This window comes from Ictidomys tridecemlineatus, unplaced genomic scaffold (genome assembly GCF_052094955.1).
Source record: "Ictidomys tridecemlineatus isolate mIctTri1 unplaced genomic scaffold, mIctTri1.hap1 Scaffold_132, whole genome shotgun sequence".
Lineage (NCBI taxonomy): Eukaryota > Metazoa > Chordata > Mammalia > Rodentia > Sciuridae > Ictidomys > Ictidomys tridecemlineatus.
This window is the reverse complement of record NW_027521185.1, coordinates 181,750-253,838: the sequence shown is the minus strand read 5'-3', so window position 1 is coordinate 253,838 and position 72,089 is coordinate 181,750. Positions and strand designations below refer to the sequence as shown.

At 39.4% G+C, this 72,089-nt stretch overlaps 1 pseudogene across 1 annotated transcript; it reads right to left on the bottom strand.

The window, feature by feature from the left end:
* Nucleotides 1-25,541: 25,541 nt before the first annotated feature.
* Nucleotides 25,542-53,743, bottom strand: LOC144372572 (obscurin-like; annotated as a pseudogene). The gene is made up of 11 exons (XR_013432543.1): nucleotides 53,729-53,743; nucleotides 48,196-48,299; nucleotides 29,640-35,768; nucleotides 28,912-28,972; nucleotides 28,560-28,637; nucleotides 28,101-28,274; nucleotides 27,871-27,897; nucleotides 26,978-27,130; nucleotides 26,837-26,882; nucleotides 26,393-26,470; nucleotides 25,542-26,114 (listed from the first exon to the last, which is right to left on the bottom strand). The product of XR_013432543.1 is annotated as an obscurin-like (transcript).
* Between the last annotated feature and the right edge of the window lie 18,346 nt (nucleotides 53,744-72,089).

The window sequence follows — 72,089 nt, the reverse complement described above, 5'->3', positions numbered from 1 at the left end:
TGTAGTAAGAGTATTTTAATTCTTCAAGATAAATGTCAAGAAGTGGCATAGCTGTGTCATATGGTGGTCCCATTCCCAGTCTTTTGAGAAGCCTCCATACTGATTTCCATAGTGGTTGTATGTCAGGATTCTCTAGAGAAACAGAATCAAGAGGAGCTATGATTATAAAAGGGCGATTTATTACATTGGCTGACATAACCAGAAGCTGGACAGCCCACAGTGGCTCTCTGCAGGCTGGAGAGCTGGAGGAACCAGTAGCTGCGCAGTCCAAGACACTGATGCCTCAGAACAAGGGGGATCAATGATGCTACCCTAGTTCAGACTGAAGGCTTCTGGAAACTCCCTGGAGAATCCCTGGCAGAGTCCACTTTGGAAGAGTGAAGCAGCAAGAGTCTGATGTCCTCAGATGATCCCAGCAGGCATCAAGAACCCGTTCAAGAAGACTCAAGCTTGCATCTGCTGCTGCGGGTCTTGCTCTTCTGACTTTTATTCCATCCAACACTCCTGCCTGTTGGATGGTGCTGCCAACACTTAGGGAGGGTCTCCAGTTCAATTCCCTATCCCACATGCCAATCATTCCTGGACACACCCTCACCAGCACACCCAGAAGCCTCTGAATCTTGGGCATCTCTCAATCCAATCAAGTTGACAATTCAAGTTAACCATTACAGTGGTTGTACCAATTTACATTCCCACCAACAGTAAGCGTTCCTTTCTCTCCACACAGGCTCCAGCATTTATGATTATTTGTATTCTTGGTGACTGCTGTTCTGACGGTTGTGAGATGAAATCTCACTGTAGTTTGATTTGCATTTCCCTAATTGCTAATGATGTTGAACTATTTTCCATGTATTTGTTGGCCACTTGTGTTTCTTCTTTTGAGAAGTATAGAGGGTGTTTTACTTTTTAAGAAGAAAAATACAAGTTTGTATCATACTACCAGTTCAAATTCTATGCTAGAGATTGTTTCAATTACTTCATTGGTAACCTCTCCCTCCCAGGTCTTTTAAAAATTTTTTCCAGTCCTGGGGCTCCTCACATACAAGTGGCATCTAACCCCTGACCCTCTTGTTCATAATGACTCCTTTTTTACCCCGTACTACACAGCAATCTCCCAATGACAACAGCTACTATTACCAGTAACAGCATTATAGAAACTACAGCTTGAATTTTCCTAGTGTTTTGTCCTTGGGAGGCCACCAAGGCTGCGCATTAAAATGACTGTTTCCACATTATTCGGGATAGTTACTTAGCATCGTTTTGCCAACTAGACACATGTTTTGATGTTTGAGTTCCTTTACTTCACTTCACTTTAATATTTTGGAGCTGCTTTTTATTTAATTTGATTTCATAGCTCTACAAAATATTCATATGGTTCAAAAGTTCAAAAGTCAAATCTAAAAAATGGTAGGGTCCAAGAAGGTTTGCTTCTGTCTTTATCCCCAACCCCATTCTATTCCCTCTCTTCCTACTGGAACCTTTTCTTCATGTTATAGTTTGTCTTTAAATGTATTTTTATTAATTTTTAAAGTTGGACCACAGTACTTAGAGACGTTTGTAGGGTGCAGTGTGACATCTCAGCACATAGGAAACAAGGTGACCAGACCGGAGCAATTGGCTTATTTATCATCTCAGACAGATTTCTGTTTTTTTGTGCTGAGAACATTCAAAATCCTATTCACTATTTTAAAATATACAATTCACTGCTGTCAACCATACCTGTGTCCCTGTGCTGTGGAATGGGAGAAGTTATTCCTCCTATGAAACTGCACCCCTGTAGCCATCAGCCATCCCTCTCTACCTCTTCCCCTCACTTCCCAGGTTCTGATGGCCGCTACTCTACTCTCCCCTTCTTTGAATTTAGCTTTAGCTTCCACATATAAAGGAGAACATGCAGTATTTTTGTTGGTGCGCACTTGCCTGGTTTCCCTTAGCATAATGTTCTCAGGACTCATCCATATTTCTGCGAATGGCAGACTTTATTTCATGGTTGACTATGCAATTGTGTATACGTTTCCTTCATCCACACATCCATCAGGGGACACCTAGGTTGATTGCATAACCTGGCTGTTTATATATTTTAATATAAGGAAATAAATGTGTGTGTGTGTGTGTGTGTGTGTGTGTGTGTGTGTGTGTGTGCAGTCACCCCTCACTAACATTAGGGGACTGGTTCTAGGACTCCTCAGGAACACCACACCCACACACACTCAAGTCCCTATGTCCCCACAGCACCTATGCACATCCTCTTGCATGCTTCAAATCCTCTTGCATGCTTCAAATATGATGTAAATCATATGTAAATAGTTATTATAATGTATTGATGAAAAAATAAGGACAAGAACAACAGTCTGCACATATTCCATTCAGTCGCAATTTTTTGAATATTTTCAACCCGTGGCTGGTTGGACCTGCAGACTGAGCCCCTGGGTGAGGAGGGCCGGTCACATAGGTTCATGAACACATGTGTTCACGTCTCTTGGCCACGTATGTGTTTATGATACATGTACATGCAACATAGACACACCATCTCCTCCTTTCTTAAACAAAGTGGCAAGGCACACACTGCTTTCTTCCTGGAGACTTCTCGGGTGCCATGCCAGGGTGGTCCTCACTCCTCCCACAGCTGGGCACCCAGGGTCTTGGAGATGGGCCAGAGCATGCTTCACAAATGACCGGCTGCTAATGACTCTTCATGTTTTCAGGGTTTTTAGTGAACCTGATCCATAATCAATATGGAGAACCTCTAATCTAGAGAAAAAGCTGGTGGTTGAGAGACCTAACTTTGATTCCCAGCTCTGCCCTCACTTACTCCTCCTAAAATCTGGATTTCTACCTCCTAGATTTATTGGGAGAATTAAATGAGATAATAGAAGCGAGTGCTGATGTCAGGTCCAAGAATTTTAGGAGTACACGCTGCTGTGAGCATGCCTTCAGATTTCCTACTGGGCTTTCCTGCCTCAGCTGCCTCAACTGTCCTAACTCCTCAGCACTTTGGCAATGCAACACTAAGTCATCCATGTGAAACTGCTGGAACTCGCTATAACCACTGAAAATTGAGAGACAGGGCTTTGTTTTCCTCACTGTGAGTAGAGGGTGATTCTTTAGGAGACCACCACCGTCAGTTGGTGGGACTCTCACCACTACAGCCTCTCCACCGTATTTCCCAACTCAATCATGTCAACAAGACAACCTGTCCGTTCACCCAACCCATGAACTTAATTGATTTTTTATTTTCTACTAAATTGAAAGACTGAGTAAATTGATGAAATTGACTGTCTGTTTTGATATCATCATTTAGACCCAGCTTGAGTGGAGCTAATCATGAAGAGGGAAATAATTGTTATTGACATGGCCACAATGAACAGAGACACCCTGAGCCTGGGCTGACAGAGGAGCCCGCGGTCCCCAACTGTGGAGCAGGTTCAGGCCTCCCCGAGCGGAGGTGATGGAAACAGAGGATGGGCTAGGAAAACAAGTCGGGAAAGAATCATCTGATGGCTGAGAATACACGCTGGGGTACCCCATGTGCCCACGCTGAGAACTTGAAGAGCCTAGGGACTCTACAAACTCCCCCGTGGCAGGTAGAGAGTGAGCCCCAAGATCTCCCCATGCTAACCCCTGGAACTTGTGGATATGACTTTAGGTGGCCAAAGAGGCTTTGAAGATGCGATTGTGTCCTGAGAGAGGAGACCTACATTGGCCTCTCTGGGCAGGCCAGGGTCATTGCACACAATGTCCCTAACGGCAGATGTCACTGCAGATGTGATGATGGAAGAGGCTGGGATGATACAAAGAGGGAGTCATGAGCCAGGCAGTGTAAGCAGGCTCCAGATGTTGAAAAAAATCAGAAAAGGAATTCTCCCTGGAGCTTCCAGAAGGAAACAGCCCTGCAAGCCCTTGGCCTTAGTCCTGTGAGACTCTGGATTCCAGGAGGATACATTTGTTTTCAGCCTTCAAGTTTGTCGTGGTTTCCCACAGCAGCAGTAGAATATGATTCCAGCCCCTGCCAGTGGTCTTCCTGCTGTGTTCCAGGGTAGAGACACTTAGGGAGGGAGGGGGATGACGGGTGGGACGGGAGGAGGCCTTGTGCCTGTTTCTGCTTCAAACAAAGCAAATGTTTAAAATCGGGGTTCCATGGAAGACTCTATGAGAGAAAAAGGATTCTTCTAAAAGGGGGGTGAGCACGGGAGTCAGCTGAACAGAGACTGTAGATACTCCTGTGTCTGTTTCATGAGACATGCCTGGCACAGAGAGCCTGGCAGAACCTGGCAGAGAAAGCATGGCACAGCGCAGGGTGGTGGTGGTGCAGCTACCATCTGCTCTGATGCCTTCATGGGACCAATGAGAAACGGCAGCTCTGTCAGCTGAGTGGCTCAGCCAACATCATCCAGAACCAGGGCTAGAACTCAGGTCTTTATGATCCTGGTATCTTCTGCAACCCGTACCCTGAATCTTCCTCCAAACCATCACCTGACTGCACCTGGCTTAATTAAATGTGTTACATAAAGGTTATTTTCATCTGACGCCTTTATTATGAAGCCACTACCAAGTTCCAAGGGAATCTGACATGCTGGGAGCTCCGTGATCTTACTGGGCCACTGTACCAACAGGTGAGGTTATACCAGACAATGATGCCTGCTTCCGGTCCCTTCTTCACCGGAGAGGTAGGTGGTCACGGCTCAGTCTGTGGAGCACGCTGCCATGGAAATGGCGGGTGGTCTGGGGCAAGACACCTGTGCTTTGGTGTCCCGCGGAGGAGGTGTCCTGTCGGCCAAGCATCAGGTAGAAGGAGCAGGATTGCTGGCCTGCGCTCTTCTGTAACTGTACCTTGCCCCATGGGGGAATGAGAAGGAAGGGGCCCTGGAGGAGCCGGGAGGCACTGCCCTGGGATGGTCCACCTCCCAGACGTCTCGGGGCCTTCACCTGGCTAGAGGCCTGGGCTCTGATCCAAAGAAAGCTCCATTCCTGGGCACTGAGAGTCTCAGCTATCCCGTCCCCACTCACTACTCCAAGGCTCCTGTCTACTGGTCAGCTCAAGCCAAAGTGGGTTACTCACTCTTCCCAAAATGCCATTCCATTGGAACACAGGAGTCACGAGGGAAGCAGCTGTACCTTCTCAGTGCTGTCTCCTGGTCCCCACATGCCAGGCAGTACTCAGTACTCGGTATACTGAGTACTGCTCACTCAATGCCTGCCAGGTACGAAACAGTGCTAGGCAGTCACTGGGTGAGACCCTTGTGTCTGAATCTCATCCACAAGGTCCATAAGTCTAGAAACCAAGGACCATATACAACATATAATCCAATATATATGGACATCTTCTGTCTATAAAAAAATCTGCATTTTCAAATTGTTGAGCACCCTATAGAAAATGGGGTTAATAATACATTCATAGGGTTGATGGGAGGATCAAATGAAATACTATACATAAAACACTTAGCTCAGTCCCTGACGCAGAATAGAGCTCCACAGATAATAGCCATCTTTTACTAAGTGGCTGTTATTATAAAATTTGATAAAAGAGCCATCACTGCAAGTCACAGTAAGTAAACCCCTGCAGTCAGACTGAGAGGTGCCTCCACAAATTTATGGACAAAGCCCCGCGCGGTCCCAGAGGTGCCATGCTAACACTGTACGTGAAGCCAAAGCATCATTGCCTCCAGTAGCGTTCTGGTCAACTACTTGCCGTAACCATGGCACCGGTTCCAGTCAGTAAGTCAAGAAAGAATAGTCAAGGTATAGGCCAATAGTTTGGGACATTTGTAACTATTATTAAAAGTTAACTAAGCAGAAACTGCTCAAAGCAAAATGCGAACTGAAAGTACAAATGCTTGTTTATGCATAAGCCAAGATACATTCTTCTATTCTAATTGTAGCTACGTAATATTTTGTTTTGTTTGAATAATGATTCCTGTTTTGTAACCACAAAGTACTGTAAGCCTGCCAAAATGAAAAGTATATATGATCAACTTCACAAGTAAAGATTGGGATCAACACCTTCACTCTGGTGTCTGTGTTGTTTCTCCACCCCCTCTTTCGCCGACTCCTCACCATCCGTTCGTCTCCTGAGACCCCCTGTTGGAGCTGGTCTCCGACACCATACTGCTGATTAAGGGCTGATATTTATGCTTTAACAGCCAGCAGAGCACACAGCATGTTTGAAATCCTCATCTATAAATTAAGGAGTCCAGCCAGGATAGAAGCTTGAGGTGAACTGAGTGAGTAGCCTCACGCAGGGCCAAGATTCTCCTCGGAAAACAGCTCTGGTTCTGCTCCAACACTGAGATAAATTGGAGACAGAGGCCATAAAGTTCAATGCCAACGAGAATAGCTGCAATATTTTTATTTGGAAATAGCCCACCAGAGCCATGAAATCCCAATGAAGAAATCAAACATGGAAGGTCTAGTTTTAAGCAATGTGACATCCTGGTAAAATCTCCAAGAGAAGTTGGTGGTAAACTATTGCCCCTAGTAAGTAAATGAGTTGTCTTGCTATAAATGGTTGTCAGAAGAAAGAAGTTGGGAAGGCTAAAGTTGTAATGCGCATCCTGGTTGGGAAGAGAGACGAAAAGGGCCAGAGGCTAGAAGTCAAGAGAGCCAGCTCCAGCCCACACGGGAATGGTCGTCCACATGGGGAACTGAGCACCTGCTAATGGCCATCACCCAGGAAACGGGCTGCAAAATGCCCTCCCTTATTGCATAGGGTAACCACAAGAGGCAAATGAGGTCAACTTTCCAGAAATGTCTTAGATACATTAGGTCCCATGTAGTGGGAAATAACAGCAATGGACCATGAGCAAGGGGTTTTAAATGAGCTGCGTCGTGGATTTAAGTTAGATAGACAAGGGTCCCTGAAATGGGTTAACTGCTACTTAAGGCAGAAGCCTAACTAACTGATGCTGCTCCTAGGAGACTCTCGCCCGCCTCAGCCCTAACGGAGCCTCCTTCCTTCCTGACTCCTGCCCGTCCCAGCCTTGTTAAAGCTGACAATGTATCTGTCAAGCTGAACATCAACGCCAAGAACTTGCCTCATTGGGAAACCACCTCTTAAGGCCCTGTTGACAGTCGTAATCGGCTGTCACTGATTAAAACAGCCATCCATGTTTGAAATGACACATATTCAGGATTATTCATCACAACACTGTTTACCAAAAAAAAAAAAATGATTGAAGACAGCTTATGTGTTAATTTAAGGAAATTGAAATACTTCCAAAGAATGGAACAATTCCTAAACTCTAGGAAGCTTTTGATGTTCTGACATGACATCATTACTGAAATATATTGTTAAGAAAAAAAAGGAGCAAAATGATGTGCATATAGTCAGACTACTGTGTGCCTAAGAAAATAAGAGAAAGATATATGTGTGGGGATTTCTGTTTGACTATGCATAGATTATTTCCAGAAGTATATCCATGAAGCCAGTACTGTTGATTGCTTCCAGGGAAAAGAAATAGGTGAATCTGGGTGTGCTATGTAATCCCAACTGTAATCCCAGCGACTCAGGAGGCCGAGACAGGAGAATCCCTGATTGCTAGGGACATGGAACATTTTTTTTTTCATAATAATTTGACCATTTGTATTTCTTGTTTTGAGAAATTTAATGTTTAGTTCTTTTGCCCATTTATTGATTTGGTTATTGGGAGGGGGTTTTTTGGAGTTTTTTGAAATCTTTATATATTCTGGATATTAATCTCTTGTCCGAGGAGTAGCTGGCTAAGATCTTCTCTAAGAAGATACATAGACAGGCTCTCTCTTCATGCCCTCCACGGTTTTTTCTGCTATGCAGAAGCTTTTAAATTTGATGTCACCCCACTTATTTATTCTGAGTTTTATTTCTTGTACTTAAGGGGTCCGTTAGGAAGCTGGCGCCTGGGTCAGTATGTTTAAGTGTCGCACTTCTGTTTCCTTCTAGCACTTGCAAAGCTTCTGCTCTAATTCTTAAGTCTTTGAATAACTTTGATTTTACTTCGGTGCAGGGTGAAAGATAGAGATTTAGTTTCATCTTCTACATATGGATATCCAGTTTTCCCAGCACCATTTGTTTAAAAGGCTATCTTTTCTCCGAATATGTTTTTGGCACCTTTGTCTAGCGTCAGAGGACTGTATCTATGTGGCTTTGTCCCTGTGTCTTCTATTCTATTCCATTGGCTTTCATGTCCTGGTGGATGCCAATGCCATATTACTTTTGTTACTGTAGCTCTGCAGTGTAATTTGAGATCGGGTATTGTGATGCCTCCAGAATTGCTCTTCTTGCTCTGTATGGCTTTGGCTGTTCTGGGTCTTTTATTCTTCCAAATTCATTGTAGGATAGTTTTGTTCCTAGTTCTGTGAAGAATGGCATTGGTATTTTGGTGAGAATGCCACTGAATCTGCATAATACCTTGGTAATATGGCCATCATGACCATGTTAATCCTGCCTATTCAAGAACCTGCAGGTGTAAGTTATATAAATTTGCTGACTGCTTCATAAAAGCACCTTTTCTGGATCCCTGAAAAAGGTTTTCAGAATTGGTAGATATCCAGAGCACCATGAATACTAAGAAAAACACTGTCCCAGGGAATCTAGGACATGACATTGAAAAGGAATACTGTCATCAGGGAAGTCCGTCCAGAGAGGTCAGCACTGAGACACGCCCTGGGAAACTTGCTGGGATTTAGATAAAGGCACTTTCATCTGAGCTTTGAGAACTCTCCTACGTAAGAAGCAAATTGGAGGGGCCCCAGCTTTCTCCACAGCAACATTCAACACGCGAAGATCCTGAATAAATGCCTCCAAATCCCCAAGGATTCAAAGTGGAAACCAAGAATTTTCTGCCTAGTTAAATTATCCTTCAAGGGCAGTACCCGCTTATCTGTGGGGTAGGCCCCCCTGGAACCCTAAAACAGCGGGTATGACCAAACTGTGGCCTGTTTCTTCTTGTAAGGCCATTTCACTCAGTGTTTGCATCACTGTACAAAATACCCAGCAAGAACAACTTAGAGAGGGAATAGATTGTCTGAGGCTCCTGATTCCAGAAGTCTCAGTCCGTGGATGGCCAACTCTGTTGCTCTTGGCTCAGAGTGAGGCAGTTTCCTGTGGGGCCCGTGGAGGAACACTGAGAGATCATGGCAGCCAACAGACAGAGGGCAAGGGGCTGAGGGAGGATGCACCCTCCAGGGCAGCGCCCAGTGACCCTCCTGCTCTAGCCCACCCCACCGGCCTACCCATGGGTCCCTTCAGTCCACGAGGACAGACTGATCAGGTTACAGTTCCTCTGTCTAATCATTTCACCCCAGAATGTTCCTGCACTAACTTTTGGGGGACACCTCACATCCAGCTAACAACCAACAACAGCAAAACAGAGACAGAAGACAGGGAGGAAGCCACAGCATCGGGGTTTCACCTTTGGCCTCATCTGTGACGGACGAGAGTCAGAGGGCATCACTTAGAGCTGACAAAGCAAGAAACCCACGTGCACCAGAAGTAATAAAGCCTATTAACCATTCAAATAGAGACTGCAAGAAAGATCATGGTATTGACTTTTTTGGAAAACTAAGGGCAGGGAAGGAAGGAAGAACAGGAAGCACATTAAGTTTATAACTGCTTTACTGGGAAACCATTAGACACTGTGTAGAGAAATAGAGATGAAGGGATCATAGGAGCCACAATTAATTTTATCAAGGTAACAAAGAGAACAAAAATACCAACCCTTTGATATCAGAACTACACGTACATGGAGCAGAGATCACAGAGGGACACACTTTAAAAGAAGCAACTACAAGAAAGAGTACATATAAAATAATACGAAAAATGAAACTCAAGTCTATATTCCATATGTAAATGGATCTCTGTAAAAGAATATCAGATCGTATCACAAATAAAATCCAAAATGCTTTGCTGCATACAAAACTCATTGTGCAAAACAAAGTCATTTAAAAATGGAAGACTAGACCCAGGTGTACCAGGGAAGGCTGAACAAAATGAAAGCAGGCTCATGATATTCATATGAGGCAAGGTGGATCCGAGGCCAAAGAACGAGTAAGAGATACCAAGAAGGGCACTTTGTCATGCTAACGGGATAATTCACAATTAAGATATAACAGTAATGAATATTTATACACCTGATTACATAGCAGCAATATTCTTAAAGCAGAGATTAACTAGACACACGCACACACAAAAATCTCCCAGCTGCAAAGCCTTTAATTCAATTGTCTCAGTCCAGGGTAGAACAAGCTGACAGAACCTAAGGAAAATCCTTTTCACCCAGCAGTGCCACCGCTGGGCAGAGGTGGACACAAACAAGCTCCCGGCCGGTGACAGCAAAGGGCCCCGAGCATGGCTCACTGACACACAGCAGGCAGGGGAGGGCTCTCCGTCCAACCAGGCAGGCTCCTGGAGCAAGCTGTGGGTGAGAACCCAGTGAGCTGCGCCACCCAAAGACCACAGCAAAGGACCGCCCTGCACGGTGGCAGGGTCCCCGGTAGGTATTGAGTTTAGCAGGGAGAATCAAGGTCCTCAACAGTGTGACACATCTTGTTCTGTGGGGAAAGAGAAACACGAATAGAAATTCGCATTTGCCATGAAAAGACATGGAGGAAAAGGAAATGCCTGTTTCTAAATGAAAGAAGCCAGTCCAGAGGAGCTACACAGGGTGGGGTTCCAACTGTGACACTGGGAAAGGACAAAACCAGAGGGACAATAGAAAGATCCCTGAAGGCCAGGAAGGAGGGATGGAACAGGGAAGCAGACAGTCTTAAGGACACTGAAACTACTTTACCCAGCATGGAAACAGTGGTACACATCATCACACACTTGTACGACCCCTGGGATGTGCACACCTAGTGTGGACCCAGGCTCAGCCACAGCCCTGGGAGCAATGAGACGGGAACGCTCCCATCCCCCATCCCCTGGCCCGGGGGCTGTTGATCATGGAAGGGTCCGTGCATGTATGCGGGCAGCAGTTCAGGGAAATCTTGCTACCTTCCTCTTCATTTTGCTGTGAGCATAATACTGCTCTAAAATAATAAAGTACATTTTTAAAAGGAAAGGGGAGAATTGTCATTTGTGAGAGTGAAGAGCCTCTGAAAGCAGACACAAGACCATAGTAACAGCGGTATCATGCATGGTAGAGGAAGGTGGGTTATTTACTTTTTTTGGAGCTGGGAATGGAACACAGGGCCTTGTGCCTCCACCACTGAGCTGTGTCCCCAGCCCTGAGGATGCATGGGAAGCGAGCCAACGGGGACAGGAAGGGAAGGGAGACTTCTGCTGTAGACCACACACCCACACAGGTGTGCAGATGAGTGCAACGCTGTTACTCATCTACAAAAGGAAAACAAAACATCTACAAACACTATCCCTCACTTGATGAGTTTGGGTACTAATTTTATTTAATATAGAGATAGACACTATTAATTTTTTCATAATAGAATTATGGAAAACCTGTGTGCAAGAAAAATAAAAAATAAAAAAAACCTCAGTCAGTTTCTGTCTTTTTCAGACTCAAATAAAAAGTAAAATCCTGTTCCATTATCCTTCAATTTGCCTGAAAACTAACATCAAAAACCTTTTATTTTGCTTGTAAATACTTAATCATTCCCCTTCACACAATGAAACAAAACATAGCAAACAGATCATTATCTCCCTTTAACCATGCCGTAGAAAGCCAAGTCTTTCTCTCCAAGACCCCAGACAGGAGGGTCGGATGGGCTGCTGAGCCCTTGAAACATGGCTAGTTCAAGTGGAGACGTGCTGTACGTATAAAGCACACATCAAAGTCCAAAGACATTTCCTGCGGTCTGGACACGAGGTGTCCCCCAGAAGCCCCTGCGTTGATGCAGGAATGTTCTGAGGTAAAACTATGGACTGTGAGAGCTGCAGCCTCCTCAGTCTCTCCTCGTGAGAAGGGACTGACTGGGTGGTGACTGGAGGCAGCTGGGGGAGGCATGGCTGGACGAGGTGGGTCACTGGGGGCTGCCCTGGAAGGGGGCATTTTCCCTGCACCCCTTCCCTTTTCTATTTCCAGCTGCCATGAGGGAAGCGGCTTTCCCCCCCCACCCACCCTTCCGCCATGATGCTCTGCCTCATCTTGGACCCAGAGCGATGGAGTCAGCCCACCATGGACTGGATCGCTGAAACTGAGCCAAAATAAACTTTCTCTTCTGTAAGTTGTCCTTGTCAGGTATTTTGATCACTGTGAAACAAAAGCTAACTAAAACAATATTGGATGGGGGGAAAAGAGTGTAAAATAGGCCATTAGTAATCTTTAATGTGGACTTCATATTGAAATTATATTGGTCATTATGTTGGGCATGTAAGGTCAGAGTATTAAAATTAACAGATAAAGTTAATTTCACCTAACTTTTTTAACATGACTACTGAAACATTTTACTTATGGATGTGACTCACACATTCTACTGGACAGGGCTGGCCCTGGGAGGTAGAAACCCATGTATGCTAGACTAGATTGTGCTGCAATAATAAGCAGCACCCCAAACCTCACTGCTTAACAGTAAAACGGTACATATCTCCTTACTATCTTGGTTATTGCAGTAGCTAGTTGTAGTATTCAAGAGCATATGCTATCACTTCCCAGAAAGGAAAATGTGCATTCATGGGACATCCCTGGGTTGACACATTACATCTAAATAGTCATATGAAAGGGGGTTTCAGGGTTCTACTCAGATCACTTGCTCTTCCTCTATGTCAAAAGCATGAGCATATCCCACATTGAGGTGACTCCTTCAGCAGGGGTCCCAGAGTAATAAAATGCAGGGAACAAGGACCTGCAGACCCGCAGCAGTAGCCCACATAAAACCTGAACAAGAAATTATGGTTTCTGTAAGCCAGTGAGTCGTGAGGTGGTTTGTTACTTGGCAAAGCTGGCCAATACAGAAATAATCCAAGTGTGGCAATTTCAGCAATGTTAGGTTTTTACTATGTGTCCCATTGTCAGGAGGTTTTCTCCATATGATATTTTGCAGTAGCATACCTAATTACATCCATTTATTTCACAAACACTTATATAGCAGTTACTATATGCCAAGAACTATTCCAAGAGCTCTACAAAAATTTATTTACTCCATCAGCACAAAACCTCTTACTTGTCAAGCAATTTAAAATTCTAATAATATCACTATTTAAGGAAATTTAAGTTTGTGTTTTCACAATTATTTACACTTATAGTTGTGAAAATGCATCGTATTACTGATATTTCATCATCACTTTAGCTTTATTCTACTTCTTCTTTCTAACACTAAAATCTTTAAAATATTTTTAGGTGTAGTTGGACACAGTATCTTTATTTTTTTAATTTTATGTGGTGTTCAGGATTGAACCAAGCATGTATTAGGTGAGTTCTTTACCAATTAGCCACAACCCCAGCCCCGATATAAACTTTAAATTTTTTAATTGGACTAATTTCATATTGTCTTTGTTTTGTTGTTCCTCAAATAACACCTTAGGCTCTGTTTAGCCCAATATTAGAGAGTACATCCATACATAACTATTTGTTGTATGACAGAATAAATAATTGAATGGATAAGCGTCAATGTTGAAATTTGCTTTTAAGTAGCATTAGCAGACAAATTGATATGCATTGTTCATTGTATTTAGTTAGGAAGAACAAAATAAGGGAATATTGCCTAAACCTGCAGTAAAAACAACTGAATTTCATATTTGTGAGAAAATCAATTTCAAGTATAAGGGCAACATCAAGGACCAGAAAAACATCATCGAAACAACTAGTAGCATGTTCATCTCTATATCCTTAAAAATGGTGTGTAGACAATTTTGCTTAGAAAGCTGAAGTCAGGGTATTGTTCTGCAGGTCTGGCAATCAGAGAAAGTTATTACACACTATCTTTTGCCCAAGGAAATTGATAATGAATTTTTTTATTCAATTCATGTATATAGTAACAATGATTATAGATTAATTAGGGACTAAAAACTAGTTGTACTAACATTTTAATTTCATGTCAATGAAAGATTATAAATTAATTTATTTAAATGAAATACTGTAGTATATAGATTTACAAAATGACTAATTAGCCCATCTAGAACTTGTAGGAGACCAATGGACTTCCCACTTAATATTTAAAGACATTAATGAATAAACAATCACCAAGAAGTTATTTCAAGGATGTAAACATTTATTTAAAGCCCTAATCAATACTGAAATATATCTAATTTTTGTCTCAATCCTTCCAAATCACTGCATAGCAGCAGAAAGCTCAGTACTTAATAAGGAGTTCTGAGAGTTGCTCCATTTTCTTCAGTTGAGTAAAGATTAAATGTTTTTGAAAGGATTGGGGGAGTTGTTTGCCTGTTTTCCATTGTCTATCCCAACCAGTACCCTAATCTCTGTTGAACAGATCTGGACAGAATCATTAACATACCCAAGGAGATGCCATTAGAGAAATATTTTTTTGTCTGAGGTATAAGGTCATTTAGATGATGCACCTATTGTGTGAGAATTACCCTCTTTTATATATTGAAACCATTCTCTAAATGATGACCTTATATCTTTTCTGAATTTTACAACAGTAAAGAGATGGAAATACTTTTCAAGACATCAGTTATCAGAGAGTGAAGCTTGAAAATTGGGGCTCTAACAAAGTAATCAGAATGACATCACATACCAGGAAGCAGTTCTGCCCTCTCCAGCAGTACCTCTCAGAGACCGAGTGGCCCCCCAAAAGCAGCTTCCAATGAATATGAATTCTATCAGTCACATCCTCTCTTTTTAGTGATGCAGTTCATGTGTCTAGACGAATTTTTCAATTGTTAATGAATGCTTGTATAAAATATTATCAGAGCCATAAACAACTCAAAAACAAAATCTAAGAAAACCACAGAAGCACTAATCACACTTCTGCGAATGGCATGACCCAGGATAACAAAACTCTATGGACTTCAAAATTGTTTTTAATAAACTTTTTTGAGTATTATACTCCATATCAATATTTATTACTTCAACTAATAACTGACTGTTCAGGAATAAAGAAGGCAAAAAGCAATTCGTCTCAGTTCAATTGTGCAAGGTAATTACTTCCAGGTTGAATATGGGATTTATTTCAACTTGGCTCACAAGGAAATCAGCTTACAATTTGCCAATGTACACATCTAATTAGAAGTCCTCTTTCTCTTTATCATATATGTATCTCCACATTCAGACTGATATGTAGGATAGGCCTAGAGAGAGCTGGAATTAGCATACATAATATATTGTGTTATTTATTTTTTATTGAATTAATAAGTATTATGATATGTAAACACTCTCAAAATTAAGGTATAAACTGAATATTCATTAAAAGTGAACTTTAAAAAGGGGGAAGTAGAAATATCTTGCCTTAGATGATGACTTTGAAAAGCCAAGAAGAACAATGGAAATCCTAAGAATTAGGTATTATATAGGCATATCAGCAGAATGAGGCTGAGTCACATTGGGTTATGTTGTACCAATTTAAGGAATAGTAAAAATAAAATGCAAGAAGCTCAGCTCCTAGCCTAAAGCCATAGAATCAAGGAAGGTTGAAATTTAGGATCAACACTGCAATATCTAGTCATAAAATATTTCTAGTCTTAACATTCCAAAATAGCACACCTGTTTTGGACTTTATACTACAGTATACAATTTGATCAGTTCATAAATCTGACTATACCCAAAGTGCACAATACTTAGAAATAAAACTGTATATGTTCTGGTGACCATTTCTGGGCTGTTAGAGCTATGTGTTGGATTGTTTGCTTACATTTATTCTTAAAAGTCTAGGACTTAGCTTAATATATTTTGAGTAAATATTTTGTTTTCTAGGACTACTTTTTAGCCTCCTACTCTGAGTAATTTTGCAAAGTAGGCAATTTTCTGCTTGTGTGGCAGCTTTTCTTTCAGAATGCAATAATGTGAATTTAGATTGTTTTATTTTAAACCCAAACTTATTATTTACTCTTTTTAAAATATTTATTTGTACAATTTAATTATTGAGCATAGTGGGTTTCATTGTGGAATATCGGTACATATAAATAAGGATTATTATTTGAATGTGATTAACAAGAATATTAAGCAAATTTGACTTATTTGTACACAATGATCATAAACTCCTATTTGGCAGTGGAGTCCACTTAAGATCTCTTTATACAAACAGAACATCAGGCTGGAATGGTACGGCAAAGAAAAGCTGCTCAACTGGACATCCAGGAAACAGGTAGATGAACATCCAGGAAAGAGAGGGGGAGGGGTGGTAGAGAAGAGAGAGAGAAAGGAAAGGGGCCATGGACCAGATATAGTATTCCAAGACATATCTCTAATTAGAACTCACATTCTATAGATTCTAACACTTCTAATAATTCCATCAAATTATGAGCCCTGTCCTGGTTCAGTCATAGGATGAGTTTTTTCCAATCTTACAGCTCTAAAACAGGTGGCACAAAAGGTCATGACATGGTTCAGTCATGAGACCGGGCTTGTCACATCTGACAGCTCTTAAACAGCTGGTACAGAATGCATGGCATGGTTCTGTCATAGGAGTAATATTGTCTCATCTAGCAGCTCTAAAACAGGTGGCACCAGAGGCCCTGGTTTTGTTCAGTCATGGGACCAGGTTTGTCCCATATTACAGCTCTAAAAAGATAGCACAGGAAGCCATGGCCTGGTTTGGACATAGGACTAGGCTTGTCCCATGTTACAGCTATATATCAGGTGGCACAGAAGGACCTGGTCTGTTTTGGTCATGGGGTTAGGTCTGACATATCTTATAGCACTAAAATAGGTGATTCAGGAGGTTCTAGCTTGATTCAGTCATGAGACCAGGCTTGTCCCATCTTGCAGCTGTAAATCATGTGGCACAAGTGGCCCTAGCCCATTTCAATCATGGGATCAGGCTCTTCCAACTTATACCTCTACAGCAGATGGCAGAGGAAGTCCAGGCCTAGTTTGGTCATGGGACTAGTTTTGTCCCATCTTACAGCTCTAAAACAGGTGGCAGGAGGCCCTGGCCTTGTTCAGTCATGGTACCATATGCCTCCCATTTTAGAGCACTACTACAGCTGGTACAAGAGGCTCTGTTTTATTTTGGTAATGGGAACAGGCTTGTGCCATCTTACTGCTCTCAAACAGGTGGCACAAGAGGCCCTAGCCTTATTTGGTCATGGGACCAATTTTTGTCCCAACTTATAGCTCTGAAAAAGTTGGCACAGGATGCCCTGGCCAAGATGGGTTATGTGACTAGATTTGTCTTCAGTTAGAGCCCTAAAACAGGTGGCACAGAAGGCCCTGGCCCGATTCATTTATGGGACCAGGTGTCTAAAACTAACAGCTCTAATACAGGTGGTACACAAGACTCTAGTCTATTTCAGTTATGGGTCCAGGCTTGTCCTATCTTATAGCTCTAAAACAGTTGGCACAGTAGGTCTTGGTATAGTTTGGTCATGGGACCAGAATTCTTCACTCTTACAGCTCTACAACAGGTGGATCAGGAGGCCTTGGTCTGGTTTGTTCATGAGACCAGGTTTGTCCCATCCTACATCTCTAAAACTGGTGTCAAAGAATGTCTTGACCTTGTTGGATCATGGAACCAGGTTTGTCTCATTTTACAGCTCTAGGAGGCTCTGGTCTGGTTCAGTCATGAGACCAGGCTTGTCCCATCTTACAGCTCTAATACATGTAGCACAGTTTTCCCTGGTCTAGTTTGCTCATGGGACCATGTTTGTCCCATCTTACAGCTCTAAAACTGGTGGTATAGGAGGCCATCATCAGGAGTCATCATTGGTCCAGAGTTGTCCCATCTTACAGCTTTAATACAGGTGGTATAGGAGGACCTGGTCAGGTTTGGTCTTTGGACTAGGTTTGTCCCATTTTACAACTCTAATACAGGTGATATAGGAGGCCCTGGTCTGATTCAGTGATGATACCACGCTTGTCCCCTCGTATAGCTCTAAAACAGGTGGTACAGTAGACCATGGTCTGGTTTGGTCATGTTACCGGGCTTTTAGCATATCACAGTGCTAAATCAGGAAGCCCCTGTTCTGGTTTGGTCATGGCACCAGGTTTGTCTCATCCTACATCTCTAAAACAGGTCATATAGGAGGTCCTGGTCTGGATTGGTCATGGTACAAGACTTGTCACAACTTACAGCTCTAAATCATGTGGCATGAAAAGGCCCTGATCTGGTTTGGTCATGCAACCAGTTTTATTTTATCTTACAGCTCTAAAAAAATGTGATATAAGAAGCCTTCATCTGTTGTGGTCATGGGAGGAGGCTTGTCACTTCTTATAGCTCTAAAATAGGTGGCCCAGAAGGCCCTGGTCTGGTTCAGTCATGGGAACAGGGAAGTCTCAGTTTACACTTCTAAAATGGTGTTTCAGGACACCTTGGCCTGGTTTGATCATGGGACCATGTTTGTTTCATTTTACAGCACTAAAACAGCTGGTACAGAAGGTTCTAGTCTGGTTTGGTGATGGGACCAGGCGTTTTCTCATCATGCAGCTCTAAAACAGGTGGTACAGCAGGCCCTGGCCTGGTTTGTTCATGGGACCAGGCTTGTCCAAATTTACAGCTCTAAAACTGGTGGCCCAAAAGCCGCTGCTTTTTTTTTTTTTTTTTTGACATTTGACCAGGCTTGTTCCATCTTACAGCTCTAAACAGGTTGCACAGGAGAACCTGGCCTTGTTCAGTCATGGAATCAGGGTTGTCACAACTTACAGCTCTAAATCAGGTGGCACAGGAGGACCTGGCCTTGTTCAGTCATGGAATCAGGGTTGTCACAACTTACAACTCTAAATCAGGTGGCACAGAAGACCCTAGTCTGGTTTGGTTATGACACCAGGTTTTCTCAATCGTGAAGCTCTAAAACAGATGGCACAAAAGGTCCAGGCCTGGTTCAATCATGGGATTAGGATTGTTCTATATGACAGCTCTAAAATGGTACAGGAGGCACTCGCCTGGTTCAGTTATGGGACCAGGCATGTCCTATATTACAGCTCTGAAACAAATGGCATAGGTGGTCCTAAACTGGTTTTGTCATGGGACAAGTTTTGTCCCATCTGATAGCTCTAAAAAAGATGGCACAAGAGGCCCTGACCTTGTTCTGACATGAGACCAAGCTTGTCCTATCTTCAAGGTATAAAACAGGTGTCACCGAAGGCCCTGGTCTGGTTCAATCATGGGACCAAACTTGTCCCATCTTATCACTCTAAAATAGGTAGCACAGATGCGCCTGCTCTTGTTTGTCATAGGAACAGACATATTCCATCTTGAATGTGTTCCTAGTCCCTTCTTGATTCATGGTCACTAGGCTACCTTGTTGCTGGGAGTAGAGACATGGAATCAACACAGACTCCGGGTGAGAGAACTGGCTGGAGACCTGCCTCAGGTCGTCATCCAGTAGCTCAGTTTATTTTTGGAGTGCACACAACAGTTATAGGGTTTGAGTGGGGCATGCCTGTCAATCATACATAAGCATGGCAATATCCATAAGCCAGTCATCTTCTGCCTAATGTTACCACATTGTGAGGAACCTCTAAATATTGCTGCCGTAGCAGAAAGCAGTCTGGAAGGGTCTTTAGCCCTTACTGAGTCAGGGGTTTTATACTCTGAAGCCCCTGACTCTCAGTTTTTCGGCTGAGCAGTTTGGCAATGCTAACCACAAGTGCTGAGGATGTGGTTTCACCCCATCCTGCAGGCGCTCCTGTCAGGCCTGAAGGAAGGTGGATATTTCAGGCACTTCCAAGCTGCTAGTAGCTGCTAGCTGAGACTGAAACTTATTCCAACATTTCCTCTCTTTTTATTAAATTTGTTGCCAAAGGAAAACCATGATGAGAGAAGAAAGGAAAAGGGAAAAGAATAGAAAAAGAGGGGAGAAACAAGAAAGAGAAAAGAGAAAACATCCAGACATGGCCCTTTCCTGTAGCTGCAGTTGTTTCCTGCTGTGCTGAGCAGACAGCCACTGTTGACTAGATCTCTGTCTGTCATTTGGGTCCCAATCTTAGCTGGGCATGGGGAGCAAAGCAGACATGGGGGACAGGAGACCTCTCTCAGAAGGGGTGAAGATTTAGGCCTTTGCACAGGTGGGAGGGTTGATGTTCTTTGCCTCACCTCTGTTGGTGCCCAAGCTTTCTCCTGATGGCCCCTCTGCAACTGTGCCTGTCTTAGGTTGTTTCTCCCTTGAGGAATCTTACCTGTCATTGACTAACCAGTCATCCTCTGGGGCCAAACAGGGTGATGTGGAGTGTAAAAGGCATTACTACTGAGAGGACTGCTGCAAAAAAGGCCCTGGTTTGCTTAGGTCATGAGACCAGTCTTGTTCCATCTTACAGCACTAAAACATGAGGCCCTGATCTGATTCAGTCATGTGACCAGGCTTGTCCCATATTATAGATCTTTAATCCTTAAGATGTAAGAGAACTATCACTCTGAGGTAAGCTGCAATTCAAATGGTTTTCTGATAAGATTCATAAGCATCCATTACATACAACAGATGCACTTGTCTTATGTACAGTCCAAAGATATAATGCATCTGGGAGGTAAAGCATCTGTCAAGTCTTTCATGGAAGCATTACTCTCTGAAATTATCCCCAGAGTGAAGAACCTTTAAGAGTGCAGATTTGTGGCTGTCAGTCGATGCATGGAGTTTTCGTTTGTGTATATTTTATGTGGTGCTAGTGTGACCACTATTCTAGTCTGTGACTCTTGCCCTACTCATGACGCTCTCATTTCCCTTTGCAGAGCATTATACTGCATGTAGGATCTAAGCTGATTGGACAGGTGGACCACCAACCAAAGAAGCTGTCCTCTCTCAAAGCACTTGTGTGTCCTTGAGGTCTTTCCACTGAGATATAGTTGTCTATACTGGGGTCCATTCTATGTTGAAGCCATGAACTCTGAACCATAATAAGAATGTTAAATATCCTGCTATAGTTTTCAGAGGCTTTGGGGATAGTGTTTAGCTTTTCTTCTCTACTTTATTTAAAGGTTCATTGAATACCAAGCAGAAAACTGCCTTGTGTATAGACTTCAACTTAATTTTGTCAGTTGTGTTCTACTAAATAACACATTTCTGTTTTTTTTTTTAATTTTTCTTTTTCTTTCTTTACTTTATTTGTCACTAGTAGTTTTTTAACAGCTGCTGACAAGAATAATCAGTTTCCATTTTACATGCATATTCGGCAAATTCCTCAGGGATAAAGCAACTGAAGTTCTCAACATCCAAGTAGAAGAAAACTACATGTCCACAATGGGGCTAAGGCAAGATGACCACAGCATCCCTCTAAGTAGCCACCCACATAGGGAGAAATTATAATATACACCAGAGAGTCCCTGGAAAGTCCATATCAGAGCATTGATACAGTATTGATAGTGGAATACCACAGAGTAATAAAGGGAAAAATACCAGATCACCCAATAATATGGAAGAATTTCAACAGCATTATGTTCAGTAGAAAGTGCAGGTGAAAAGTTACATACTATCTGATTTCACATGTAAGTATTTTCAAGGCAATGGAAAAGAATGCATGGCTTCCATCAAGTACCTGGAATGTGTGATGGTTTCAAGGCTCCAGTGTGGTGATCTGCATGGTAGGGAGATTGACTACAAGAGAATTGGAGAAATTAGTATTGGTGAGCTAGTTTTCTTCCATTTTGAAAAAAATACATAAATAAGCAAAGGCAGAACCTGTAAAAACCCTATGGATTGGGCTAGAAGTGAAGGTATCATTTAGATTTACTATACAGAAATCTATTTAGTATATATAGATGTGCTAATTAGTTGTCTATTGCTAAAAGAAAAAACCTGATAAAAACAACATCAAGGGGGGAGGACTTAAACTGGCTCAGTCTCTAAGGATTCAGTCCACAGTTATTTGGCCTCTGGGCCTGTGGTGAGTTAAAACAGCTTGATGGGAGGGCAAGGCAGACCTGAGCTGCCCACCTTATGAGGAGAGGAGAAGAGAGAGAGAGAGAGAGAGAGAGAGAGAGAGAGAGAGAGAGAGAGAGAGAGAGATTGAAAGGGCAGCATGGTAGGATGTATGTCACAGGACCATAGGACTCCACGGGCTTCCAGACCAGCAGTACCCTGTCTGTGTAAACCTCCCCGATGTTCGGGTGTGGGGAAGACGAGGGTCGCTCTGCAAGAGGCCACCCATGGTCTGGGTCAGCATCTAATCCCCAGGGCTGATTTCTAGCTGGCCCTGCCTCACCCTCCCTGACTTTCGGCAAACGTTAGGCTCCTAAGCCCACCCTCTCCAAGTGCCATTTGTTTGGAGTGGGTGAGGTCCTAGAAAGCAATGGGAAGAGGGGCGTGCCTCCTTCCCTAGTGGGCAGTCAGATGTCTGCCCAACCCTCCCCACCAGGATCCCTCCTCGCCAGCCCTTCGCCAGGGTATATTCAGGCCTCAGTGGAGTGGCCCAGGCTCTGGTCGGGGGGCCTTGCTCTGGTTTCTAAGCTTTGGCTGAACACCCCAGTACAGGGCCTGAGGTCAGTCTGCAAGTTCCAGACTGGGCCAGCAGCCATCTCAGCTGCCCACACACCCCAGGCACTGCATACTCAGCTCCTGACTCAACTCTGATGAAGACACAAACAGGATGGGGCTCCTCCCTCCTGCACCACTGGAGGGCAGGGTGGCACCCTCCACAGGGAGCTCCGCCTCCTGGCCAGCAGAGGCCTCGGGCCAGCTCCTGGCAGCAGGGTGCACAGCAGGCTGGAACACTGCCACACCGCTCTCCTCCTTCTTGGGCATGCTACTCCCCCACCCCTGCCTTCCATCTGTCTCCTGTCAGTCTCCTGCCTCCTGCCAACCCCTGAAGACCCTGGACAGTCCAGAAGGCACCCACAGCAACCACATTCAATGCCTGGCCCATCAGGACTGGACTGCTCGGTAACTCGGACACACCTGTGGTAACCTCCTGAACCCCAAATTCCACAGCCCCACAGCTGAGGGAGTGGCCCAGTCTAGCTCACGCAACGAGGCTCAGCACCCCCAGCCCAGCCTCTCTGGCCTGGCAGGGACCTCTAGCAGAGCGTACCCACTTGCCTTCTGGAGTATGCCCGTGGTGGTTGCTGTGCCAAGAGGGTTGCTCACACTGCAGGTATACATGCCCAGGTCCTCAGCAATCACCACCAGGATGGTCAGCAGCTGGAAGTTCTTCAGGGTCGAGGAGATGAGGAGGTGGCCGTTGCTCTCCAGGAGGGCCCCATCTGTGACAGCACAGAGCCGGTCTGAGTTTCCCCTAGACAATGAGGGCCCCTGCTGCCCTGCTTGTATCCCAACCCCTTACATTTACTCCAAGTGGCCTGGGCAGCTGGCTGGGCTAACACCTGGCAAGCCAGTCACCGACTGACCCAGGACCAGGGTCTCATCTGAGAGCTCCCTCAGGAAGGTTGGTGCTGAGGAGGAGGCAGGAAGAGCCTTCAGAGGGAAGTCCAGGCCAGAAAGTGTGGGCAGGACGCAGCACTGCCTCCTCCTGGAAGCCCTTCAAGATTGCTCAGCCCCCATGCCCAGCCTGCCTCTGGGCTTAAGCCCCATAGGTGGGTAGGGGCTTGCCCCTCTGGTGTAGGCACCATGGCGGTTGGGAAAGGACCCTGAGACAGTGGGGCCTGCTCACCTTGGTCCCTGCCCTTCAGACCTGACAGCCAGGCCTGCCTTCTTCCTGGGGGGCTCCTCCAGGCCTGCTGGAGGAGGGGTAAGGGTCTCAGTAGGGAAGTCTGTCCTCGGGCAGCACCAGCTTCCTCACACTGCCTGTCCTCCCGGCAGGCCCAGGTCTCAGGAACTGGGGTGTGAAGACAAGCTGGACCTGCTTTTCACCTCCCTCAGCAGTGGGCTTTTGGGGCTCTAAGGCCTACAGTGCAGGAGGGGGGTGCTTGGGGCCGGGGTCAGGCTGGGGTCAGGAGGGTGGGGGTCACAGAGGCTGCTCTGGAGTTGGGACTTCCAGGCAGCTCAGGGGTCAGGGAAGCTGGGGTCAGCTGTGCCTAGGGTCGAGTTGCTCTGAGATCAGGAGAGACCTGGAGTCAGGAGGATCTGGGGCCACAGGACTGGGCTCAGAAGGTCTGAGGTCACTGAGGGTGGGGCCATAAGACTCCTGGGTCAGAGGGTCTACAGTGGGGGAGGCCTGGGATCCTGGCTGCCGTCTCCCCAGGTGCCCTCCTTGCAGCTGTCTCCAGGATGGCCTCACATGCCCAGTAAGGCAGGCTCAGGTCAGCAGAGGTGCCCCCAGGACTCAGGTAGAGCTGTGGGTGCAGTTGGGAGGTAGGGGCAACAGCACCATAGGAGGGGCCCAGCAGGACCCTGAGGACGAAAGGGTGAGTGATCCTAAGAGGCAGGGATGTTCCAGGGGATAGGACGAGGAGGTTACCTTCAGGTCTGCCCTTCAGGATCCGGGAGATGTGAGCCATGGAAGCCTTCACCCTCTGGCGCAGCCCAAGTTCCAGGGGTTCCTCCAGTCGCAAACACTTCCCAGGGAACTGGAATAGGCCACGGGAGGGGGACCACTTGCGCTTTCTGCTGGCTGCAGCCTCCCCCAGCAGTTTCTCCAGGTCCTCCGGCTCCTCTGTGATATCCAGGCCAGCTCGAAGGCCCAGCTCCCCTGGCCAGGGCCAGGCAGCCTCAGGGGAGGGCAGCTCTGGCTGCTCCCAGGGCTTGGGGACCCTCCTGAAGATCATGAACTCGAATGGGAGATACTTGATGTCATACAGGTCAGAGAGGTTGAGGTAGGTGGGATCCACCTCTGAAATGTCTAAGGACACAGTGTCATCAGCCTCTGTATCCCCTGACAGGTCCCGGATCTGCACCAGGGACACCTGCCCATCTTGCTCCCACGAGGTCAGCTCTGGGGAAGCCCTCAGGGTAGCCCCTCTGGTCTCAGGCACTGGCCTCAAGTCGGCCTGAGGTTGAGGGCTTCTCACTGCAGCCTCGTCCTGCTCCTCGGAGGACTGGGATACGGCCCAGGCCATCCTGGCCCACAAGGGACCCTGTCCTAGCATGCCCCCTGCATCCCCACCAAAGGCAAAGGTACCGTAGCCCGCCACCCCCGCATAGCCCCCACGGTACCCCAGGGAGAACTTCCGGGTGGTTGCCTGCTCCTGAGGCCTTGGTAAGGGGGGTGTTGCGTCAGGGGAATGCTCAGCCTCCTGAGACAGGCTGCCAGTGTCCAGGGAAGGGCTGGACTCCATGCCTGTGGGGCAAGTTGGTTCCAGGGAGCTGGAAGAGCTGGTCCAAGGCCTCCCAGGTTGAGAGATGCTGCCAGGCTCCTTCTAAGAGCCTGGCAGGGGGCTTCTTTGGGCTGGGCAGGGGGGCTCCAGAAGTATCTCCTTGACAGACCCTCCAGGCAAACAGCCATGAGTTTGTGGTGACAGTGGGCCACAGCCCTTTTGGGGGGCAGAACCCTGCTCAGGGTGACAAGAAGGAGCCTCCTGCCCCAGCCTGGACGACCCCGCTTGCTGAGCAGGCCCTGAGTCTCTAGCAGGTGATGGAGACAGACTGGGTCCTTTCAGGGGCTTCTAGTCTCTCCCACCAGCCTCCCCTCTGGAGGCTGTGGGAGGACACTGTCCTTCACTGCAGGCCTCACTCAAGGGGCACTGGCGCTGGGCAGGCGCAGGGCCATCTCAAAGGAGGGTGTCTTGGTTATAAGGCCGGCCTGCTCTTCCCTGGTGGCCTCCTCCTCCAGCACGCGATGCTCCAACAGCGGCTCATGCAGACCAGGCAGGGCCCTGGCGAAGTACCCGCCCTTGAACAGGTGCCGCCTCTGGGCTGCCTGTAGGCGGCCTCCAGGGCCCTCGCCTGCCTGCTGGAAGAACTGGCTGCTGATGACACTGTGCCAGGAGACGCAGCCAGGGGCTGCCAGGGGCCCTGCGCCTTGCTGTGAGGCTGGTGGGGCCTCCGCCTCCTTGGCAGGCTGGCCGAGGGCCGCAGGAAGCCCCGTGGGTGCAGCAGCGGGGAATGGGTCACCGGCGAGGATGGCAGCAACTTGGCCCTGGCAAAAGGGGCGAGCTAATTGTCCGAGGAGGAGGAGCTGGAGGAGCAGCTGGCTTCTGAGTGCAGGAGCGGGGGCCACTCCCAGGCAGGGGGTGTCGGGTGGGCCCCGCAGCAGCTCTGGGATGGAGCGCATCACCAGGATGGACTTGTAGCTCATCAGGGAGCGCTGCCCCCCCCCCCCAGCACAGAGCAGTCGCTGGGTGGGGCCGCAGCACAGTGCAGGCCTTCTCCCTCCAAGTTCCCAGTGGGCCAAAGCGGTGGGGACACAGAGCAGTGGGAACCTGTGCACCAGGGCTCTTGGCTTCTGCCTGGCCACTGGGTACCCCTCTGCGCCTGGCACACTCATGGCTGAGATCCGATGAGGTGCCAGGCCTGGGAGTGTGCTAGGCGGGCTTGGGCTTGCATTTCTGACCCTGCCCTCACTCTTTTCAGGGGATAGCTCACCTGCCAGCGGCTCCTGGCCAGGAGGAACTTGAGCTGCTTGGTGTTTATGAAGTGGGCCTCCTCCACAGGCATGGATTTCTGGGGTGTGAGGGAGCAGCCACATTGAGGAGAGACCCCAGCGCTCTGATGGGTGCCCCTCCTGGGATGGAGGCCCAGCTGGGTAGGGGCAGGTGTACTTGCCCTCAGCACTGGGGTCTCATGGGCTCATCCCTTTACTTTGCCCAGACAGGGCAAGGTAAAGGCCAGAGGTTGTAGGGGAGGCCCTGACCCCTGTTAGGGTCTCAGGATCCCAAGCCTGTCTGAAGGGACAAGTGTCCTCTGAACTGGGGCACAGGGTCCTGGGTGCCACCACCATATGTGCTAATGCAGGCAGGCCCTCATCCCCCTTGGGTTGGATGTCCCTCCCTACAGGCCTGGGGTTTGAGCCAGGCTGGGCCTACTCACCAGGAACCAGGGGTGGGTGAGGCACTGGGAGGCACTGGGCCGGGCCCTGGAGGGAGAGCAGAGCCCAGGTCAGCCAGGCAGTCAGCTGGCCCTGGGCAGGGCTGGCCGCAACCTGGGCAGGCAAGAGAGGCATGCACTCACCCTGGGGCCCTCTGCAGTGTGGCCTTGAGAAAGTCCTTGGCGTCCTCACTGAGGTGGGCAGCCATGGGGCTGCTCCAGGACACCTGCCCCTCCAGCACATTCAGCAGGGTGGCACGGTCACTCTCTCCCACAAATGGGGAGGATCAGGTCAGGCTGGAAACAGGCAGAGCCTGCCCTCAAACAAAGCCCCTGGGGATGAACTCTGGCACCACTCCCACCCAGCAGTATCTGAAGTTCCCCAGATACTGCCTCAGCTTGGAACACCAATCCAGGCAAAGCCTAAGAGGGTGTCTGGGCTCAGACCAGGGTTGGGGTCCCCACTCAGGCTGGGACAGGGATCAAGGAAACGTCAGCCTGTATGGGGGCCCTGCTTTAACCTGAGGCTCTCATGGCCAGAGGTGGGTACAGGGCTGAACTTACAAAGGAGACCCAGGCTAGCTTCAAGCAGGGATGTATGCCAAGGCTGGGTGCTGATTCAACCTGGGGTGGGTACTTGGCCTCAGCCTGAGCTAGGGATCCAGGCTCAGCTGGGACAGGAGTCCAGGGAGCCTAGATAGGCACCAGTCTATGTCTGAGTTGGGGACAGGTCTTAGTCTGCAGAGGTCAAGGATCAGTCTGTACCACCAGCATCTTCAGGGTAGCAGTGACCACTACGAGTGGACTCTGGACAAAAATCCCACAGACCCTACAGGGTCAGCTCAGCTCTGCCTAGTGATGACAGGGTGTTTGTGAGGAGCAGTGGGCAGGAGTCTCTTATCAGGGTTGGCTGACCGCCTGTTTTCAAGATAGCTGCCCCTGGGCTCTTGGGTCTCTGGTCTGAGGTGTGGCCAGCAGCACACGTGGCCCTCAGGATTCTGCAGAAGGGTTGGCTTTGAAGAACAGGCTGTGCTCACCTGAGGTAAGAGATGACCCCCAGGGCCCTGCAGAAAGAAAACCACCCACTGTGAGTCACCCCAGGCCTGGCCACAGGCAAGGGGTATGTGGGAGGAGGCATGGGGGATCCCAGGGGTGCAGAAGGAGGCAGAGGTTCAGAGAGGACCCTTTGGCTGGCTGCTGGGCTGCCAGATGACTCCCCAGCATGGTCCCAGGAGGGTCACAGTCCTAACTCAGCCTGACCACTCACCAGATGTCAGAAGCCTCGCTTACGGAGGTCTGCTCAATGATCTCGGGGGACACGAACTCTGGAGAGCCGTACTTGCTGTACTGTGGCTCTGAAGGGGTGATTTTTTGGGGCAAAGCCAAAGTCGCAGATTTTAATGTCTTCGCTAGCTGGATGCACCATCAGGATATTGGGGGGCTGTCAGAAAGTATTGAGGAGTCTATGGGGGGTTGGGCCACCTGGAGTTTCCAGGCCTCAGGGAGTCATTCAGGGTCCATGAGGCCAACGTGGGGCATGGGCAACACCAGTCAGACTGTCAGAGCAGAGCCCACGGATGAGCTGCCAATTAGCAGTGCATCCAGTCCCTGCAGGACAGCAAGCCCTGTCAAGGAAACTGGACACGATAGGCCTGTCCCTTCCTATCCTGTAGGCCCAGGGCTCCCCTCTCCCACCCAGGTTCTGGAGGGGCCCGAAGGACAGTACGTTTATGTCCAGGTGGAGGACTCCGTGGCTGTGCAGATAGTGCAGTCCCTCCACCAGCTGCTGAAGGTAGACCTTGACCTGTGGCAAATGCTGTGCTCAGGGAGGGGCCCCGGCCCTCCACTTTGACTCATCCTGCTTGAGTGCCCCAGTCTAGCACCTGGGACAAGCCCAAAGTGTAGGTGGCACCCTGATGTGCAGGAAGCCAGGCAGTGCAGCTGGGCACAGAGCCCAGGTAGCCACGGGGCCTGGGATCCAGAGAAGCGGGGCCTGGGCCACATTTGGGGCAGCTGTGTCTGGGTGGGGCTGGGACCCGCATGCAGCTCAGGCCAGTGGCAGGCAGGTGCAGGGTCACCTAGGCTTCTGTCACCACTCTCTTCTTGAAGAGGCGATCCAGCAGCTCCTCTGATGAGCACCTGGGGCCTGGTCAAGGAAAGCAGCTGAGGCTGGAACCTACCAGGAGGTGGCCAGGACAAGGTTCCTCCGGTCTCAAGGGTGAGGTACTGGTGCTCAGGTTGAGGGGAGGTGCCATGGGCCCCTGGAACCCCAGACAGCATCCAGCCCAGATGAGGGGGGCTGCCTGGGGACTGAGGCCACACAGGGCAGTGGTAGGGTGGGGGCACCTGGCCTGTCTGCACAAATCCCTCCTCAGGGGAGAGACAAGAACACAGGAGCAGATCCAGCCACAAGGCCACACTGAGACCCCAGTCAGGGACCTATGGGCAGTGGGCAAAGACCTGGAGTAACCTGTGTAGGACACACCTCTCCTGACATCTGAGAGGTCACCCATAGGAGGAGACCCCTGGCCATCTCCATCGAGGACATCTGGACCCTCAGGAGCAGCTCAGACACTGACCCTGCTGGTGACCCCCATGGACAACCCTCAGAGAGAAAGAACCCCCTGACCAACACCATCACAAGCAGCAGGAACAGGGCTGCTTGTCACACAGCATTGGCCACAGGAAGGTGGGCTGAGGCCGTCACAACCTGCCAGGCCCAGGGAGCATATGCTCCTCCAATCCCCAGCCTGGTGGCCACTGCACCCCTCCTCAAACCCCAAGGCGCCAGGAGAAGAAAGGATACAGTTCCAAAATGAGGATGAGGGTCTTCCGGGTCTCAAACTTGTGGCAAGTTTCATGCATTTCAATAATTTCATTGAAGGCTGTTTATTATTTAAATGATTTTAAACTCACAAATCTTTAAAATGGATTCTGTCTGAGGGTGCTGTTATAACAGGTTGAAAGCAACATGTATACAAACCTATTGTCATTAAAAAAAAGAACTATGCAATTTTATTAACCCAATTTTTATTATTAAAAAAAAGCCCAAAGATTCTAGGCTATTCATGGTGGCTAGAAGCCTCATGTGTGTTTACATGGTTAGAAGCGTAAGTTATGGTAATCAGAGGACTAGTGTTTAAATAGTAAGATATGCTGATGGATCATGGTGAGATCCCCTATGAGATCTAAATTTTTGCAACGAGTAGTTAAGAAGTAAAAATGTGGCTTTCCCAAAGGGTTATAGCACCTATTTTACTCAATCATTTTGCTTTGTGCTCTCAGAGAAATAATTCACTGGTTTTCCTCATCTAGAGAAACCATAACATTCTTGGTATTTTCAGTAGTAAAGAAAATAACCATCTTTCTCATGGGAAGCATTTGATGAAAATTGCAAATAATTTCTCAGCAAAAATCTGACTTGTTAAATTAATCTTAAAAAGGAGAAACAAACAAAAAACGAATTATATACTTTAATAGTAGAATCATAGATAGATAGATAGATATAGATAGATAGATAGATAGATAGATAGATAGATAGATAGATAGATAGATAGATGTCTGTTTCTTATCACAAGCAACAAGAAAGAGCTCCTCAATTGAGGGCATCACCACAAAACAGGATACAGTGCTTGAAAATATTTTGGAGGAATTACAGTGAAAATTTTCTTAAATTCATTGTCTCATGTTCCTCTCACAGTCATTACACTCTTTCATGATGAGACTGGCCAAGAGTCTTGTTCACTTTGTTTTATACAGTAGCGTTTGAACAAGCTATCACTTACTGCATATTTGCTTTGAGTCTCAAGGAAATAAAGTAGAGAAATGAGTAATGCTTTATTACTACCAGAGCCTACTGAGAAGCAAATAATATTCTCAGGCCTAGAATGAAATCTTACTGAGTGTTGGTGAAGGAAAGGAAAAGCAAATGTAGAAAAAATGATTTCTGGAATTTTCATATGAGACAGACGGCTGAAACAGTACAAGGAAATGATTTGAAAGTGCTGCTTTAAATAAAGTAGTCCTCTCCTGCTCATCAATTAAACAATTAGTACACAATTCTGTTCTTTTCAGCAATGTTAACATTTGGGATAAAAATTTTTGATTTACTATTTTCTTTCTAATAAAGTAGCCTCCAACCTACAAATGGGTTGTGTTACAAAAATTCATTTGTTAGATGGTCATGTGGGATCCAGCCTGCCCTTTCCCAGAGAATCAATGTTATAAATCATTGTTTGGTTTTAAGGCTGGTCCATGTAAGCCTATTTAAAGAATAATGTTCTCAGCTATAGGACTGTGAACTACTGGGGACTTGCAATGGAAACATCTGAAATCTGAGCTTTGGGATGGAAATAACACTTTTCAAATGGGAAGAAGTAGGAGCAAGAGACATTCCCTTTTCTTGGGCATGAGACAGCTCAAATATATGGTAAATCTATGTTTTGTGTTAAAAATTGGGGCACATGGTCCAATAAAGTAATTTTTTCCTATATCACAAATAAACTTGGAAAATTACAAAGATAATTCTTTCCAGAATATTCTACTGATAAGTGAGGTTAACTTTTGGAATAAGCACTACCCAAGAAATTCCAAGAGATTCAGGTGCTATATACTCAACATTTTGAGGAGAGACATTTGGTGGGTATTTCTTTGCTTGTTTTGTTCAGTTTCATGAGCCCAGTCAGAAGTAGGAAATTCAAAAGGCTGATATAGTTGAACTGGAGAGAGAGGCAATGGAACCTAGAAGTAAAGTCAGGTCAAAGGGGAGAGAGAACAAGAGATCAATTGAAGATGGATTTTAAGAGGTGAAAAATTTAAAAGCTGCCCTTTAGGCATGATAGAGAATGGAGAATAGATCAAGATCAGTGATGAAGAAAAATGAATCAACTGGCAGAAGAAAATAAGCTTGCCCAGGATCAGTTTGTCCAAGCCATTTTTGATTTACATAACTCTAATCTTTTTTATACTTTAGGGTTTACATAGTCTCCAAAAAGCACTAAAATGTTAGTAGTGTGATCCATGTAGCACAAATTTTATCAGAGAGAGGAACCATGACTGAGTACCTATAAATATTTCAAGCTCTATGTTAAAATTTTCCCTCATTTTTTGTTTGATCTTCACAACAATATTATGAGATGACGAGGGTCTCTTGTTACAAATCTGATAAAAGAGAATCAGAAGGTAAAGTAACCTGCTCAAGTGAGTGGGTAAACCAGCATTGATCTTAGGACTCTATGAAACCATAGCCAGTATTCTTGGCATCATTTTATCTTGTTGCCTTGTTTGTCTGGGACTTGTGTCTCAATCCAAATCGATTCATTTGTAAATTCAAAATGTGCCTGATGAGTACCTAGAATATGCTAGATACTATCCTAGCAACTAGGAAGAGAGAGAATGAAGAGACAGGCCCTGCCTTCAACAAGCTCTCAGTTGGGAAGTAAGCTTTCAGAATCTAGAATACAAGATCTGTCTGGGGAGAGAATCACTAAAGAAATTCAAAGAGACAAACTTGACCTTGTGACCAAATGTAAGCAAGTCTCCAGGAGAAGCACTCACAGAATCTTGCTGAGCTAAGAAAGAGAGGATACACTTTGAAACCACCAACCCTCTATGATGTTCTCTGTAACTGCAGGCAATGCTACTGTGGGGTTGTTGGGAGTGTCTAAAAGAATATACACATTGAAAACTGAGAGACTTGGGTTTGAATTATCACCTTAGCTAATTATTGGTAGTATGACTTCTAACTAGCCATTTAACTTCATGTGCAAAATGGACATAACGTGAGAATTAGAGGTGGCTTATGCAAATTAGCAGTCAACCTAGTATCTTTTCTATAGCAGCAACTCAGTAAATTATAATATTTTTATTTAATTTCATATTTTTAGATTTTAGATACCATTCTCCTCATATCTGAATGGAAAATGGGAAAGCCTAGCCACATTGAAGCTTCCAGTTTGTCAGAGATATAGGGCCCAAGAGAAAATAGCAGACCACAGAAGTAAGGAATTGTTACCTCCAATGTAAAATATTTTAAGGAGCAGATGTAAGTAATTCATCAGATAACCAATATTTCTTTCAAGTATTTATTTAATTGGTTGAATAATAGCTCCAGGGGAATCTCTGCTTTGGAATATTTTTCAAACTCTTGGTATTATCCAGCTGTTAGTCATTTTGATAATGTCCCTTGTGTGTTATATTCTCGAAAGAGTTTTAAATGCTTGTTCGTAGCCACTGACTCATCAGATGATCTCCATGAGGAATGATCTACAAAACCTACATTAGCTGAAATCATTAGAAAAACCTACTAAAATCCTGCTTTGCCATCCTCAGATGACCAAGGAAAGAAAAACATGTGTGTCTGAGAGTAATACAAAATAAGTGGTGTCAGTTCAAATTAGAGGGTGACCAAAATAGGGGAATTATTCAAATGAAATAAAATGGGAACCAATCTTGAGAATCCTCTGGGCAGACAAAACCAGTGCAGCTGTGGAAGTGGAAGTCACTTTGAACTATGCAAGCGTAAGTGAAACTTAACGTGGTCTATGTCTTATAAATGCATGGGTTGTGGCTCAGTGGTGGAGCACTCGCCTAGCACATGCGAGGCCCTGGGATAGATCCTCAGCACCACATAAAAATAAATAAAATAAAGGTATTGTATCCAACTACAACTAAAAAATAAATATTTTTTTTAAAAACATGAAATTTAAGCTCAAATAACTTAGATAATGTGGATCTTTGAGCAAGATAGAACAAATACATAAAATATATAAGTGAAACTAATCAAATATTTTCTTTACTTCCATATTTACCTTATATTCACCCCACATTGTGTTTCCTCAGCAGAACCCAAACCCGTATTTGGTTTGATGTTGTCCAATTCATGTATGACTGTTTGCTGAAATAAACTCCTTAACATTTTCTTGTGCCTCAGTTTAGTTTTAACATGATAAAATGTTAGAGTTGCCATCTATGCCTTTTGAATACACAGAACACATTCATGATCCTGGGATATGTGTTTGTAATTTCACTTCTGTTTCACTAATGTTGATGTCTACCCAGATCTCTGGGGAATGCAGTTGAATCCTCAGTAACAATGGATAGTGTGGTGGTCAGAGGAGAGACATAGTCCCTATGCAGTTTTCCCCACCTTCTTTAAACCTTGCCTAGCATTACAATCTGAGTCTTCATTAGAACTGGTCTCCTCAATTCACTGACCCAGACAAGGAGAGCAACACTTTCCACCAACCAGAAAGACAGGATTATTTAAAAGGAAAGCTGGAGCTCAGCCAGTCTCCCAGCACAGAAGTGCTGCTGCTCCTCTCAGCACAACCTTCCTAGACTGGTTCTGTGGAGAATGAGTGACAGATTCCAAAAAAAGAATGAGCAGGCAGATTCCAAAGCTGCTGTTGCACAGTGAACTGAAGAGAAGCAAAGGCAGGCAAACAAAACAGAAAATAGAAATACTCTAAGGTTTCTCAGCTACTCAACTTCCAACCACCTGTCACAGAGTGGGAACAGCAAGGCAGTTGAGGCAGGCAGTTCAGCATACAGCAGTCAGAATTGTCTTGGTCTTTATAAACATCGAGGCAGTGGTCAAGTCCAAAAGATCATGGAAATCAAAGAGCCATGTTTACATGTGGAGAATGATATACACTGGTTTCTTTCCCCATTGTCTCATTTGGAGAACAATTGTAATCAAAAATAGCATCTTGAAATACAGAGGGAAGTGGGGTTCTGGGAATTGACTTTGAAGTAACTTTACTCTTGTGTGAGGTCTGGCCTCACAAGTAATCAAATAATGCCACTAGATGAAAAAAATGCATTATTAAAATGGCATCACTTATATCATCTGTGATAATTGTGTTAAATCATTTTTTGGGGAAACAAAGGTTTCCAACATGGGTTGTAACTGACTTTTAGAAAACACATCTATATTTTGTCAGAAAAGAAGATAATAGGCTCCTGGTGCAAAACACAAACAGTAGCATGTATCAAAGAACAGAGAACAGCAATATTGCAATCTCCATGTAGCTTTAAAAATGTTATCTAGATATATTTAAATGCTAGTCTGGGGTTTGTGTTGCATGTGGAATTTTTTCAGTCATCTTGAGGGGCTGTTACACACCTTCCAATCTTCGTGTAATTAAGGCAGTAGTTTTGTTGTCATCTTGTCACAATTCATGAGAAAAACTGTGAAAACTCAAGAGCGTGTGTGGTAGGATGTCAGCATCAGACAGCTATATGTAATTTTGTGTTGCTTTTTAAGGCACTTCATTGCACCAGTGAATCATCAGCTATTCTGTTCCCATTAACCACTTCCCAGCTCCCAACCCCAAAGAGCCTAAAGATTCTTTTTATATCTTTAAGTTTCTAAAATGAGTCTTGTTCTACTTTTCTCAGAGTATTATGGGGACTCAGGTGTTTATAAATGTAGCCATGAATCAATCTTTTTGAATTGCTCAAATTAAACTACAATTTTCATAAATTTCTAAATAATATATTACTATAAAATTAACTTAAAGCTCAGTCAAATGAGTTTGCAAATATTTTGTAATATGGAAACCATGCACTGAGGAATTGTTTTGAATTATTTCATAATGTTTTTGGTAAAACATATTATCACAATAAGAATATTAAACAATATGGGGGGGGCTGGGGATGTGGCTCAAATGGTAGCGCACTCGCTTGGCATGCATGGTGCGCTAGGTTTGATCCTCAGCACCACATAAAAATTAAAAAAAAATAAAGATGTTGTGTCCACCGAAAACTAAAAAAGAAATATTAAAAAATTTTCTCTCTCTCTCTCTCTCTCTCTCTCTCTCTCTCTCTCTCTCTCTCTCTCTCTTTAAAAAAAACCCACAAAACAATATGGGGGTGGGATTGTGGCTCAGTGGTAGAGCACTCCCCTAGCACATGTGAGGTCCTGGGTTCGATCCTTAGCACCATATAAAAATAAAATAAAATAAAATAAAGATATTGTGTCCAACTACAACTAGAAAATAAATATTTTTTAGAAGAATATTAAACAATCAATAGTAGATATTAAATGATAAATGTTAAACTTCTATATTTAATATTTATGCACCAAGATAGAAACTTCTACATATTAGAATGTATTTGTTGGCTCATATTACTTCTAAATATGTAAAACATGCCATAAGTTTCTAGAGATTAAATAGTGGCCAATGATACATTGCTAAATTAGAAAACCCTAAAGGAGACTTCCAAAGACTTGAATTCATTTGGTTCTATCATAACTTAGAACATAGATCTTTTATTAACATCACAGTGAACATAGATGGAGAACAAAATTATAATTGAATATGATGGTAAGTAGAAGATGATAAAATTACCAAATAAAAGAAATCTCACGATGACTTCACAAATATAAATTTGTATATGATTGACAGGAACACATGGCATTAAAAGATGTGAGAACTAACCATGAGTCAACAATGGCTATAGATAATTATTGGTCTTGAAAATATATCCAACATTGTTTTCCTACTTTCAAAATCTATATTTTAATAAATTGACAAGGGCACAGAGCATAAGGAAAATAAAGGAAGTGATAGAAAATGGATGGTAAAAGGCAAAGCAAAAAGACTGGAGTTATTTTCTTCTAAGACAAGGATAATTTTAACTACATGTAGTGATACTGCATGCATGAGAATAGAGAAGTGACTGTCATCAGTATCAAATCTAGAATGTATTGTATTGGCTTTGAGATAATCAATAATATTTTTTTTCTTTTTAGGAAAACTTCCTGATTAAAAAAAAATTATCCTGGGACCATTAAGCAAGTTAAGAAGAACAGGAGAAACCACATAATTTAGACAATGTATGTAAAGTTCTTCACTTAAGATGGGTAGATGAGGTTCTTAGAAGAAATGGGAAATTTTATGAACTTTAAATCATTTCTAGACCTTTTATCTTTGTGACAATTGTAGCTAAAATATAATTTTTCTCAATCCAATTCAGCTTTTTGAGATCCGTAGACCCGTGTATCCTTAATAACTAAAAAGAAATGATATAATGCTATGAGAGTAGATGTGGGCAACAGTTCTTTCAGTTCCAATGTAATTACCTTCCTGGTTTTTTTGCCTCCTACAATTTTCTATTTTCGATTTCCATTCTATTCAATGAATACATCATTTGATTTTTTTGTGCCGTTTCCAGCTTTGGAATAGTCATTAGTAATCCAATAGTAATGATGTGTATTATACTGTAAAGAACAATATTTTCTTCCTTTTTATTTTTTTTTCTTTTCTAAAATAATTTCTAAGTAAAGAAAGATAACTTCTTCCTACATTATGTCACTTGTTCATTTCTTACTATTTAACCTCTTCCTACAGGTTTCTTTTTGATGCTATTACTCATAGACCCTGGAAAACTCAACTTCTGCCTAAAATAATGTTTTGTTTTGTTTTTCCTGTAACATTCACACTTTGCATTTTGGCCTTCATTTATAAAAGTAACTGAGCCAGCAGTCACATGACAGAGATGCTGAATATGTTGAGAGTAGGTTGTTTAAGACAGAGAATCTTAATCTTTATCATACAACGTAGAAATTTTTATACTTAAGATTGGAATTGATGAAAAATGCTTATTAACAATTACCATAATGTCAGCTATTGCTAATTTTGTCAGTAAATTTTTTCCCCTCTCAACAAAATGTGATTCTGCTGAAAATATTTAAGCCTTTTATTTCAGCTTTATTTTCCTCTGGTGAATATTCTCCATTTTTTGAATAAGTTCTTCCTGTACAATGTCATAAATTTTACTGGCCATGGATTCATTGTAGTCTTTAGAATTACCTGAAGATTTAATAAGGTACTTACTAAAGTTTAGTGGAAAATATTAAATATTTTCTTCTACTTATTTTCTTGTCTTACCAATAAAGTTAATATTGGAATCAAACAAATGTTTAGGATGAATTTTTGTTTATTTTAAAAAGCCATGTATATTTTGATCCTATTTCTATCCTTTATTCAGTTTTATTTCAAATTTTCTTATTGTCTGTACTTGTAGCTATTAGATATTTTCATCATTATCTCCCTCCAATTCAAAAGATACTCATTTCTGTTCCATACACAGTTGTTATTCATTTTACATAAGGCAAAATTACAAATTTCATGTTTTCAAATTCCACTTTTGTTTAAAATGTAAGTAAAATATTCCTAAGTATATGCATGTATGTGTGTGTGTTTATATATATACACACAATAAAAGTCCAACTACTGAACCATTTGCCACCTTTAGACACTACTCAATTCAGAGGATTTTCTACTCAATGCTAAGGTAAAATCACCTCTTTAATTTTCCCCTAAAATACTTTTGGCTAGTCTCTACAATAAATAAATTTTATAATTTTAATTCAAGCCCAGTGCTGTGGTACAGGCCTATAATTCAGTGGCTCAGGAGGCTGAGACAGGAGATTTGTGAGTTCAAAGCCAGCCTCAGCAAAAGCGAAGGACTAAGCAACTCAGTGAGACCCTGTCTCAAAACAGGGCTGGGGATGTGGCTCAGTGGTCAAGTGCCCCTAAGTTCAATACCCAGTAAACAACAACAAAAAAAATTAATTCACATAAACCCGAAGAGAAAAAATGATATCAAATATACTTGTTAGTTTTCTTTTATTATTATTTAATTAATATTTAGCTTTCAAGATGTAAGGAAAAACTTTGTGTACCTTCTTTGTGAATATATGTGAATTGGCTGCTGCCAAGTAGCAAGCTGTATTATAATGTACTATATTTCTCCTTGGAGGCTTCTTTCATGATTAAAGGAGTCACTACCTTCAATTTTTGCAAGGGGCTGTAATTATTGGTTCTTATTTCATATTTAGATTACTCTTAGTTTTTAATTTCCACTACCTGTCATGCCATGTTTTGTCATGATCTTTCACTTGAGTGCCATTTTAATTATTATTCCAGAGATGTGTTTCCTCATTTATTATTACTTCAGTTCTTTTAGCTGATTTCAGAAAAGCTAATGTCAACTTTTAAGGGTAAAGTGGGAGGAACAGATTGCCTTCACACACTGATAATTTTGAAGATTTACAAACAAATTTAAAAATATGATTCCTATTAATATGTTTAATAAAATCTGTGAAGACTTAAGTAGTATAATCCATGAAATTTGCATTAGCAACATATTAAGAAAACATATGGTATGCATCAGTACATTGGTATGTACTAATAATATGTATGACTAATTTCATTTTGCATAAAGCATTTTAAGTTAAAGTGATTTTTTTAAAAAATTAACAACAGCATCATTTGGTCATGAAATGATATTGAACTTTGTTTTGAGATAGAGAAACATTTATATTTTAATTTATTATGGCAGAGTAAACAATTAATAATTTTGAGTTAAAACAGTTGGATTTGATTTTCTGACAGTTATCAATATCATCTATGTGCCTTTGAATGTTCCTCAGTTTAAATATCTGAAAAATATAAATAATTAACTCTAACAAGTTTGAGGGGTTTTAGGGAAAGGAATATCCACTTAAAAGTATGGGAAGGAGCAACTCAACTGCATTGTGTAAGTTAAATGTATAGTCAAACCACTTTTATACTACATATGCTGACATCAATTTACATGTGTAGACTCTTATGACTAGAACACTATTTCCTCAGGCTATTTCTTCACTGGTGAAAATTTTGCATGCCATTTCCATTGGAAATGAGAAGGTGGGTCAGATTGACTAAGAAGTGTGATCCAGTATACACACACACACACACACACACACACACACACACACACACACACATATGGAACTATTACAAGATTTTGCCCTAAAAACAAAACAAACACTTAATCCCTTGAAAAATTCCATTTCATCTCATTCCTTCACTAAAACAAAACAAAACAAATCAAAAACAAGGGAAAATATACATGGTAGATTTATAATTATATTTGCTGTATTGTCAAGATTCTTGGCATGAAGCAACTTTCATTTTGACTAGAAATCAGTGAGAGATGAGCCTTCTGTTTACATGTTTGGTAAGGGAAATAATTTTTCTACAGTCTGGATACTGTGCCCACACATTTTCAATCTAGTTTGTCCTCTGTTTTTCATTCACTTCTGCTTCTGAAATTGGAGATAAGGACTTCCCATGGTCTGAACCCTGCAACAGTAACTATGTTTTGCCATTCTGGATGAGCTAACAGTGTGGCTGAAGAATACTCCTGGAAGTCATTCTTCGTTGTAGATAGTGAACAATAATTCAGCTTCTCACATGAGTAATTGCTAACCATATAAATATATCATAAGAACCCAAACTGATGTATTCTCAATTCAGTCTCCTCTTAGCCAAAGCTAAAAATGCTTACAGTTTTCCAAATACCATCCTATCTTAAGACAAGTGTGATGGAGAGGAAGTTAGTGGAAAGAGACAGAAAATTTGACTGATTGTTCTTAAAATATCTAATGCAGAAAATTTGCAAACACACATGATTGTTCAAGCACCTTGTCAGACCCATTCCAAGGCCTTAGACGAAGAGAGCTACACAAGTAGGAAGCTGGAAATTTAATCTTTTTAGGTTTATATTAACTTTGTCTTTGAACATTACCTGTTGTGAGACAGGAGAAATCTCAGGAAGTAAAATGATACTAATTAGGCCAAGGACAAATGGAATTGGAAATTGATTAGTGGGTACACTTAGAAGGACTTGCTGATGGTCCACAGGGGAAGGGAGGAAGGCAGGGGACTTTGGAATAACCCCTAGGCTCTGAGTTGGAAGCAATATGAGGAACAGTACATTTTGACATGGATAGGGTAGGCTGAGAATGGGGTTTTAAGAGAGAAGTTTTGAACCATATTGGAAATGTGGAAGTGCCACTAGAACAGCCAATAGACAGTTTCATATTTATATATTCAATTATGAAACTCAGAGGAGAATCAAGAAACTAGAAATTTGTATTTAAAAGATCTATGCAAATAGTTGGCAGTTAGACCCATACGTTCCACAGCATATAGAGGAAGCAAAGCAATAGACCACATGGGAAAATCAAAATGCCAGTTTTAAAAATGAGAGCTGGAGATGTAGCTCAAGCGGTAGCACGCTTGCCTGGCATGTGTGTGGTGCTGGGTTCGATCCTCAGCACCACATACAAATAAAGATGTTGTATCCACCAAAAACTAAACAATAAATATTAAATATCTCTCTCTCTCTCTCTCTCTCTCTCTCTCTCTCTCTCTCTCTCTCTCTCTCTCTCTCTCAAAAAATAATAATGAGAGCAAAGAAAAAGATTTGGAAATACAATAAATATGTGAATCTAGATTGAAGTATGAAGTATGCCATGTAATTCCTGGGAGTGGATAGATTAGAAAAGAGGGGTGAGAAAACTTTCCACAATGTGGTGAAGTTGAAAGCCATGCAGCAATGGATTTTAGCAAGGCAGGGAAGAAAGTTTGCTGACTGAGTGACTAGAAGGTTGTAGTGCATTTGTTAGTGAGAAACTTTTCCTTCTTTCAATCTTGGAAAAACTAAGCATGTTTACAAAAGATAGGTGGAAATGTCAAAAGAGAAGGGAGCATTGAAATTTTTCAGTATGTACTTGTAGCTCTTTTCAGAAGCATTTGAATATATGTAATAGATAATTTCTATTTATTTGTATTTGGGATCTCATTTAATTTGTCTTTAAAACCCTTTTGCAGAGGCTGGGGTTGTGTCTTAGTGGTAGAGCACTAACTATACAACTAAAAGTTAAAAAAGAAAACCAAAAAAAAATCAGAAAACCTTTGGCAGAGAGCAATGTTAAAAAAAAAAAAACATTTTGCAGAGAGCAATGTTTGTTGAAAGAAGGTCTACGAAAAGGAAGAGGTGAAAAGATGGGGTACACCACAGAGGGAAGGGCGATCAAACTGGAGAAGATGACTTTTCGGGATGTTTTGAAATTAGAATGAAATGATGAGGTTAGGTTTAAATATTAAATTGAGATTTCAGAGCTGAGGTTGTGGCTCAGTGGCAGAGCGCTTGCATTGCCCATGTGAGGCACTGGCTTTGATTCTTAGCACCAAATAAAAATAAATAAATAAAATAAAGATATTGTGTCCATCTATAGCTAAAAAATTTTTAAAAACATAAATTGAGATTTCATAGAGTTCAGACAAGTATTTTACTTAATAAACTTAAGACCCAGGTCTATTCCATCTATAATGTGTTTGGTTTTAATATTTTCTATATTGTTTTCTGATGGCCGCTTTTTCTGTTTTCTTTTCCCTTTATTTATTTTTCAATCCCTTAATTTCAGAGGCATATTTCTAGCTGTACAGTGCACACAGGGAGAGTACACAGAAAGTGGCCATAGTGGATGGGATTATCACCTAAGAATGTTCTGAAGCACTGAACTCTTTAAGTGTTCAAACTATTTTAAAACTATCTAGGATACTTTGTAAAGGGAACAAAAAGAAAATTATTCTCTGCTCCGCTTCAAAATTGAGAGCTACTTGTTGTTCTAGGCAGCTATTTATTAGATTAAAGCTGGTTGTTAGTCACAAATTAGGTAAGAAACTGGGGATGATAGTTCACTTGTCATCAATACTTCAACCCTCCCACCTCCCAAGCCCCGAAAGAAAGAAGTAAATGCCTGGCTGCTGATTGTGAATCAATAGTGTATCTTCATTTGCAAGGAACAGCACTTAAGAACATGTTGATTTAGAGTTCCTTATTCCTGTTGAATAAACACACAGGTCGCTAATCATCAGCTACTAAATATATTTTCCAAAGGTGAACAAAAGAAATAGTAATTTGATGCTTCTTAATTAAGCTCACAACACACTATTTTTTAATATACTTTTACAAGCATTTGTTTATGAAAGCTAAATGAGTATAGATTTCTGGTGGAAAGATTTCTACCACTCCCTGACCTTGACACAGCAATATTTCTAAGAGAGAGAAATAATTCATTCTCCATGTTAAATGAATTATGCTCATGGTGTTTCTTAGCTATCATTCTGTATTATTTTCCAAGAAAACTATTTCTATGTAGATAAATAATGGTGGATGAGAGAGGGGATATTAGAGAGAGGAGAAAGACTGGGATATCAGGCGGGAAGGGAGAAAAGAGGGAGAACAGATTCATAGACAAATTTAGAGAAGAATGTATGTGAGGGTAGGCAAAGATAGAATAAATAGCTGAATAGATGGCTACGAAGTGTTTAGTTTTTCTAACTTCATATACATCAGATTTCAGAACTTGTTCTATTTATACAGGGATATATAAAACAACACATGAATGTAATAATGATTTACAGTCAGAATTTCTATGCTTAAGACTAAGATGCCTGAAATGACAATTCCATATTTGATGTACTGACCCTTAAACAGTCGCATATATCACAGGTCATATTATCCCATTTTAAAGCTTTGTTTATGTGTATGTAAACCCCTATATTAATGTTTTGTATTCTGAAAGTTTCACCCGCACAGTGCCAGTCACTTAATTGCACTAATTATTATTCGCACATTAGCGCCTATTAGTCAGCATGGGTTTTTGCTTTTTTTTTTTTTCAGATGTTTTAGCCAGCATTCAGATTTCACTTACTTGGCAGGAACGACTTATTAGAGTAGTTTTCAAAATCTGGCAGTAAGCCTAAGAAACGACCTCTTTTGTTGTCCGAATTTCCTATTCCCATCATCATTATGGATCTAAAGAGACAATCTGTTAAACTCATTGAAACTTTATGGGGGAAATGGTGAAGTGGAACTTCAGTAGATACCTAAGTTTCATTGTCAAAGCAATAGGAACAAATCTTCTATTAAATTGGGGCTCAATTATGTTTTATTTGATATGCAATTACTGTAGGAATTTCATTCTTTTTTAACCATTATAGATTTTTTTAGTCAGCTTTATTTCATAAAAATCTTAGAAAAGAAACATTTGAGCATATGCAGGGTTGTGACCTGCCTAAATTGAATCTTAACTATAATATACATTAAGATAGAATATCGAAGTTGGCCTATAATAAGAGATCAAGATTACTCTTTAGTTTAATAATTTGGAGACATTTGGCAATAAAAATTGAAGTTAATTTTAAATATTACTTGTAATTTGTGGGGGATACATATTTAAAAGGTGACATTGACTGAGAGGACATTGAATTAATTGCTATTTACTGAAAAATATTAAAGGACAATCTGTTTTTTCTCAATCTCTATACGCTTACACATATTTCTTTCAATGGCTTAAAAAAGAATTCATTTTTAAAAATGAATCCTTCAAAAGAAACAACTGGACTTACAGACAACAAAAGCAGTAAAACAAAGCAACACATTCTTTCACACACTCAGCCTGGCTGACACTGATTCCAACTTCAGGGTTGGAAACAATCTTGAGAAAAAAGTCACCAGAGAAGGACAGGTTGAGGATTCTGGAGGAAGAGGAAGACATTTTTTGACCCTCAATTCACTGTTGGTTCATTGCCTATTACATGAAAGTCAAAGTCCTTTTCTAGGTCTCTATTTACCAGTTAACTGACCTTGGGTTGAGTTCTTAATTGGGCTTACTCCACTGAAAATAAAATGCTTCAAAATGCTCTAATTATTGGAACCCTTGTTCCAAACAGATATTGCTAAAGTATTCTAAAATATTACTATTGAAATATTTGGGGTCCTCCCAAAGCTGGGGAGAACAGTGTGTAGGGTATAGGAAACCCAAATAATAACTGCACCCAGGCCACCGATACATGCAGGGAAAGTATAACTAACAGAGCTGAGGGGTAAATGCAAAATTAAAAAAGGCAATTCCCAGGCAGAACTCAGAGGACTAATGAATGGGCAAATGGAAACTTATAAGAGAGAAACAACTTGGTGTATTAGGATTCTCCAGATAAACAGACCAGTAGGAGACAGAAATATGATAGAAAGACAGATAGATTGATTGGTTTACTTTACAAATTATCTCACTTAATTATGGAAGCCAAGTAGTCTTATGAACTGCTGTCTGTAAGTAGGAAAACCAGAAAAGCCAGTGGTGTAATTCAGTATGAATCCACAGGTCTCAGAACTGGGGAACAGATGGTGTAAGTACTGATCCAAGTGTGAAGGCCTCAGAACAAGGAAAGTCAAGGGCAGACCTCAAGGATAGAGGAAGATGGATATGAAATAATTTAAATAGAGTAAGTGCATTCATCCTTCTTCCTTTTGTTTTCTTCAGACCTTCAACTGATTGGATGATGTCCATACATATTGGTAACTGTTGGGATTAGGTAGAAACAAGATCACAATACAGAGAAGAGCAAGAACTAAACAGGGTCATTGCAAAGATTGGAGAGCTGAAGAGCTATAAGAACCAGTGGGCTGCTAAAATGTCCTATTGAAGAGGGTTATTTCTGATCCTAAAATGACTCTGTAGATTTGGAGAGGCACTGGGTATGCATGAGGGATTATCAGGGCCAACAGATAAAGCTATTCTGAGATCTCTCTTCTGGATGGGAGTTCTTCAGGCATTGAACTTTATGGACCTTGGTCTGGTACCTCTCATGACTTTTGGTAATCCACATGTTGCTTCCCCTGTCCCTTTACAGTTTAAACTTTAGAGGTCCAGATTAATATGTGTTCATTCTGCAGTTTCTGGTGCATTGTTTTACAAATGCAAGTCCAAAATAAACAATTGAAATTAATTGAAATATAAATGAACTACATGGTAAATATTTACACATCTCTAGGCTGTGTTTCATTTCCTGTGGTGCTTGTCAGACTTGTCTTTGGCTATTTAATTCAATTGCTTGGGGTGTGGTGAAAATGATGTTGAGGTCACAAGTTCAGTCCTTGTGTGAACAGCTTGCTGAGCTGCATTTTATGGCCAAAGAGTCCATTGGCCAGCTGTCTCAAAAAAAAAAGCATGACATTGGTCACCAGATGATGAGAAAAGATATGAGGAATTAGAGGAACCTCATCATCTCTGATACAAAAAACAAACAAAAAAGAAAACTTGAAGTGTTTGAATTTCAATCAGTTGGTCTTTCCTCACAAGATCCTGTTGTTTCCTTCAGGATCTCTATTTTTAACATTAAAATATCATCCTATTGGAAGTCCAGAAAAGAATGAGCCACAGATAAAATGGAGCAGCACAATGAGAAGAGCAGGGAAATCAGCATTGGGAGACCTGGGCTTGAATTTTATTTATGCAACTTATGGGTAATGTGATTCCTTGGAAGACTATTTAATCATTCCAGGTTCTAATTTAGTTCTTTGTAAAAATTTAACTTGTCACATTTGTATGAGAATTAGAGAAAAAAATATTAATGTCTCGAGAAATGCTTCACAAATGTTAATATCAGGAATTATTTAGAGTTGCAAGTACATTGACAGAAAATAGCCAACCACAAACCTGAGTAACAAAGATCTAATAATCAGAGACTATTGGCTGTAAAGAATCTCAGGATTCTAGTGATAGGAAACTGGAACTGCTCAAGTTTAAGTGCATTCTTTAGCAGTCATAGAATGACTCAGAGCTGAGATGAAAGTCTCCATCTCCATGTCCAAACTCAGTGCTCCTTCAAGCTTAGGAATAGGCAGCAGTCTGAATTCTAAGGAGGAATGTTCTATTTAAAATTCCTTAGTGAGGCCTCTGCCAAACTTGGAAAGCATTACAATTTGGTTACTTAATTCAAACTCACTTATGGAATACTTACCATATACATGTTCAACAATATCCAAGCTAGTGGGATATTTGGGAAATATAAAATATTTCCTGCCCCTGTGAGGATCAATCTCCAGAGAAAGGTCACCATGTAACAAAAATTAATGCAATTCTGTCCAATGCCAATGAAGTAAAAGCCCAAGGAAAGGACAATACAGCAAAAGAAGTCCTGGCATTTTCACACAGAAGCTAATGTTTGAGCTATATCTTAGGAGAAACTTTATTATGCTATCTAGTGCTACCAAAGGCTGCCTGTTTCTCCTCCTATATCTGCCCTAAGAAATGCCTTCCAAAGAATATTTTATGAAAAATTTACAATGATTTTATTCAGTGCTTTATTTATCTGTATGGTTGCTTGTTGGCTATTTGTTAATAGAATATGGACTTGAGAATCAAACAGTAAGCAAATGGTTTTAAGTTTACTTAAGTGGCTTTTTGACATCTTAAATTGGTAATAACAGATATTCCTACTGTAGGGATTTTGCAAGGTCAATGTCCAGGTAAAAACAGATATTCCTACTCTAGGGATTTTGCAAGGTCAATGTCCAGATGCCTCTGCTCTGGATAGGTCATCCAGTGAAAATCTGAATAGATTGTTCAGTGCCGAGCTATGGATCCTATTTTTCTTCACTGTTCATATTATTCTCATTCTTGATAGGAGAGGGGGAATTTACAACCTTCTTTGCTCATTGTGTGTGCCCCACTTTCTCTTGGGTCTTATTGTCATTTGTAATAAGAAAAAAGAAAAGAAAACAAAACAAAACTTCATTCAGGGGTTAAAAAAAGCCTAAATGATTATTCCTTCCCCATTTGCTGGGAGGAACCCATGGTTAGATAATGCTTTGATTGATGAAAGTATTACTCTTACCCTGCTGTTTTAATTTTTTGAAAGGATAGAATTACAAATTTGTTAAATATTTCCTCATTGTCATCTGTGTACTGCTTTCTTGTGATCTTAGGTCATTCTCTTTGTTGACTAGTTTTGATTGATTGGTATACTGACTCATCAAAAGATATCTCTTATTTCTTAATCACTACAAAAAAAATGAAAACTGACCTAAATAATTTGATGGGTGTCATTAATACTCATGTTAAAATTCAAAAAGCAAAAATTTATATTGAGATTACAGTGAACTAATGTAATATTTTGAAAAAAATACATATGTTGTTTTTTTTAAAAAATAGAGTCCTTTAACATTGAATAAAGCCAATGTCCAAAGTAAAATAAGAAGACAATGCTAAAAAGATCCTATATTTTATTTGTTTGTTAGATACTGGGGATTGAACTAAGAAACACTTTATCACTGAGATGCATTTCTATCTTTTTTACTTTTCATTTTGAGACAGAGTCTCACTAAATTGCTGAGATTGGCCAAGAACTTGTAATCCTCCTGTCACAACCCCCCAGCTTCAGCCTCCCACTTTGCTGGGATTACAGGCATGTACTACCACACTCAGCTCCAGTTTGTTTTTTCTTTTTTAAAAAAGAAAAAAATGCTTTCCTTTATTTAACCAATAGCCCTCTTTCTTTCAAATGTAAATAAATAAAGCTCAGGAAGGAAAGAATGTAGGAAGGAAAGAAGGAAGGAAGGAAGAAAAGAAAGAAGGAGGAAAATTACTTTCAATTTCTCTAACCAATTGAGCAGGTATCATGGTTTGTGGCCTTACATTAGGTTAATATAAAGGCTGCATTTATTTCACTTACTGTATAATTAGGATTTGAGTCCAAATCCCAGAGTGTATATGACAGGGATTTTCTTAAGGCTACTCTCTGCTCTTCTCAAAATGGTCTTCTTATTTCTTGTGTTTCTAAAATCAGGAAAGTGAGAATAAACAAACAATAGATGACCTTTATGAGTAAAGCATCTGGGCATAGAAATATTAATCGACCCCCATCAGCCAGTCATTAAATCAAATAGGAGATTTCTTGTACTTTTAAGCCTCTGATTTACAGTCAGGCAAATTGTGTAAAAAGGCTGGTAATACAGTGACGCCCAATGCCACTGGGCTTTAGAAAGCTGACAGTTCCTGTAAAATAGTCATTAAACAACCTCTAGAAGAAACTCATCAGCAGATGATGCCCCCCAGGTGAAGGAGAGAGAAAGCTGAGAGAATGAACGAGAATATAACATCTTAACATGACTGAATTAAACAGAGCATATTATGCTGATTTTCAGAGTCAGCCAATAATTTAATTTTCAGAGCAGTTCCTTTGATTGTAGCAACCATTTTATGAAACATTAATAAAACTTTGTTAGTGTGTGTAACACACATCTCTTTTACATTTTATTAAGAAATAAGAGTCAACATATTCAAATATGCTGACCATTAGTTCTGTAAATGCCAAAAATTTTTTTGTTATTATTTTTGAAAAAAAGTAAAGGGATAGAAACACATAGCTCCCACAGTATTATTCCATAGTAAGCACAAAACAGGGAACAGAAATAAAGTACATAAAGTTATTACATGTAAGTTCTTGGGATTTTACATTAAGACTGTGAGCTAAATCACTACTGTAATGTATAATCCAAATGCGATTCAGTACCTCTGTATAATGATGTCTACTATGCATTCAAATTAATTGTTATAGAATACACATTGCCCCAAACATTGTTTATCAGACTTCCATGGCAAATAGATATTTCTGGATCAAGATACCCAGTGGAAAGTTATTTTTAATGATTTTTGTTATACACATTGAGTAACAGAAGATTCACAGATGTGAATGTTTTAAAGAAGAAAGGGACCTTTAAATAATTAATACAGATGTGCCTCACTTTATAGAAAATGTATATATTTGAAATATGTATCATAAAATTATTTTTGCAAGTTAACGTATTTTCTCCTTTATTCTCATCATAAAACTGAAGATCTATTCACACTGAAGTAATTTTTGGCCCAAAGACAATAATCACATTTAAGAATCAACCCTTTTAAATCAGTGGTAAATTTTATATTCAAATCTAGCAATTATCCTGAGGATTTTTTCCACTTATAATTCTCTCTTCTCTCTTCATTACATAACCCTTGATATTTCACCCAAGGCATTGTTAGATGCCTGGTATTCCCTTCCCTTCCTTTATTTAAAATTAAATAAGCTATATAGATATGCATATGTGCTAAACAAATCAAAATAATTTTAAGAAGCAATATATAAATAAAAATACAACAATTGCTAATAAATAGTAAAAAAACAAAACAAAACAAAAAACAAAGGTTAATGTAGCAAGGATGTGAGAAACATCATAGGCAAGGCCACTCTGGAGGACATTAGGGCCCAAGAGGCCTGGTTTCAGTGCAAATGCTGCAGGTGACTTGATTGCAGAACTGACTGGGTCACTTGACCTCTTTTCGAAACTTTCTTATTCTAAAAATGAAGAACCTACACTATGAGAATTTTGAGGTTTCTTTCCTTGTGATCCCTTATGATCCCATTAAGGTCATTCTTTCTAAGCAGATGTTGTTTTATATTGTTCTTGGTGTACTTATTAACAATCATATTAAAATTTTGGTAGCCCTTCCTCATGATAAGACAGACATCATGAAAAAGACCAGGGCTACATACTATTATATATAAGAAAGTCTTTTAGTATGTATATATCCAATGGCTTATTCTTACATTTGATTTAGGATTTTTCATTCCAAGCTCATCTTTTAAATTATAAAACATTTATAATTGCTTTCCTCCTGAGCTCCCTTTTTGGAATTTGATATTTGTTTCTATATTTTGGACTTAAAATAATATCTAGTTAGCAAACATCAAAGTTCTCTTAGACATTATTTTTGTTTATAAAATTCTGTAAAAAGATTATCAGAAATTAATTAATTAACTTTATATACAATGTGAATCACCTTTTGGTAATATCATATTCACACTTAAGCTTATACCTTAGGCACTTGCTAGTCCCCAACTGTAAAATACCCATAAGATTAAGAACCACACATTCAGGGAAAGAAGGAAATGAAAATCAGTTGTTTAACAGACTTTCATATGCAAGAGATTTCATTAAGAGGTTCTTTGCTATGTGCCAAGATATGAATGCTTCAGTAAAATTCAATTTTATACAAAGAAAATTTCATTCAAATGTAAAGATAGAATATTTCTATTTCAAGTAACTTTGCACTGAATTGCTGAAAAAAATTGAAAGATAGCAATCCAAAATCCTGAACATATTAAACAAGTCTTTAAACAGTTGAAAAATAACATTGGCAAATTCATGGCATTGTGGCAGACAGCAGGACAAGGCCTACTGTTCAGCTGGGTTAAGGTTAATTCTGTGGTGTGTGGCAGGAATACAGTCAGTGTGGGCATGGGAAGCAAACCTGACTGTTGGTGATTCTTTTAAAAGGGAAGCACAGTGTGGAAGCCCCAATGTGAGCTTTAAGTTACATTATCTACTGGGCTACACATTTTTCAAAAGTTTAATTTCCATTGTTAGTCCCATGAAGAACAGCCCTGCCCTCTCTATTTTCTTACAGGGCTTCTTTTGATGGAAAACTTTGTGGATGTTTGTGATATTGCTCAGAGCCCATTGGCAGATGAGCATCTCTTGCTGTGGCCTCCATCATTATTTGCCTGTCTTGTCTATTAAGGAGCACTATCATCCCATCATGGGATGACAGCTGCAACACATACTCAGGTGCAATAAACAGCTAAATGAGGCGCACAGCAATTTCACTTGTCACCAGCGCCCTTGGCATGACTGGCTGCACAGCTTGATGCATAAATTCATGAGGCTGTTGCATAGGATGGAGTATGCTTGGCTGAAAGAGGTGATGGATAGTAGGGCAGCTAAAAATAGCCATCACCTTGACTCTGTCAGGACATTTTTTAAAACTACCCCATCAGCTTTCTTGTATTCAATGCACTATCACAGCACAGAAGACTCTAAAGGTACTGATTTGGTACTTTACCTCAAAGAAGACTTCTGGAGGCTTTTCTCTAAAAGGAGGTACTGTGTATTGGGGTGGGTTACATTTATTTGTCATCAGCTCTGATGCTGCTAGATTAAGTTATGCTTAATAGTAGAATTACTTAAAAATCTCAGAAAACAATTTAAGTCTTAAATTTGGGCAATGTGACAGCATGGGAATTTGAAGACTTTTCTAAATTATACGGTAACACAAATGATTGTTTAACATGAGATTTGAGGAATTTGATAAAATGGTATGGGAATATTCAAACACAAAGAGTCAAGAGATGGAATTTACATATAACCCATTACCACATAGAACAATATCCTGGATCACATCATTACATCAATGTTGGCAATGTATTTTGTAATCAGAATATGTAATATATAAGCAAAACTAATATTTTATAAAAGTGCCTCACTGTTTAGGAGACCTTAAAAATGACCAATGATATGAAGCATTACTTTCTCAAATATCTCTCTAAACTCTTATTTACTCAGTTGCCTGAACTCAACCCAGAATTCCAACTACCATGGGCGGGGCCCTAGGCATCCCACTGAAATGGGATATAAAGCCTCCATCTATGTCAGTGGAAGTCATCTAAGGAAGACAAATATAAAGACAACAAAATCAATGAGGCAGTTTCCTGCAAAGCTTTATGCATTAATCTCTATCACACAAAGATATATACAGAAAAAAGTGCTAGGGAAGGAAGTCACTTGTTCTCTAATAAAAGAGAAAACCCTAGATAATAAACAATTAATAAAGTTGTCATGATTAGTTATGCAACTATGAACCAAATTACACAGTAAAGATGACCACTTGGTTTAGGTAGAAAATATCTATAATTCAATCATAGTGAAAAGTCATTAATATGAGTGGTTAAGAATAACTCTTATAGCCACTATCTCTTTTTGAACTCAATAGGAATTCTTGAGTAAGAGTTATTGTAATAATTGAGACAGGATTCTAGAGTTAAGAGCAAATCCATTAGACATTTACTTTTTTTGTTCTTATCTCCTCATATTCAAACTTTGTCTCTTAAACTCACATATCTCCAGTCCTCTAAATTAAGAAAAAGCATTTAAAAGGAAAGTTGGAAAAAAGTTAAATCTGTAGGTATAAATTTTATTATTAAAATGAATCCAAAATTGCAGACCAAATGATAAAATTCCAAAATATATAAGAGGAAATAATTTTGAATTATTCAAAAGTCCTTTTAAAGAAGGTAATTATATAATATGATATCTAGTGATATTCTTCTCATACTTGTCTTAGTAGGTAATTACCTGAATAGTCAGAGGACTAGATGAATCTGATAGAGGCAAGGAGAAATGGACATCAGTCATTAGTGGGAATGGGTAGATGGAGAAGAGAAACTTCTAAGAAGGAGTGAAAATGAAGGTGAATCCCTATCAATGACTAGAATTAGAAGATCCTGTGAACAAAGTAATAATAATTATATGCCATTTTGCACATACATTATGTCAAGTATTATTGATTTGAGACAGGGAATGGGGACAAATAAGGAATTTGGCCTAAGTAAAATATTTAAGGAAATACACCCCCAAAACTTACTAATTAAGTAATATTTTAATGTGATATATTTAAAGATAGAAATCTATGCAAATTTTTCATTACTGTATGAGTTCTATTGTTGCATTAGAATTGCAATAAACTTAGTGGCTTAAACCAATACCCATTTATTATTTCAGAGTTTCTGTAGTTTCCAAGTCCATGATGGCATGACTGGATAAACTCAGAATCTCACAAAGCCAAAACCAAATTGTAGCCTGTGGTTCCTTTCTAAACTCATTACTGTTAATAGCAGAATCCCATTCTTTGTGGTTGTAGGATTGACATCCTCATTTCCTAATTGCTTATTGATTACTTTTATCCATGACTGCTCTTTAGTTCTTTCCTGCAGCTCCCTTCTTCAAATGCAACCACAGCAACTTGAATCCTGTCCACATTTCAAATCTCCCCAACTTCAGATTTTCTGTTTTGTGATTGGTTAGAGAAAATTCTGTCTTAAAGGGATCATGTGATTATGAACTGTGTTATATGACAGAATAATATAGTGACATCTCATCATATTCACAGGTCCTAGAGACTAGGGAAGAAAACCTATTTTTTTTTCTTTTGGGGGACTACTTTAGAAATTTGGTCTACTGCAATGATGGGCAAAACACCAAAGATTTAAACAAGACAATTTTAATACAATTTATTTAAAAATAGAAGTTAATGTAAAATATTTGTGATTGTATTAATTCTATTGTCACATTAAAATTACTACATACTTAGTGGCTTATAATAATACTCACTTATTATTTCAGTTTCTGTACGTTGGGAGTTCATGATGTTATGGCTGGGTCTACTCAGAAACTCACATGGATGATGTCAAATTGTAGTTTATGGTTCTTTTCCTATTAATAGCAGAATCCTGTTAAATAAGCCCTACACTTGCAGGAATGACCTTGATTCAATTAACTTATCCTTACCCCAACCAGGTTTTCTGTAAAACACTTCTTTTAAAAATTAAAAAAAAGTTTGGTAAAAATATTGCATCAAATGTTGTTTATATTATTATTGCCTTCCCCTCTTTGATTTTGTACCATGACAAGTGCCTCTGTCACCTCACGGTAGTCTCACTTCTATCTTCTCCACAATTTTGGAAGCTACTCCCAGTCATCAATGAGACACTTAGATAAGGGAAAAAATTTCTCATATCCATATAGTATTAGAAAACAAAGCAGGGATCTGAGTTCAGATCGACTTGATTCTAGACACCATGCTATTATTGATACATCATGGTACTTAATAGGAAAGTGCTATGATTTGAATATGTGTCTCCTCAAAACTGATGTTAAAATATTATTTCCAATGTAATGGTTCAAGAATTGGTTAAAAGTGATTAAATGAGACTTCCCATCCATGAGTGGGTCTAATATTTTACTAACAGGCTTTCAGGAGCAAGCACTATTCCAGTTCTTCTGTTATTCTGACACATAAACATCAGTGTTCCTCGTTTCCAAAGTATGCAATATTCAAGGTGTCATCTTGGGAGTGGAGATCAGACCATCTCCCAACATCAAACCTGCTACAGCCTTGATATTGGACTTTCCAGCCTCTAGAGCTATCAGCCAATCGATTTCTGTTCATGATAAATTATCCAGTTTGTAATACACTGTAACAGCCACAAAAACCAGACTAAGACAGAAGGGTTAGTGAGATGAAGCTGAATTTTCCTAGTAGAGACTGTATCAAAAACACAAAAAGATCCTGAACTTAGATTCACAAAGCTTCCATCCAGAACTCCTATACTAATGATGACATTATCGAAGCATTTAAGGTGGAGATAAGAGCTATCTTTTTGAGTTTTGGAAGAAATGTGTGACTAGAATGCAAATTATTTTTTTAAGAGAGAGTGAGAGAGGAGAGGGAGAGAGAGAGAGAGAGAGAGAGAGAGAGAGAGAGAGAGAGAGAGAGAGAGAGAGAGCGCACTGAGGATTGAACCCGGGCCGGACGCATGCCAGGCAAGCGCGCTAACACTTGAGCCACATCCCCAGCCCCTAGAATGCAAATTCTTTAAGGTCACAGATATCTTTGATTTTATGTACAGTTGGACACAATAGTTTTTGTGAGTGAACTAATATTGAAATTAGTGAAATAAAATATTACAAAACTTTATAAACTCTATGATTTATAAATTACAGTTGAATATCCCTTATCTGAAATGCTTGAGACTAGAAGTACTTCAGATTTGGGATTTTTTGGATTTTGAAATATTTACATGCATAATGAGATGTCTTGGGGATGTAACCCAAATCTAAACATGAAATTAATTTGTGTTTTATATGTGTTATACATAGATCCTGAAGGTCATTGCATGTGATATTTTTAGTGCATGCATTTTTAGTGCAACCCATCACATGAAATCAGATGTGGAACTTTGCACATATGACATCATGTTGACTCTCAAAGCTTTTGGATTTTGGAGTACTTCTGGTTTCAATTTTTCAGATTAGGGATACTTAACCTGTGCCACTCAAGTATGGTATGTATGTGTTTTATAAAAATATTAGGTGCTTCAGTTAAGAAGAATATAATTTTAAGATGTTTTCTCAAGTTGTATCCTAAATTTTCTCAATGTTAGTTTAGACCAAAAGAATAGGTTATAATATTAAACAAGCACAGTAGTCTAAGGTTTATCTTTTTCACTGTAAGTTGGTTACACAAAATTGTAATATGATGACTAGAAATAGCTGTAAAAATTTAAACCAAAACATCTTTTAATGAAAAAATAACTTTTACTTATTCATCACAGTTCTTCGTTCTTTAGAAGAATGGCCACTGGATAGAAGTAATGACCAATTAGTCAGTTGGTTCAGAAGAAAGAAAGGAAGGAAGGAGAAAGAACTTTCCTGGACATCTCACATAATTAAAATAACATGATATTCTAAAATATGCTACATAGATTCTCAACCATGTTTATAATTTTGAGTTTAGAATCATTTGTATTTATTAAACAAATTCATTAAGAACATTTTTATATTGTAAACTATGTTTCCTTGTTTTGCAAAAAAGTGACTGTCTAAATGAACATCATCCAATGAAGAGTGCAAAAAGTTGGAGAGGAAACAGGAACTCTGAGCACATTTTATACTTGACTCTCTTGGCTAAGGGAGAGCTCAGCACTAGCATGCTGCAGATGATAGATTGGAGCTGTACTTGGCTCTTTATGGATTTGGCTGATTTCTTACTGCCCAGAAACCTTTTTTCTCCAAATTGCCCTTAAATTCAAAATAAAATCCAAATGCTTATTTTTTAGAACAATTTATTCCAATGCAATTCATTTCTAATATCTATTATGCGATTTCTTTTTTATCTGTCAATCCACACATTTCTGCCTATTTAAACTGTGAACAAATTGCATTTATTTCAAACTTTAATTAATTACATTAATCCATAGAAATGCAAATAATGAATTCAAAATACTAAAACACTTAGATTATTAATATTTAAAAGATTTAAACTTATATGTAAGTATGTATATATAACTATAAAAGTTAATAAATAAATTTACATATATGAAATATATTTTTCCATTCTCTAATTTTGTTCTCTTTCCTTGCATATTGACTCATATTTTTTTTGTGTGGCATCAGTTTTAGATAAGAAGTTAGATGCAGTGGTACACACCTGTAATTGCAATTACTTGGGAGGTTCAGGCAAAAAGATCTTAAGTTTGAGGCCAGGCTCAGCAACTTAATAAGACCATATTCCAAATATAAAATTAAAAGGGATTGGGAGGCTCAGTGGTAAAGCACCACTTGTTTCAATCCCCTGTTTTTTATAAGAATAATGTGTATTCTGTACTTGAATATTAACTCTGGGTGTGAGGTAGCACTGTTTGCTGACTTCCTCTCTAACTTGACTTTTAAAAAATCTGTTATTATCCATCCTCTTGATTATTCTTTTTATTATGCAGTTATAGTTTAAGGACCAAAACCTCAAATATCTATAATGAATTTGACATCCATTGAACATGTATATTCTCAGATTCTTCACCAGTCCTCATAATATTTTTGAGACATAGTGGCCTTAGATAATTTACACAGTAATTTTGAGATATGATGCTTAAAATGAATAATCACTGGCAAATGTTTATCATAGAAAATCAAAATTAAAAGATCTTCTTCTAAAGGCTCTTTTCAACTGGTCAAGAAAACAAAAGTCAAAGTGGGTTATCACTATAATATTATGATATTAAATAATAATACCTTAGATATGTCAATGGAGGTAACTGTGATATTTGTGAAATACATTATTAATGCCTTCTCCCTCCAGTGAAAATAATATTGAATATTTACCAATGAGTGCTTTACTATTCACCGATAGGAGCATTTTTAGTAAAAGGTACTTGGACTTTGAAATTTATAAACCAAATTGGAACTCTTGGTTTAAAGATCACTAGTTGCATGTCCTTGAGCAAATTAAATATTTTAAACTTTACTCCTTAAACTGTGAAAGATGATGTATTAAGAACTGTGTAATGTTTTGAACGACCAACAATAAAAAAAAAATAATAATAATTACCAAAAAAAAAAGTAAAAAAAAATAAATAAATAAACTTTACTCCTTTATAAAATAAGTGATTATACCTGCTTGTAAGTTTTGAAGAAAAAATGAAATAATTCATAAAAGGTATAGTATGGCATTGAAATATAGTAAAGAGGATGCACCTTATACTGTGTTTTACATTTTTAATCTCTAAAACAACTAATCCAGAATATGTTGACAGTAGTCATTTATTTTTAAAACTTATTTTAGTCTGTAATATTGCTGCCAGTGATTCTACCCATACCATATAAAGAAGAGGTTTCATGGATTTGAGATGTATAGGTGACATGAGCACTCTTATCACATTGTTGTTTTCCTGAGAATAGAGATTTATCCAAAATAAATTTTATATTTTCTGGTCTGATACAAAATAGATTAGACCAACATGGCTTTAACTTTATAAAGATGACTAGAATAAAAAAATCTAGAGTCTCACAAAATAAATTATAATTTCATTGATTAATTGGAATATTTCCAAATACAATGCACTTAATAAGACATGGTTAAATGCCTTGATCTAGGGAGAGCATTTAATACATAAATATTTTGTACTATTTGACATATAAAAACATAAAAAGAACTAAAAATTCAATAAATGATTCTGATTTTATCTCAAAGGATGATGTTATAGACCAAATACTTGTGTCCTGTCAAAATTCATATGTTGAGATCGTAACTCTCAATATGACGGTGTTAGGAAGTAGGGCCTTTGGGAACAGATAAGAGCCCTCATGAGTGGGATTAGTGCCCTTAAAATGAGTCAACAGAGAACTCCCTCCCTCCCTCCTCCTGCCCCAGAAGGTCTCAGGGAGAAGATGGCAGTCTATGAACCAGAAATTGGGTCCTCACTAGAAACTGAATTTGTTGTTGCCTTGATCTTGGGCTTCCCAGGCTCCAGAACTATTTTCTATGAGAAGCAGATTTCTGATATTCACAAGCCACCCAGCCTGTGGTAGTGTGTTATGGCAATTCAATCAGACTAAGACAGTAATGATTATTTGGAAGATGAGTTTAAAGATTAATAATCTATAAACACTTGAGTAAACAATCAAAACCTCAATTGTCCCAGCATCTACCACAGCACCCAGCACATTATAAATGATCAGTGAGTGATGCATAATAAATTTAAACAAGGAAATAAAATAATATTTGTACTGGGATATCTCATTATTTTTATATACCTTGTTTCCCGTCCTCTTGGTTGCAGGATTTGGTAATTCAGAACTCAACAGAAAGAAACTCTATCAAACTATAACTTACAAAAATGCAGTTTATTATTGTTTATGTCACAGCTAGTCTACTGGGGAAAATGGAAGTAGTTAAATGTTAAACCATTTTCATATGTTAAACACAAATGCATGGTCCCCACTCTGATAGTACAATTATAATGTCCCTCATCACCATTCTGAAACTCTGCATTAGCATTCTCTCTTCTGCTTATTGCAGTCTTCATTTTCTTTTAATCCAGAAGAGTTGATGTTTGACTTTATTATATCAAAGTGACACATTATCTATTTCTCAGCCATCACCTAGTTTCAGACCAGCACAATATAATTCAACACATCCTTTATGTTTATTCCATTTATATTTCTGGCTTAGTCATTACTTTGTTTTTAAAAATCACTTATTCCTTTTTGCCGATATTTGTGTTCTTTAGATCATGCACCCCAGTTTCTCAGAATCTTTTGAGATGTTTTATGGTCTTCTGAGAATATGAAAGACTGAAAGGAGTTTTATATTCAGGATATTATGTCTCCAACCTACTTCAAACAGAGAAACACTACATTTATCTGTCCTGTAGATTAGGCTTTGTGTAAGCTTCTACTTGATAAAAATCCTAAAAATATCTTTGAAAACAATTGATCACTATATGGTGCCAACTCTAGTCCTCCCCCAAAGAATCAATGACAACACACCTATCCAGATTTGTTTTAAACCCTACTTTACTGGGTTTCCTTCAGCCATACTGGGCCACTCATGTTTTTACCATGAATCTTGTAATTCCCCTCAGAGGTCTTTCATATGTTTTCCTTCAAGCTCAAGTCCCATATTCCCCACTCAAACTTTTCTTGCTGAATTCCTCCTACTCTCTAAGACACAGTTCCAATGCAGACCTCTTCCATCTCATTTCTTTGAAACATTATCTTCTCTATTGGAATCTCAATTGTTCTTTTTTGAATCTTTACTATGACCTTCAAAATTTTTTGCCTGTGTAACTCAATACCTATCTATTCAATATGAGACTATTAGTTCTTTGATATCAGAAAACACAGCAAACTAATTTGCCTATTAACCTTTAATAAGTTTTGTGAAACTTAAGTATATTGCACTTAAGTGTACTGTAGACTCCTTTGATCAACTTTATTTATTTAGTAAAAATATTTTTATTCTGTCACATCAAGTGCTAATCATTTTTTAAATATTTTAAAAATAATATTTAAATAAATATGTTTAGAATTGATCTTGTCAATCAAAATTCTTAAATTGGCTACAAAATCATCATTATTTCCAATCTGAAAGATGTAGAAACTGAAGAACAGGGACATTAAATTATAGTATTTTTTTTTCACTTTGCAAAATGGATCTACAGAGAACAAAAGTGGTACACTTATTTTCTTTACTTAACCCACTAGGGAGCCCTTATTTCACCTTAACTTTTTCTTTTTTTAGTTTTCCTCAGAATTTCCAATAACCTTCACTTAAACTTCCTGCAAAACTTTCCCCCCTTTCCTTAGTGCATGAGCCTCTCATTTTGTGGCAACCTACACTACATTTGGATAGGCCATACATATTTAGTTCTTTTTAATCTTACCTCACATCAGCCCTTCCAGCCTCTCAATCATTTTTGTAGCCACTCTCTGAATTCACTCCAGAATGATGACATCCTTCTGGTACTGAGGTTTTCATAAATGGACACACTTGTCTGACTCGTGATGTGTTATCTCTGCATGTGCTGCCCAAACAGTTTTATAAACCACTATATCATCCCATGCAATCTCATACTAATTTTCTGTAACTATCACCCCCAGGTCTCATTCAGCACTACTATTTTCCAAGTATAGTACCTCCATTTCCCTGATTATCTGTGAATTTTTCATCCAGGATGCATTACTTTACATTTTTCAAAGACTAATCTTATTTTGATATTTCCTTTTCAGAGCTGTAACCTCTCTATATTCATAAACATATTTTCAGTTATATCTAGTGCTTGAAAATCACCCATATTTTATATTTATAAATTTAATATAGACTCAGTTACCCTTTGTAATTGTTAGTTTAAACCAGTTAATATATTGTATAAACACATGCCCTTTCCCATTATCTATCCCCAAAAAGAAAATAAAATATAACTTAACTACTCTTACCACCCAGTTTATTGTCATGTATTTTATCTTTTGTGTGTATACTTTCATATAGAGAAGGGACTGGCCCATTGGATCTAGTTTTCATCTCATATTATAACATTAAAATATACATCTAGATACACAGTACATTATAGATTACATGTAAATTCTTTTCTCTCCATTATTTTATTAGAGATTAGGAGCTGTAATTCAGGAATATGTTGGATTTAAGTTACTCTTTGGATAAAATGAAACAATTGTTCTTTGCATTCATTTCTATTTATTTTGGAATTATCCCTTAATTGTATACATTGGACAAAGCCTCAGAATTCTTTATACATTCTTTTCTAAGGAGTTTCTGCCTGTAGATCTTGCTAGAAAGGGGCCTTGGGTAATTCATTAAGCATAAAATGCAAAGATGCTGTTCTTCTGTCTAAATCTGGGATGGGTACCTGATATAAAGATGAACCATATAGAATTCTACAAGGTAGTCTGATGCAAAACTTCAGTTCATTAATGGCCATGACAAATGTAATGTATATTAACATTTTTATATATCTGCAAAGGTAAAAGGAGTATTGCTATTAAATTTTTAATAGTACAAAAGTTGAGATATAAAGACTGAATAATGTGTTCATCTCCCCACAAATTAGAGTAGAAGTTTGCAGCCACCCCAAATCCAGTATTATTAACTACAGAAGAGCCCAGAGTAAAGCCAAAATTAAATTTACATTGATTGCAAACTTCTGCTCTTCCTTCTGCGTGTGCCCTTTTTCGTTAAAACTTGAAAATACCCAAGACTATGTATGCCCCTGCTTTTTTGTGGCTGTAAGTCTCATTTACCTCCTAGACCTATCTCTGTAGTTCTCAGAGAATTTCCATCCTTGTCTTGCAAGGTCGTTCCTTTATGAAAAGGATGTTTTATATATATATTTTTCTGACACCTTTAGATATTTTATAGTAAAAGATTTTGAGGACATCTATTGTGCCAACATTCCAGGAGAAGACAACACAATGACTTCATGCACCTCTCTCTATCCTCGACCTGGAATATTTTTGATGACTTCCTGACTTGTCTTTCATCTTCCAAATCATGCCCAGCAGGTGAAGGTGACAATATATATTTTAAGTAATGAAATAAATGAATTAATGCATTTGACTCATTAGTTGGCTAGCATATTGGTTTATTGAAATCTTTACTCATTAAACACTCAAGTCTGGTGGAGATATAAAGAGCAGATGGAATTCATAATGAACAGAACACGTTTACAATGCTAACTTATATCAAGAACTCTTATCCTATCCTGGGTCATGGAATTCTTTGCCAATATGAGGGAATCTAGGGATTCTTCTGAAATAAAAACACACAGAATATATTTTGTGTATGTATTTTTTGAGTCATATCCTTTGGATGCTCACTTGTAAACCCCCAAAATGTATGGTACAGGAAAGATACCCTAAAAAACAGGTATCTATTTTGCAACTACCAGTAGTATTGCCTGACCACATGACCATATCTGTGTTTTTCAAAGTTGTTTACAAACTCTTGACAGTCATAGTAACTTTCCTCACTCCTCAAGATTCAATGCCATAAACACTAATGTCTGACAGATACTGCCTGAGGAATAATGTCAAGCTTTGGAAAAGATACCATATCTCCATTTTCAGCTTCTGTTTCTGGAGACCCTACCTTTTACTTATTTGGGGAAACCTCCCCAGAAAGAAAGGTATATGATACTAAAGGTCAAAATCCCAATATTCATTGTACCCTTGTTATTCAAAAACAAAATATAAGAACAAAAATCTTGTGAAGTTAAAAAAATAATAAAATATCACTACTTTAATCCAGTATTACTGTGCTTTAGTATTTCCTTCAGTTATCCCCAATTTTTTCTTAACCACAGTAGTTCCTTTATATTCAATTACGTATTTTGCTTCTTTCAATTAGCATCAGTATTATATGATAAATTATTTTACATCATATAGAAATGAGAAATCAAGCATGAAATTTTGAGAAGTAAGGAAATCTTCAACATAGAAGCATTCTCTGTGAAGGTATAAAGAGAATACTGGAAAATCAGGACTGAAAGTGGAGAGAAGTATGAAGATAGAGACTGATGAGTTATCTGAAGAGGAAAGAGAGTCAAAATTATCATAGAAGAAAACTCTTCAGGAACATGGTCAAGAAAAAAGTCTATCTCCCATGGGCTGCACAACACAAAAAGCTGTTATGGGAAAGGTGAGGAACCATTAAAAAGGAGCCATATATTCCGGTAACAATTGTTATTGAAGGGCAATTTTGTGACATGGGCAAATATATAGAAAGGTGACTAAGGCATACTCCTTCCCTTGGGGAGTTCATATTTGAGTAGGAAATTTTCAAAACTTTTTCTAAAGAATGGTTAGAAAGTAAAACAAAAGGAAAGACCATTTTCATCCAGGCATATTTTTTAAATGTTTTCAAGTAAAACAAACATGTCATGTTTTATTTGCCTTGAAATCCTGAAGTGACAACTAACAGGCAGAAAGCCATAATTTTGCTTTGTGCTGAAGTTGCATCAAATCATTGAGCTTTTATAAAAATTGGCATATCATGTGTTTCTATTGTGAATGCAATAATGTATATTTTAAAGTGCTGAAAATTACAAAAAAATGAAAGGAACATTAACAAAAACATGCATAGTTCCATCATTCATGGAAATTTTTTAAATGACTTTTCACTTTTAATCCATACAAATTATTCCTTTCTAAATCAGTTTTTGTTTTTGTATTTTTTGGTAGAGGTAATATTTATTTTCTCAAGTTTGTAGTCAAAGATATTAATTACATATGGTCTCTTCCACACATTTCATAACTACAATGCCTTTTACATTATTATGTTATAGTACTTCAAAATTTCACAATAGCCAAACAAATGTCTCTAAAACAATTTACCTATTTCCCTAATATTGGCCAATTAATAAAATAATGCTTCATTGGTTAGCTTGATTGGTAAATTCCGTTTTTGTTATCATTGGCAATAATTCCATGGAAATTTTCATTTTAGAAAAATCATTAGAAAGCACTAATATAAACACAGTACTTTTTTTCACTTATCTAATTGCTTTGCAATAAACAACTAAGCTAAAAATAAATCAAACACCCTCCCAAATCTACTGTTTGGGCAGGGCTTGGCAAGAATAGTTTAGATAACCACATGAGTTATCTTCAGTAGCACTCAGATGTATCTATATTTCTCAATATGACCTAATACCTGCTTATTCAAAGTATAAATTAGATGCTCCAGAATCTCCTCAGAGTAATACACATGGTATATATTCAGGAAAGGTTTTCTCTATTCACATAATGTGATAAGTTCTGAATGCCTTGAATGGGAGACCAAAAGGTAGGGATGTCACATGTGGTGATGAGGGGCAACTTAGGCATCACAAGAGTCTTTCTGAGATTGTAGAAAAGAGTTTTACAGACAATCCTAGGTTTGATCTTTTGCCAGTAGCAATTTCTTAATTTAAGGCTAGTTTTCTACCAGGAAAGAATGGAAATTTCTTTTCTTTTTAATTTTTTTAAGCCCTCAAAATTCTTAGAAAATATGTTTCCTTAGATTTCCATTGAAAACTGATCAGTTCTTTTCTTGTTTTTTTTTTTTTTCTTATCTCTCCCACAGATTAGGTAGCTAGAGCTCAAGTAGGAACTTTGACACATTTTCTGGGAATCTACTAAGCTAGATCTCAAATTTAATTTGACATGTTTCTTATTTTGAAGATGAATGCAAGCAGCAATTCTGTCAATAAGAAAAAAAAGTTCTTTTTCTTCTAGAGCTTAATAGCATTTCCCCCACCTTCTTTAAGCTCTCAGTGGCAACCTCTTCCATTTTCTTTATGCTTCTGTTAATTATCTCTTCAAAGTTCTCACTAGTTGTCTTTGAGGCCTTTAAGCTTATGCTTGCTGCCAAACCCCAAAGGCAAAGGCATGTACTTTCGGGTTTTTGTTACAACAGAATCCCATTACCAGGTACTAAACTAGTTTGTTACCTATTGCTACATCAACCACTTCTTTTGTTCTTCAATTTCCAAAGCTCAACAGGTATAGCTTGGTCCTTGTGGTATTAAGTGAGGTAGATGGAGGGAAATTTGGTACTGGAAACTCAAATACTATGTAAGCCAAGGCTCTGAGTTCCATTCTACATAGAGCTCTTCATGAGCTGTTTGGGCTTTCCATAATACACTGGCTGGGTTATAAAACCAAGCATCTCAGAAAACCAGGTGTAAACAGCATTACCTTTTATCTTGGAAATGACAGTGTTATTTCTGGTGTAGTCCAACCCCACCCCCCCACAACTCAAGGAGTGTGAACATAGATCCTGCCTCTTAATAAGTGTCAAAATCACACTATAAGAAGAATATGAGGGCTGTCAGATAAAATTGTGTCCTCCTTTTGCATAATGTAATCTGTCATATTCTCACCCATATTCTTGAGAAAAACTAAAAACTTACTGTTGAAGCTGTGAAGTATTGTGATTAGTGAAGTAGCAGTGGCAAATTGTAATTGTTTATTTGAAGGGACATGTAATGTTGTATGTTTAAGATGGGTCTTTCTAGAGAAGAGATTCAGTAGAGATGAGAGTGAATTGTTTATAGAATATAATTTAAATGAGACTTTGTTATAGCTAATAAGTATATGAAAAAATGTCCATCATCACTATCAGGGAAATGCAATCTAAGACCACAAGGAGGTATCATCTGATAGCTTGAGAATGTCAAAAGGTAGCAAATATTAATGAGAAAGTGGAGAACAGGAAATCCTCATATACTGTTGGTCAGAATGCAAATTAGTGCAGTCATTATGGAAGATAGTATGGATGTTCCTCAAAAAAATAAAATATATGTTCCAGGACACCCACTACTAAATATGTGTCCAAAAGATAGGGAATTAGTGTGTCTAAGAGATCTACTTTCCATTTCATTACAGAATTATGCTCAAAAGTCAGGATATAAAATCAGCCTAAGTGTCCATCAACAGATGAGTGCATAAAAATATAGTGCCTACATTACATATATATATATAATCTTTGAAAGAAGAAAATCTTGTCATTCGTGACACTGTGAATGAATATGGTAGACATTATCTTAAGTGAAATAAGCCAAGTGCAGAAATACAAATACTACATGATATTACTCATATCATGTGGAATATAAACATGTTAAATTCATAGGAACAAAGAATAAAATTGTGGGGATATCAGAGGCTAGGTGTGTAGGGTTGAACATATGTTGATTTAAGTACACAAAACATAGGTTAGAAGAAGAAAGTTCAAGAGATATATTGTTCATCATAGTTAATAACCACATATTATAAACTTGAAAATTGTCAAAAGAGATTTTAAGTTTCCTCACTATAAAGAAATGACCAGCATGTGAGGTAAAGAATACCATAAATAGCTTGATTTAGACACTGCACAATGGACATACATTGAAATATCATGTTTTACATCATAAATATATACAATTTTGTCAATTAAAAATATAGAATTATTCAAACTGTTGTTTATTTGCTTGTTCCTGAAAAAATGAGTGATTTAGGGAGAGTCATGTGGCAGGGGGAATGTTTTCATGTAGGAGTGCAGCACGTTGAAAGTTGTTTATATGAGAAAAAGAGCAAAGCAAAGCACAGATGCTGAGAAAAGTATTTTTGTGGAAGTCAGGTCACAATCTGAGTTGCTTAGGAGTCCAAGTAATTAAATGTGGCAGAGACATTGATAGAGGGGCAATGTTTTCCTCACCTCCATATAAAACGTAGCGATTCCCAGAAGGATTTGGGAACATGGATATCTTTGTTCAGGTTTTGACATGGACCATAAACAATGGCAATCCCGTGACTAGCACATTGATTTTACCACTCTGAGGATTCTCTAGTTGGACTTGATGGCTAAAGACCTCAACTGGGCACAGTTGAAGCTGAAAAGAGTAATATCATAGACACCCCTTAGGGATGAGAGTTAACAGAACTTACTTGTGAATTCATATTTTATGCTTTCTTTGGGGGTTCAAGAACAATTACAGGACAATTCTTTCAGAATAATTTCCGAAAGCAAGATTATATTTATACAACAATTAAGCAAAAAGGCCTCAGATCATCTTCTCTCTCTACCCCATCTACTGTAATTCATTTCCCTCCATGTTTATTATCCCATTCCCCTCACAACATCTTATATGTAATTTTGTATAACAATGAGGGTCTCCCTCCATTTCCAAGCAATTTCCCTTTTTTCTCCCTTTCTCTCCCACCTCATGTCTCTGTTTAATGTTAATATTATCTTCCTGCTCTTCCTTCCTGCTCTGTTCTTTGTTGCTCTCATTATATCAAAGAAGACATTTGGTATTTGTTTTTTAGGGATTGGCTAGCTTCACTAAGCATAATTTGTTCTAGTGCCATCCATTTCCCTGCAAATTCCATGATTTTGTCATTTTTTAGTGCTGCGTAACACTCCACGGTGTATAAATGCCACATTTTTTTAATCCATTCATCTATTGAAGGGCATCTGGGTTGATTCCACAGTCTAGCAATTGTGAATTGTGCTGCTATGAACATCGATGTGGCAGTACCTTTAAAAAAAAACTATTATAACAAGATGAGTGAGAAATTTACTGTGGATGTTTTAAATATGAATCTCAGCCATTTTTATCAACTCTGTTAATATTTCCTTCATGATAAGATGATGTGAGCTATCTTGGTGATAAGAAATTTAGATTGAACTGTGTTTAGGTAAGTAGGTTTATAACTGATCAAATGACCATAACTAAATAAACACCTGACATATCACTGTTACCATAGAGGAATAGGGTGACTGTTAGCCATATCTTATAGTACCATCTTATTTATTTGAATATATACATAAAAGGACAAGTATTGAATTTATAGATCAAAAATGGTGGGAAAGTTGGCTACTATAATATTCAGATTTTTTTTTTAACATTCAGATTTTGAAAGTATATCAGTACTTTAGAAAAATTTTCCAAAAGTAGTTAGGTAAAAGTGAGTTGAAATAAATGTAAGCTGAATAATGAGACTGTAGAGAATAATATGTCTGGTTTCCATTTACATGGGAAAAGCTGTAACATAGCTGGGTATTTATTCCCCTTTTCCAATCTTAAGCATGGCTTGCCCTCCCCTGAAGTGGCGTTGCTAGGCTCTGTAGCTCTAGTTTACTCATGTCTGTCTACACAGGAAGAGAGTGCCACTAGATTGAGTGACAATCACTGGTACTACCATTCCACACCCCACCCCATTCAGTGAGTGAAACTATTGGATAAATATGCCATGATTTCTGAGGATTCCCTTTGTTTGCTCCAACTCAAAGGCCAGTTTGATACAGCAATCCTGGCTTTATCTATTGTGCTCCTCTGCAGATGAAAAAAATTTACCCTTTGTCTCCCAGTGTCTAGACTAGGGTCTGTGAGTTGATGGTTGGCATAGCTGAACTTTAAGGTAACCTGCTTACCAATTGACAATGACTGAAAATTTATTCTCTAGAAGAAGTAAAACAGAAGTTCTCTTGATTAGAGGTGCTAAGCTCAGGTGAAGAGAACCCACATAATTATACATATGAGAATTTTCATCCTGAAATTCTTTTTAGCTGGGAGAACCCAGTATATTTAGGCTTTTCCTCACATGCTAGAGCCAGTTTCTTCAGAGAAATTCTTTCCAGTATCTGCCTCTATGGAACAATCCTGGTTGCTAGCATTTTGGGACTTGGGTGGAGGAAAAAGCTGAAGATTTCAACCTTCAGGATAAAACTCTCACCACTTGTGATTTCAATGTGTCACTCCTGACCTTAATTGCTTAGCACCCTTGAATCCAGGGAACCTCAGTTTTATTTTTTCCAAAGAATAACTTCCTTGTCATCTTCCAGTTGGTAAGGAGGGGAATATTTTGGGGGTTCTAATCGCTTTCTAAATAAACTTTTTAACCACAATTTGAATCGTTAGCCCTATCTTCATCTATTCTTTCAGAAATATCTGTCATTATCTACATTCTGAACCTATTGAGAATTTTTTAGTCCTATGTAGGTAAGGTTGCTTCTTGGCTTCTCCCACAATTAATTTAGGATTTATCTTTTCAGATTTGTTAAATCAAGTACAACCTCTCCATCTCCTTGTTAGTTGCTGCCATTGTCTCTTTCCAATCTTCTTTGTTTCCATGAGTTCCTGTCTTTCCCATTCCTTTCCTGTGATTATAGTAAGGCTATTATAACTGGTCAAATGACCATACCCAAAATTATTGTCGTCAGATATCATATGCATGAAACTAATGCAGGTAACCGGCCTGCCATCCTTGGTTGCTGTTTCTATTTTATTGATTCGTTATGCTCTTGTGACCTGAAGCAAGAGAAGACTGCATTCAATGACCAGGAATTATGACTGAGATTTATGCTTTGACCTCCTTCCCATTAAACATAGAACTTCCTATTGCTTTTAGTAATTTCAACCATAATATAGTTACTGTTACCATCATCTTTCAATCTATGGATATACATAAATAAAATTAATTAATATCAAAACTAAAAATGATATTTCCTTATTAGTACCTCCCTTCCTTATGAAATCAGTGTCTAGTGAAAATAGTTCCATTCCTTTCATGGAGGAAATATTTTTCAAAGTTAGCTTAAAATGTCAATTGGAAACAATTTTTATTTTGAACTACAATAATATTTTCATTGTCTTAATTTTATAGTTTTCTTCCATTTATAGAAAGTAATAGTGGTGTTTTATTCATGGTAATAACATTAAAAATTATTTTTCAAAAAAATATTTAGGTGCAAAAGTGGAAAACATTTAAGGAAAATTGTCAAGACTAAAGAAGTAGCATTCAAATATGGCAAAATCATGATGAAGATAGGAAAACGACTTTGGTAATGCTGGGATAATATGGTATTCATACAGTGTCCATAAGGCAAATTGCATATGAAAAATAATACCAATACTAGTGCAAAACAAAGGAATGAAAACCATCTTATTTTGTGCTTAGTCTAATGTTAAGCTTATAGTAGTTACCCAAATATGTGTTGCTTACGAGAGGAAAAGTAGAAGGAAGTGAATGAAGACTTTCAACCTAAAGAATAAATGATGTAGGAGGGAAGGTGACTGCTGTCTTCAAATCTGTGAAATGAAGGATGTAGGCAAGTGTTGAGGTGTGGGCTTCAATTTGAGTGCAGAATTAGGGAATTGTAAATTATGTGAAGACAAATTTTGGTTAAATTTTGGACGAACATCAAAAATTCATCCATCTAAAATGAATATGTGCTTTTGAAGTACTGAGTTATCAATCATTAGAATTGTTGGAGCAGTGACTAGATAATGATACTACAGGATCTGTTGTCAAAGAAATAATCATATTCAGACAGTGGCTGGCTGTCAGAAGAATCTTTGGGAAACATTGGGAAATCAGGTTCTGGTACTCAACCCACACCTACTGAGTTAATTCAGGTGCCGATGATCTCTCAGTTGTCTTCCCTCTTTTCTCTGAATTGAGAATTGGATGGACTTCTAGGGGAAGTGCACAGCTATGCCCCAGCAATAGCAAAAGTTTCCAATTTTACCTGGACATGATCCCAAATCATCAAGTTTTGATGTCTCTAAATCTCATTACTTATCTTTGATGGATAACTAATCAATTTCACAGTTATAATCAAAATGTCAAAAATGAAATTTATTACTATATTATATTATCAGATTGTTTTAAGTGGTATGAAAGAAATAAATGAGGCTTTATGTCAGTAGAGATCATGGAAGGTCTTCCCAAGCAGGTGATATTAGAACTGAGTCCTGAAAAATAAGGAGATGGACAGACACATTTCTGGCCAAACAGTGTCCTGGCAGAGATAAGCAAATGTAAAGGCCCTTATCTAAGAGTTTTAAGAAACTGCTAACTGTATCAAGTGTAGCAAGAGAAGCTGGCCCTGTCTATCTGTGTAGGCTTGGAGGTGTATCTGCAAAGTGAGCTTGAGGAAGTGGGGAAAAAACTCAAGTACACGTGGAAAAATAAGAATTCATACCCTATTTGAATCAAATATATGATATGGCAAGATCATTGTATTGTCTTGAGCAACTAAAAAAAAAAAAGAATGTAGTGGGGGACCTGCCATATAGGTGCTATAGGCCATGACTCATAGCAGGTTATGTGTTCCCTCCTTTACTTCCCACTGGCATTATGCACAATTCTGTTAGAACCAACACACATTTTTGTAATTTCCTTATTTTTTGACCCATTTGTATGAAACGCTACAAGTCCCTTAAAGTCAAAATTCATTTAATTTTCATTTAAATGCCTCTCATTCTATCATCTAAAAGAATGCCAGTTATCTATTAGAAGAAGTGCTCAGAATAGTGGTTAAGAGAAAAACCTAAGAGAAACTGGATAAAGCATATTTTCTGTGCTGATCCAAATTTAGGATGGCCATTGATGGCCTGAGATTCTGGCTGAAGTATCCTGATAATTAACATGGTATACAATGATCATTGAGCTGATATTTTATCAATATTAATAGACCATAAATAATGTAATTTAGTTTTTAAAAGTCAGTTGATTTAATCCACCACAGAACTTAACACCATGGATCATTTTAATGTAAGAAGGTTTGAGTATTCAGCTTTTTATTATCATTATTCTTACTCCCTCTTGTTTTATTGAATTTTACTTTATTTCTAATTCTACACATTTGACTCATGAGTAGAATTATACAATTTGTCTTTCTGTGATTGGCCATTTCACTTATAATGTCTTTACGTTTCCTCCACATTGTCTCTTTTCAGGTCAAATGATATCAAATTGTATGTATTTATTTTCTGTATTCACTGATGAATATGTATTTCTATATCTCAAATATTGTGAATAGTGATGCAATGGATGTGGGAATGCTAATCTTTGAGATCATGATTTCAATTATTTGTGTTAAATACTCAGATGAAGCATATAATAGTTCAAGTTTTAATTTTTTGAGGAGTTTTCAAACTGTTTTCTACCTGCACCATTTTGTAGTTCCATTAACAGTGTAAAAGTTCCAATTTTTCCACATTCTCACCATCATTTGTTTTCTTCTTTCTTTTTTTCCTTCCTTCCTTTCTTCCCTCCCCCTTCCTCCCTCCCTCCTTTCCTTTCCTTCCTTCTTTTCTTTCTTTCTTTCTTTCTTTCTTTCTTTCTTTCTTTCTTTCTTTCTTTCTTT